At 43.8% G+C, this 66,996-nt stretch overlaps 1 protein-coding gene across 1 annotated transcript; it reads left to right on the top strand.

The window, feature by feature from the left end:
• Positions 1-13,528: 13,528 nt before the first annotated feature.
• Positions 13,529-59,051, top strand: THSD1 (thrombospondin type 1 domain containing 1). Its single transcript, XM_029602779.1, has 5 exons — positions 13,529-13,936; positions 20,477-20,627; positions 30,833-31,795; positions 53,144-53,302; positions 55,972-59,051. Exons 2-5 carry the CDS (start codon positions 20,552-20,554, stop codon positions 57,339-57,341), a joined length of 2,568 nt encoding a protein of 855 aa, XP_029458639.1. The 5' UTR covers positions 13,529-13,936; positions 20,477-20,551; the 3' UTR covers positions 57,342-59,051.
• Positions 59,052-66,996: the final 7,945 nt, after the last annotated feature.

Genomic DNA, 66,996 nt, shown 5'->3' with positions numbered 1-66,996 from the left:
TTGGTTGTTCAGGCAGGCCTACCCCGAAACCAACCCCCCTTAGACACCTGCCTCCCCTGCACCTTAACTCTCGTTCAATAAGAATGTCTCTGTATCCAATAATCTGCTGTAAATAAGTTAATCTCTGCTTTTGGTATTTTTATATTCTGTTGTAAATAACCTGCTAATCAGTTTTGGTTACTCCTCTCTACCTTCTTTGCTGCTCTCTCTTCTTCCTCGCTGTCTATCCCACCCTCCCCTCGCTCCCTTTCTCATGCCTGCTCCCTCCCCCGCTCCCTGTTTTTTGTAATTCCATCCTGTCTCAAGTTCTTTGTGAACCGGCGTGATGTGCCACACGAACGCCGGTATATTAAAAGCTGTTAAATAAAATAAATAAAAATAAGAAAACTTCGCATCTTGGAATTCATATGGCACCATACCTATTATGATATATTTCGGCATGGTCTTCCCGTATCAACACAGTACTATCTGCCAACACTCAGAGAATAACAACTCCACCTATGAAAAAGAATACCAAAAATATTACACCAGAATCTAAAATATCAATACACCTCCTATCAGGAAAACAGAACAGGCTAAGCTACTACAGATCCCTACAGAAACACCACATGCTAAAAGAATGCTTCACCTCAGTCTTTGCATGCAGAACACAAACTCTCACCAAATACAGAATAAAGCCACATAAAGTATAAATAGAAATGTGCAGACAAAAACAACTGTAAAACGCATCACGCCAGACTCTATACAGTGTAACAATGGAAAAACACAAATTTCACCATTCCTCGTGAAACAAATCAATAAAATAAAGATATATAAATCATTAATCATAATTATAAAATCATACAAATAAAATAATTTCAAAACAGCTGATGAATAGAATATCCAATAATTAAAGACTCATGCAAATTTTGAAAGCTTTACCAAACACCAATAAAATATTTCAAACAGCAGACACATCACATACTACCCAATAATTAAAATGATAGTCAATCAAGAAAAATGAACTTAAAAAGCCACCTTTACTTTACCCTCTCCAGCAGTTCTCCTACTCCTTTCCCTTGCAGGCCATACCAGAAGCAGCAGTAGCTGCTGAAGCTGTCCTCGCAGATCTCTTCCTTAGGGACCACAACCAGTCTCTTCTCTCTCACACACACATACCAGTTGCCCTCAGGACCAGTTTCTGTCTCTCACACACCAATCTCTCCCCAACCAGTCTCTCTCTCTCTTTCTCACACACACACACCAGTCATCTCCCTGATCAGCCTTTCTCACACATACACATGTCACCTCTCTGGCCAGTCTCTCTCAATCACACTCGCTCTCTCTTACTTACACACAGGCTTTCAATCACACACATGCTCTATTTCACTTACACACAAGCTCTCAAACACACACATGTTCTATCTCACTTACAAACAGGCTCAATCACACACATGCCCTCTCTCACAGCCACAAACCAGCCAAAAACATGCTCCATCTCTCTTGCGCACACACATTGACGCACAGAAGCACCCTCCCTGACTCACATATACACCACACACATACACAAAGCACCCTCCCTGTCTCACATACACGAAGTACCCTCCCTGTCTCACATACATATTACACTCTCACAGAAGCACCTTGCTTTCAGACTTGCAGCATTTTTCACTTTTATTAAAAGTGAAAGTGATGCTCCCAACTGTTAAATAAGAAAACCACATTCCTATCAAAAGGCGAAATGACACCCTTCCTTCAGGTTCTGTTCTGTCCTCCCAAGGGACAGCCACCCACACAGTACAGCTTCTCTTGTTTTACACTTCCAGGCAATAAAGCAAGTGTTTTTCTTCAAACTATCAGTCGTATGATTATTCATGTGAGAGATATGGAACAGAAAGACATCCTTAGTCGGCTTCCCTTTTAAATGGGAAGATTCCAGTCTTAGTCATTTAAAAATATACATTTTCTAAAGGCTTAAAAAAAAAAAAAAAAAAGCAAATCCATTTCAGATTCTATTCTAGTCTTCATGCTTAAATTATGCTTAAAAAAAAACCAAACCAAACCCCACCTGGCATCAGTATCTTAAATTTGTGATTTTGCTGAGATGAACATTTTAAATACTTTAATTTTTTTTGCTTTAGTATTTGTCTCTACCCACTTTTAAGTTAAATTTTATTTTCCAGAAGAGGGATGCTTAAAATTTAGTAATTTTATCTTTCATCCAACTTTTCAAAAGTTCAGCTATATGTATTATCATATTTCATTGTTTTAAACTGGCAGATTCCTTTCTCACATACACACACACTCACAGAAAGAAGATCGGTGCCGACACTTAGGGGGCGCCGCAGCAGGCAGGCAGCCCGTTCCCGACTCGCCCTGCCTCCCTGCCAGTGCCACCCTCCCGACATCCCCCTAGTGGTCCAGAGGAGGTCCCGCGAGCGATCTGCCGCTCCCGGGGCCTCGGCTGCCACTAAGCAAAATGGCGCCGGTGGCCTTCAGCCCCTACCATGTGACAGGGGCTACCGGTGCCATTGGTTGACCCCTGTCACATGATAGGGGCTGAAGGCCACCGGCGCCATTTTGCTTAGTGGCAGCCGAGGCCCCGGGAGTGGCAGATCGCTCCCAGGACCTCCTCTGGACCACAAGGGGGATGTCGGGAGGGTGACACTCGGGGAGAGGCAGGGCGAGACGGGAGCTGGCTGCCTGCCGCGGCGCCCCTAAATCTCAGTGCTTGGTCTCCATCTAGGCGAGTCGAAGGCTGGCAGAATTTTGAAAGGGCACTTTTTGCCCTTTCAAAATTCTGCTGCCTGCCGCGGCACCCCCTAAGTCTCGGTGCCCTAGGCACAGGCCTAGCTCGCCTAGTGGTTCTGCCGGCCCTGGGAGTGACCACTTCCTTATCAACTTTGCCCTCAAACCCAAATCCTGCGACCAAATCTCCCATGGAAACAGTTGTTGCAACAGTCGCGGCCCGACAGCTTCACTCCGCCTACCTTTCTTTTTCTGCGACTCTTCCTGCTCCCTGTGGACGTCTGGCTGCTGCGGCGTCTGCCCGTCATCCTCTCCAGCGTCCCCGGACCGGCTTGGGCGCTGCCTCCCGCCATGCTCCTCAGGTACCTTAGGGCGCGCGGCCCTCGTTCTTTTTCCTCTATGGCACGAACTTCAGGGGCTTCCCCCTGTGATGATGTCACGCTGCCTGGATATTTAAGCCTGTTGTTTATTGCTAGCCTTTGAGTTAGCAAGGGATTTCCTACGGATGGCATTTGCTCTCCGTACCCAGCTACTCTGCCTCCAACTTCTATTTGGACTCTTTGCTGTTAACGAGGTACCCGCTCCTCGGGGGCCTCTCTGCTTCTTTCAGGTCGCTATCAGGAACCGGTACTCGCTCCTCTAGGGCCCATGTTCCCTGACTCGCTGCCTGTGTCCATTTCCTCTTCTACTTGGAAGAATTCGCTACAGACACCATCTGTGAGTATTACTACTATCTACTCCTCAGAGCTGTTTCCCTGGAACCAGGTACTCGCTCCTCGAGGGCCTGCCTCCATTCCAGCACCAGTGCTATCCTCTATGGAGAACTGCTGCATGAGTACTTGCCAACGAGTCTCTGTGCCCAGGGATCTGGTACTCGCTTCTCGAGGGCCAGCTCTCCCTATCTTGGGTCTTCTCCATACTGGGGACTCTGTGAATATCTCAGTGTACTCATTTTCTCTGTTCTTCTTCCTACAACACTGCTACTGGAGAAGCCGCTGTTCCAGCGCCCTGAGGAATACTTGCCCAGCCGGGCTCCATCTTCTACTCACTACCGCCACCTCTGGTGGCTTCATAAACTGTCTAATAAAAGATATAATCTGTGTTTGTGTGGCCGGAGCTGAGCCTGACCTGTGGCCCCTCACGGGACTTCCCCTTGTGGGCATGGTCAGCTGCTAACTCCATGGATCTGGCACAGCTCAATGCCCTGCAGGTCATACCGGGCCTGGCCCTGCGCATTGCTGAACAAGAAGACGCATTGGAGAAATTCACTTCTGCATATCATCAGCTACAAGCACAGAAGAATCAAGGCGCTACTTCCAGGAGTGAAGGTCAGTTACCTGAAGTAACTTTAAAGACAACTGTACCTCTGGCTGCTCCAGTTCATTTCTCTGGAGAGATTCAAAGGACTAGAGGTTTTCTAAATCAGTGCTGCATGCATTTCGCATTACAGCCTTCTCATTTCCCCACGACTTACGCCAAGACTACATACATTCTATCTTATCTTGATGGAAGGGCCTTGTCTTGGGCTTCTACACTGAGGAAACTTAAGGATCCTATTTTGCAGGATATTCACGGATTTCTGGATTTGTTTAAGTCCGTCTTTGATGATCCTGCTCGAGTGACTGTTGTTGGTTCTACCCTGGTGGACCTGAAGCAAGGCAACCGACCACTGGCTGATTTTGCAATAGAGTTCAAGACTCTTGCTGCGGAACTATGCTGGGATTCCAAATGCCTGAAAGCCCTCTTCTTCAGAGGTCTGGATACTTGCTTGAAAGATGAGCTGGCCGCTCGTGAGACACCTGACTCGCTGGATGAACTAGTGGCTTTGGCTACTAGAATTGACCACCGGCTCCGTTATAAAGTGAAAGAGCTCAAGCCTACCACCAGACCAGTTCAGAAGGAGGTTCTTGCTAAACTTGCACTCCAGACGGTCCCAGCAATACCAGTCGCCAGTGGAGAAGAACCAATGCAACTTGGTCGCAGTCACCTGACTTCAAAAGAGAGAAGACTTCGGAAGAGGCATGGCCTGTGTATGTACTGTGGACAGACTGGCCACGATGTCCCAATATGCCCAATTCGTCCGGTAAATGGACGGGCCCAAGTCCTGCAGGAGGACTGTTCTTAGGCCTTATCACGACCTCTCCTCTGCTCTCTCTCCCAGTCTCTCTGAGTTACAGACCGTCCAAAGTTCAAACTCTTGCCCTGGTGGATTCAGGGGCAAGAGGTAACTTTATACTTCGACGCCTAGTGGAACACTTGAGAATTCCCCTCATCACCTTGGAAGTTCCACTGCTCTTATCCTCCATCCATGGAGAGCCTTTGCTGGGTGATGTAATCTGGTGTACCGAACCAGTAACCCTTCACACCGGCACCCTCCGTAGAGAATCCATTTCCTTTTTTGTGTTGGAGAAGGCTATGCACCCTATCATTCTGGGGTTACCCTGGTTGCAGTTGCACCAGCCTCAATTCAACTGGGCCACCTTGGAACTCTCCCACTGGGGCCCAGGTTGTCATGGCAAGTGCCCTAAAGAGATGTCTCCTGTCCTCTGCATGCCTACGACTCCAATGATGACAGGACTGCCACCTCAATACGCATCATTCAGTGATGTATTCCAAAGAAGCTGCTGACATCCTTCCTCCTAAAAGACATGTCTATCTTCTCTCTGCCTTAGAGAACAAGACTATGTCCGAATACATCAAGGAGAACCTACAGAAGGGATTCATTCGACCATTAAAGTCTCCAGCCGGCGCAGGATTCTTCTTCGTGGGGAAGAAGGATGGTACCTTGCATCCTTGTATCGACTATCGAGGTCTGAATGAGATCATGATCAAAGACCGATATCCCCTGCCTTTAATCTCAGAGATGTTCAACCGGCTTCAAGGTGCCAAAATATTTTCGAAACTTGACCTGAAGGGGGCCTACAACTTAATTTGCATTCACAGTGGCGATGAATGGAAAACATCCTTCAACACCCGAGATGGTCATTTCGAATACTTAGTAATGCCTTTTGGCCTGTGCAACGCACCCGCCGTGTTCCAGAACATGATGAACGACATCTTGCGGGACCTGTTGTACAAGAGTGTTGTGGTATACCTAGATGATATCCTGATATTTTCACAGGACTTGTCTACCCATCTAGAGAACATAAGAACATAAGAACATGCCATACTGGGTCAGACCAAGGGTCCATCAAGCCCAGCATCCTGTTTCCAACAGTGACCAATCCAGGCCATAAGAACCTGGCAAGTACCCAAAAACTGTCTAATCCATGTTACCGTTGCTAGAATAGCAGTGGCTATTTTTTAAGTCAACTTAATTAATAGCAGGTAATAGACTTCTCCGCCAAACCTTTTTTAAACACAGCTATACTAACTGCACTAACCACATCCTCTGGCAACAAATTCCAGAGTTTAATTGTGCGTTGAATAAAAATGAACTTTCTCCGATTAGTTTTAAATGTGCCACATGCTAACTTCATGGAGTGCCCCCTGGTCTTTCTATTATCCGAAAGAGTAAATAACCGATTCACATCTACCCGTTCTAGACCTCTCATGATTTTAAACACCTCTATCATATCCCCCCCCCCCCCTCAGCCGTCTCTTCTCCAAGCTGAAAAGTTCTAACCTCTTTCGTCTTTCCTCATAGGGCAGCTGTTCCATTCCCCTTATCATTTTGGTAGCCCTTCTTTGTACCTTCTCTATCGCAATTATATCTTTTTTGAGATGTGGCGACCAGAATTGAACACAGTATTCAAGCTGCGGTGTCACCATAGAGCGATACAGAGGCATTATGACATTTTCCGTTTTATTCACCATTCCATTTCTAATAATTCCCAACATTCTGTTTGCTTTTTTGACTGCCGCAGCACACTGAACCGACGATTTCAATGTGTTATCCACTATGACGCCTAGATCTCTTTCTTGGGTTGTAGCACCTAATATGGAACCTAACATTGTGTAACTATAGCATGGGTTATTTTTCCCTATATGCATCACCTTGCACTTATCCACATTAAATTTCATCTGCCATTTTGATGCCCAATTTTCCAGTCTTACAAGGTCTTCCTGCAATTTATCACAATCTGCTTGTGATTTAACTACTCTGAACAATTTTGTATCATCTGCAAATTTTATTATCTCACTCGTCGTATTTCTTTCCAGATCATTTATAAACATATTGAAAAGTAAGGGTCCCAATACAGATCCCTGAGGCACTCCACTGTCCACTCCCTTCCACTGAGAAAATTGTCCATTTAATCCTACTCTCTGTTTCCTGTCTTTTAGCCAGTTTGCAATCCACGAAAGGACATCACCACTTATCCCATGACTTTCTATTTATTTATTTATTTAACAGCTTTTCTATACCAACATTAAAGTACACATCATATCGGTTTACATAATAACAAAAGGTGGAAAATACAAATAACAGGGGGAGGGGATGGGAGAACTAAGAAACCGGGGGTTGGAAGAGGGGGACCCCAACAATTAAAGAGGAGGAGCGAAGCAAGAGGAATGGTAACACATGTTTATACAAGGTGCAAGAGTACAAATTATACAAAAGAGGTGCAAGGGATACAGAACACAAATGATCCCAGGATCTGGTGGATCGTGGTAGCGATTATAAAATGTGCAAGGGGTTATTAGGATTACCTCTCATGAGGAACTTTGTCAAACGCCTTCTGAAAATCCAAGTATACTACATCTACCGGTTCACCTTTATCCACATGTTTATTAACTCCTTCAAAAACGTGAAGCAGATTTGTGAGGCAAGACTTGCCTTGGGTAAAGCCATGCTGACTTTGTTCCATTAAACCATGTCTTTCTATATGTTCTGTGATTTTGATGTTTAGAACAATTTCCACTATATTTCCTGGCACTGAAGTCAGGCTAACCGGTCTGTAGTTTCCCGGATCGCCCCTGGAGCCCTTTTTAAATATTGGGGTTACATTAGCTATTCTCCAGTCTTCAGGTACAATGGATGATTTTAATGATAGGTATCAAATTTTTACTAATAGGTCTGAAATTTCATTTTTTTAGTTCCTTCAGAACTCTGGAGTGTATACAATCCGGTCCCAGTGATTTACTGCTCTTCAGTTTGTCAATCAGGTCTACCACATCTTCTAGGCTTACTTTGATTTGATTCAGTCCATCTTATGGACGTCAAACAAGTACTACGAAGACTACGAGAACATCGGCTCTACGCCAAGTTATCCAAGTGCGAATTCCATAAAGACTCCGTGCCTTTTCTTGGCTACATTGTGTCTAAAGATGGCTTCCAGATGGATCCCCAAAAACTTGAGAGTATAAAAAATTGGTCCTAACCTACCAGCCTGAAGGCCCTGAGATGATTTTTGGGGTTCACCAATTATTACAGAAGCTTTATAAAGAATTATTCTTCTTTAACTGTGCCCTTGACTGCCATGACCCAGCAAGGGGCCAACGCTTCTAAATGGTCTGCGGAGACCATTTCCATGTTCGAGAATTTAAAGATTGCTTTTTCCACCGAACCCTGCCTGCGTCATCCAGACCCCCAACAAGCCATTCATCGTAGAGATCGACGCCTCTGACGTCTGTGTGGGGTCTGTATTGAGTCAAACCGGAGACTCCATAGCATTCCATCCCTGCTCTTTCTTTTCGCAACGTTTCTCTCCAGCAGAGAACTATGGCATCGGAGATAAAGAGCTCCTGGCTATTAAACTGGCATTCGAGGAATGGCGGCCTTGGCTCGAAGGCGCACAACATCAAATTACCGTGTTTACGGATCATAAGAATCTAGAGTATCTCCGCCATGCGCAACGTCTTAACCATAGACAAGCCAGATGGTCCTTATTTTTTTTTAACCGTTTTGACTTTGTGCTCAAATATCGCCCTGGAGACAAGAATACCAGAGCTGATGCCCTGTCACGCTCCTTTCTCTCGGAGGATGTACCCAAAGAACCTCAGCACATAATCGACCTGAAGAAAGTCATCTTGGGTGCTACCCACTCTGTACCCGCTGGTAAAACCATCATGCCGAAACATCTCAGGAAGAAAGTGCTCTATTGGGCTCACGATTCCAAGCTGGCTGGCCATCCTGGTCAACACCGTACCCTGCTGAAGCTCCAGAAGTATTATTAATGGCCAACGATCAAGGAAGATACATTCTCCTATGTGGCATCTTGTGCCAACTGTGCCAAGCACAAACCTACTTCTGGCCAAGCGTGGAGATTGCTGCAACCACTTTCAGCTCTGGAGCAGCCCTGGATGCATATCGCTACTGACTTTGTAGTTGATCTTCCCCCCTCTGAAGGTATGAATACCATCTGGGTCACAGTCGACTGTTTCAGCAAGATGGCCCACTTTTTGGCTTACCTTCAGCCTTGGAGCTTGTGACAATGGACTACCCTCAACTTGTCCCCCTATAGGGAAAACTATCCAGTCTTTAACGCCCCTCTCCTATGACCCCCCTGGCACTTCTGATCCCACTTCCTTGCTGCTTGTCCTTTTCCCCCTGCTATGATTTGCATTGCCTTTCCTTCCTCTCTTTTGTCTGTATATGTTTCATTTTGTACCCCGCTCTGAACATAGGACGGGCAGGTAATAAGTGCTTTTAAATAAATAAATAGCATATTTAAAACAAACTAAAGAAAGTATTTTTTCACTCAGTGCCTAATTAAACTGGAATTTTTTTGCCAGAGAATGCAGTGAAAGCAGTTAGCACAGCTGGGTTTAAAAAGAGTCTAGACAAGCTCCTAGAGGAAAAGCCCATAAACCACTATTAGCCATATAGAATTGCAAAAGCCACTGCTTGTTCCTCGTTTTGAGCAAGAAGGATTGGATCTATTGTTTGGGATCTACTGTGTGCTTGTCATCTAGATTAGCCACAGTTGGAGGCAGGATGCTGGACTTGATGGCTTTTAGTCCGTTCAGGTATGGCATCTCTTACTGAGGACTCCTGAGAACAGTCAGATTTTGTTGATAAGCTAAAACAAATGGCACAAGAGTAGGAGGAGAGGGAGTGGGGACTAAAAATTAGTTGGTTACACACCTATGATTTGGTCATATCTTTTTCAGAATTCCTGATGAATGAAAAAGGGGATGATTTATGGTGACCCTAAAATGATTTTCTCATTTAGAATCTGAAATTTGTGTATAAGGAACTGTAATAAATAGTACAAGGTTGGGAGGGAGGAGGCTGAATATTAGTGAGTTTCTGCGCTGATTCTGAAACTTAGTGTGATCACATCTTATTGATAATTGTCTAAGAATTGCAAAGGAGTGGGATTTGGAAAGACCCAAGTACTAAGAACATAAGAAATTGCCATATTGTGTCAGACCAAGGGTCCATCAAGCCCAGCATCCTGTTTCCAACAGTGGCCAATCCAGGCCACAAGAACCTGGCAAGTACCCAAACACTAAGGGGCCGATGCAATAAATTTGCGTAGAAAGCGGTACATAATATGGGGCCGCGCTGAGTGTGCGCCCCTAGGCATCAGGTCAACATGGTGGATTGCAGCGTCTGGCCAGTCCAGGGACGCCAGATGAGGTCGACAGAGAGACGCCGTGGCAGCCAGCCTTCCATCAACCCCAGAGGGAGTCGCCAATGCGGTAAGGTGGGTGGAGTGGAGACGTTGGGCAGCGACGGTCGCAACAGTACCCCCCTTCAAAGGGCGATCTCCTCTTTGGGTACCAGGTTTAGTTTTTATAGGATGCACAAGATGGAACTGACGAAGCATCTCTTTATCCAGGATATTGGTCTCCCAAGAGATCACTTCGAGGCCGAAACCTTCCCACTTTAGAAGGTATTCAAAAGTCTTGCCTCTTTTACGAACATCCAGAATCTCTGTGACTTTGAGTTCTAATTTGTCTTCTGTATTGATGATAAGTGAGTCTCGAGATATAGAAGATAGTTCACTAGAGTCTTGAGATATTGCAGAACATTCACTGGGTATCGTATCATCTACCTTTCCCCCAAAGCAAATGTCCGCACCAGCTGGCGACTCTAATGGTTGAGTAAAGCCCTTCTGGAGATTTTCTTCCATATTTTTCGATGTTGCTTTATTCTTAAAAGCTGAGAGAAAGTACACCTGTCCTTTCGGAGGCTCAGCTTTAGATTTCTGTCGTATGGCACAGTCATAGAGCTCCTGTGGAGGAAGAATATCAACTACTTCTTTGGAGAAATTATCCCCGAAGGGGGTGTACTGGAGCGGCAGTCCCAGTACTGCTGAAGTCACAGGCATGCCAATAATAGGCAATATCTCCTTAAGGCATTTTCCATGACATTCTGGGCTCCAGTGGGAGAGATCCAGAGATGCCCAGTCAAATTGGGGTTGGTGTACTTGCAAACTGGGTAATAGGCTGTGCACCCAGGACGATAGGGTGCACAGACTTATCCAGTATGAAGAAGGAGAGCGATTCCGTATGAAGAGCTCCGGTGCGGAGAGTAACTGATTTGGTTTGGCAAGTCACATCTCCCGGTAAGGGCTCTCCATGAATGGAGGATAGTCGTAGTGGGTCTTTCAACTGGATGAGGGGAATCCTCAAATATTCCACTAGACGTCTGAGAATGAAGTTGCCTCCTGCCCCCCGAGTCCACCAGGGCAGGACTCTGAACCGTGCCTGGTCCGTAGGTCAAGGAGACTGGGAGAGAGAACGTAATAGAGGGTGCAGTCAGACGAGTGGAGCATGTAGAGACATCATGGCTGGGCTGACCACAGTACATGCAAAGGCCGTGCTTCTTCCGAAATCTTCTCTCCTTGGAAGTCAAGCGTCCATGACCAAGTTGCATAGGTTCAACTGTATCAGTAGCAGGGATTACTGGAACCATCAACCCAGGTAACACCCTAGGCTGGAGTTCCTTCACCTTGTCCCGGAGTCGTTGATCAATCAGAGTGGCCAAGTCTACTAATTCGTCCAGCGAGTCAGGTGTTTCACGAGCAGGCAACTCGTCCTTTAAACGGGTATCCAGGCCTCTGCAAAAGACAGTCCTGAGACATTTGGGGTCCCAACAGAGTTCTACCGTAAGAGTTTTGAACTCTATGGCAAATTCAGCCAATGGTCTGTTGCCTTGCTTCAATTCAACCAAAGCAGAACCGGCGACAGAGGTTAGAGCAAGGTCATTAAAAACAGATTTAAACAAATCCATAAATCCTTCTATGTCCTGCAAAATGGGGTCTTTACATTCCCACAAGGTAGATGCCCATGACAAGGCCCCACCATCCAGGTATGAAAGGATGTAGATAATCTGGGAGAGAGCTGTAGGAAACAGAGACGGCTGTAAGGCAAAGTGCATGCAGCACTGGTTCAAAAAGCCCCGGGTCTTCTGGATTTCTCCGGAAAAGCGTATTGGAGCTGCCAGAGGTATAGCAGTCTTCGAAGTTACCTCCGGTAACTGACCTTCTTGGTTGGAGGCTGTGCCTTGAAACTTGTGTGTGTGTAGCTGATGAAATGCTGAAGTAAGTTTCTCCAAGGCGTCTTGCTGCTCCACAATGCGCTGGGCCAGGCCCGTTATGGCCTGCAAGGCATTGAGTTGTGCCGGATCCATGGAGTTAGCAATCTGTTATTATTTAGGAGAGTTGTGGGTGGATCCTTGGACCAGTGGCAGATGACTACGCCCCCGGGGCAAGATCTCGAGAGGGACCACTGGTCAGGCTCAGATGGCCCGATACAATACAGTGCGCTGTTAACCTGCCATTGGACGTGTGTTTTCCCTTACCCCTTATTCAGTAAGGGGTGGAAAACGCGCGTCCAACCCGCCGAACCTAATAGTGCCCTCAACATGCAAATGCATGTTGATGGACCTATTAGGTATTCCTGTGCGATTCAGTAAGTAAAATGTCAGCCAAGCCGCATATTTTACTTTCAGAAATTAGCGCCTACCCAAAGGTAGGCGCTAATTTCTTCGGGTACCGGGAAAGTGCACAGAAAAGCAGTAAAAACTGCTTTTCTGTGCACCCTCCGACTTAATATCATGGTGATATTAAGTCGGAGGTCCTGAAGAGTAAAGAAAGTTTTAAAAAAAATAAATTTTGAAGTCTGCCCGTGGCTGTCGGGTTGAAAACCGGATGCTCAATTTTGCCGGCGTCCGGTTTCCGAGCCCGTGGCTGTCAGCTGGCTCGAGAACCGACGCTGGCAAAATTGAGTGTCAGCTGTCAAACCCGCTGACAGCCGCCACTCCAGGCCAAAAGGAGGCGCTAGGGACGCGCTAATGTCCCTAGCGCCTCCTTTTGCCCGTTTCTACCGCCGGGCCTCATTTAACTACTGTATCGCGCGCACAGGCAAGTGGCCTGTGCATGCGCTGGGAGAGCGCCACTTCTGGTACATGAGGTTCACGCCACTTCTGGTACATGAGGCAGGGGCGCACGCGCCCCTAGGCATCAGGTTAACATGACGGATTGCAGCATCGGGCTGTTCCGGGGATGCTGGACGAGGTAGACAGAGAGACGCTGCGGCAGCCAGCCTTCCACCAACCCTGGGGGGAGTCGCCAATGCGGTAAGGTGGGCAGAGTGGAGACATCGGGCAGCGACAGTCGCAACACTATCAGCTTGTCTTTTCTCTGTAGCTGCCAGATGTTTGGCAGCTGTGGCTGATCTCACATGTCAGCCCTTTGTTTACATGACAAGAATATAATCACATGATTATAAAATGCACTTTTTATTTTTATAGTGGTAGTGCACAATAAAAAAAAAACAAAACTTGCTGGTGAGAAACCCTAAGGCTGCCGTCTTGGCAGAAAGTTGCTCTTCCACGCCGTCCAATCCCCTGCATTTAAAAGATTCCTTCGCTAAACTTGATGCTCTTTCCTTTTCGGAAGACCTTTACACAGCTTCGATGGCATGCACGTTTCCTGCCTCGTTTCCTGGGGAAAAGAAAAGGTCGCTCTGCACTGAAGCCCATGGCTTTTTTCCCCTGCCTGGGTGTGTGCGAGCTCTGCCTCTCGTCCCAGCTCCAGCTTCAGGCGGGGAAGGGCGTTAGCTCTCTCCCGAGTCCCCTTCCCTCCTTCCCCAGGAGCAGCGGGAAGCTTGCCTCTGGGATCCCGAACCACGAGCCTGGGTTGGTTTTTGGGAGGGGGGTTACTACCCAGGGAGTGGAATTGTAGCGCGATTTATCAGTGAAGGGGGCGTGGATGAATTACAGTTTCGCCGAGAAACGTGAGAAATACGCCAGGCCACCTCTGGCCAGGCGTCAGTGCTGGGGGTCTGCCGGCAGAGCTCTGCGCCTTCTCGCAAGGTAAGTAAGACGCTGCCCGGCAGCCCTGCCAAGCTGATGGGCCGGAAAGCAAAGGGAGTGGGGGATTCTCCTTCCTTCTTTGTATTTTGGGGTTTGTCTCTTCACAGCAGGTACCTGGGCTTCACACTCTCCGGGAACCTGCTCTGTCACACCCTCTGGGTAATGTGAGCACTGATGCTCATCGGCTCTTCCCTCCCGGGGGAGTGCAGATCCTTCCCGAGCCGATTCCACTTCGGGCGCTTCCCCGCCTCCTCGGCCGTTCTCATGATCTCTCCATACTACGTTCCTTCTGACAAGTTTCTCTTTCCCAGTGCAGACTTCTTCATCTGGCTGGGTCACTTCTCGCTACCTGCCGTCTTACTGCCGGGCCAAAGCGATTACCGTAATTATTCATAAGGTTGGGGGTCTGGCAAGGAAACGTTTTGTTTTTACTGGTGGTCATAGCGGTGAGGAGCACCGGAAAATATTAAGTAATCAGAACGACTCTTTCAGATTTTCTAAAATGTTTCAGCCTCCTAAAAATATGTAGAGGTCGGACTCCCTGTGACTCAGTTAGTTGTGCTGAGTGAAAGGCAAAAAAACACAAAAACGTTGTATTTTTCGAGGGATATAATAGCCAAGAAAAAATAAACAAGATATCGCCTCTAATAATCAAATATTATACCATGTTCTTATTTCAAGATGTTTTAGGAAGAGAAGTCTTTCTAATATTAAATAGTTCTCAATTTCTCATAAATGGGAGCAATTTTTCTCACCAGAACTATTTAATATTAGAAAGATTTCTCTTCCTAAAACATCTTGAAATAAGAATATGGTATAATATTTGATTAGTAGAGGTGATATCTTGTTTATTTTTTCTTGAGTGAAAGGTAAAAGCATCAAGAAGAGCTCCAGGGCTGTTGGGTGGGCTATCAAGTGGCCCAGTGCTAAAATTTAGAAGGCTGATTTTTTTTTTTAAGTTAATATCCTTGCAGCTGCAAAGTCCTAATGAGGTTTCACCCCAGCCGAGAAAACTCACTGAAACTCGCGATTGATTGCCGGGAATAAACCATCTATCTTTCTATTTATTTATATATAGGGAGAATGATGGGGCAGTTAAACAATAGAATTCAAGTGTTCAGAAATAAGCATAAATAAAGAAATGGGGCAAGGGAAACCCTAATGTCAAAAAATCATCAGATAATTTCTATTGCATACATTTTATGAAAACAATTATATTTTTTGAAAAGATGCTGCTTGTATATACAAATGTACTTCTTAAGATAAATCACAATACATCTGAATAAAGTAATATAACATCAGTGCGACTCCCTAGCTTCAAAAGTTCATCTCCCGTGAAACCTTAATAAATGCTTATAATTACAATCAGTCTTGGGGGTGAGCTAGCAATAAGTGACCCAAACTGTTCACAAAATACTTTGCAGAATGCCGTGGAATTAGAACGCTGAAATCACTCAACTTGATGCTCAGTTCCACTTTTAATGTGTCATATTATTATCTGTCAGTCAGAAAATGAATCAGGTAACCCTGCATCTTTGAAAAAGTGAAGGACTATGGCAAATACCCAATGTGTCAAAACAGATCGCCAAAAGTACCAACTGAACATGCTAGTGAGAGATGCTTGCTGTGTGATTGACACTCATCGTGCTGCGGTATCACTTTATGACTCAGCCTTATTTTTAATCATTGGTCAATTCCAAGTGAACATACATTTTTTTCTTTTTTTATATATGCTATAAAGTTTCAAATTGAATGTAACGCAGTTTTTATTAAATCAACTGTGAAGCCTCGCTTTCTAAACAAGCTTGTCGTAAAGTGATACCGCTGCACGATGAAGCCTATTATGAGTGTCAATCACACAGTCAGCATCTCTCACTAGTATGTTCAGTTGGTACTTTTGGCGATCTGTTTTGACACACATTATTATCTGTGACAGCTTGAGGCTCTCCTAGTGAGTTTAGATCTCTCCTCACAAAGGACTTCTGTTTCTCCATATACAGGCTTCTTCAGGAGGAAGAGATAAGGATATAGGGGAAGACTGTTCCAACGCAATGGCTTTGGTATTCAAATGTGTCAAATGACTCTCATAAAACGGTAGAATAACCGCACATATCCAAGCTAACCTTCTAATCTGGGCCTTCCTTCCCCTAGTGCTTCTGTCAGGAAAATGAAAGCCAGGCTTATATGGCGTTTGCTTGTCCTCTTTTTGTATTTATGTCTTTCTCTCTATATATATATATATTATACATACAATCATTGTACTGGCTGCTTCTTTTTGTTGGAGCTATTGTTTTGAAAAGATTTCTTGCATTTCAGTTTGGTGCAAAGGAAATGCATTTTCCTTTCAAAGTGTTAGCTGTCTTAAGTCACGTTAGAAACCTGCTTGCTTTCATGGCATTTTACTGAATTGTTTTTTAAAATCAAAGACCTGATACGATGGGGCTGGACTGGAAGGTGAGACCACTGCTCAGCAAATAAAATGTTTTCAGGTGCACAGAACTAAAAATAAGAAACTCAGCCTAGTAGTACCACACACAAAAGAGTAGGGGACACTGTGCATCCATGTTTGGCTCTGTCAGGTGCCTTCATAAGCTCACTGAGCTGCAGGGGCTCCTGTGTAAGTCACTGATCTGACAGAAGGGAGAAAACTGGCAAACTCTGGTACCTCCCCTTGTCTGCTGTTTTTCATTCCCAACAATTGTCGATCTTAGGATTTTTTTCCCCCATTCTATGCCTGTGGAAAACTCTGTTGAATGAGACTCATAAGGTTCCATGGAGTTCCCCTTACCTTGACATCTCCTGATTTCTTTGAGCACCACTAATTTAGTGGCTCTCACCTGCATTCCCACAGCCACTGTTCTTGTGGCACTCTCCGAATGTGTTGGCTTACTTATCCATACCTATATGTGAGCTAAATAAATTATCATGCCGAATCTTTTATTTGAGGAACTATTTGAACTTCTGGGAAGTATCATCTCAAGGTTTATCATTTGCTTGTAGAACTCCAAGCACTTCTCTGGGACAGAGATGCAGTAACCTGCCTGTGCCCAACCTGTTTTGATTGAAATCGTACAGTGATGGCTCAAGAGAGCAGCTTTTCTAGCAGCCAACATCACAAAGGAACTGTGATAGCTGTCATCAAATCAGAATAACACCGAGAGTTAATGTAATGTGTTTTCTGTGATGCAACACCATTAATGTATGGCTTAAATAGAAATACGAATACCCACTCGCTGTACAGCTGACAAGACTCAGTATTTTGAGGATATTGCTTTATTAGTGTCAGACTTCACACACATTAAACTATATAAAGCAATCAGGGTTTACAGTTCTCATGAATTGAAGCTGGGCATTAAGAGATCATATAGTTATTTTATCTCTAAAATAGATTTGAGTACAGACAAGAAATGGTTTTTAACAAGGAAATTTAGCTGTCAGGTGGTTTAACTGACCTCTATAACACATCTCATGACAAAACCACTTGTGATCTCATTAAAGCTAGGACTAGCTTGCAAAAAAATATTTTCATATAATTTGTGTAGCTATTTAATGTCAAGTCCATGCACTGACATCTTTCTTTATGTGTCCTTTCAAAAGTGTCAAAACCTACAAAGACTTCAGTTTCTGCCCAGGACCAGTGCAGCTACTAGAAATCTGCACTATAAGTTGTAAAGAAAAACCCACCATGATGACAGTATCGATTACGATGGTGGAATATGGAAAACTGGTTAGACCTCCTAAAACTTACGTTTTCTGATACTTTATGCTGCAGTTTGTCATGTTAGCGCACTTTGGTGATAGGGAAGGTTAACATTCAAAGCCATTTCCACAGGTAAAACAATGCTTCACCCCCAGATATGTCCCTTAATAAAATTGCCTGCCCAATATGTCCTATTTGAGTGTAAGTTCACCCAGACGGAGCAAGAGGTATTTCTGGGAGTGAGGCTGGGAAGAGATTAGGATTTATGTGCATACTTTTCCAATTTTCAAAAGTGTGAGTGTAAATTTGCACAAAAACATTTCTGTGTACATTTCAGCTGGTGGGGTAGTTTTCAAAGCAAACATATGTATATAAATTCACCTTGAAATCTGGTGTAACTTAATGAGTGTATTTGCCAACTTTCTTATGCAGGCTGCTACAAAATTACCCCCATAATATGACCATCTGCTCATCTATGGTTTAACATGAACATAGGGAGGGCCCTTGACGTTCTCCCCTCCCCCTCCCTTTAAAGTACACACTGACACCAGTTGGGATACAGACAGGCCACAGTTTATTCTTCTATAAATAATAATCCGAGCCTGGCCATTAAGCACATACTCTTCCTCACAAGGTGAATTATTGTAAGTTCCCTCAGTCATTTCTCAGTTGAAAAGACAGTTGTACCCTTTGTGATTGCCCAATATGCTGAACATACATATGAAAAATTAGTATGCCTCGTCTCTGGTACTTTAAAGTTTTGGAACTTTTTTATTTATTCTTTCCTGAAATTCTTCCAAATAATACAAATATTATTAAAGAAAACAACAAAAGCCTAGGCACACATTACTTTACAAATCAAAACAACCCATAACAAGTCCACATAAAAGAGGGAATATAATCAATCAACAAATAGTAATAACGCAAAGCAAAGAGAGAAAAGGAGAGAGAGGATATTTTGCTTTATCATCCAGCAACACCCACCTTATTAGATAATTATGAACCCTTTCCCCAGACTGTTTCAGCTCTTATCAGAAATAAATGATTCCAGATGAAGTGGCTCATAAAACACAAAGTTGTTATTCTGAAAAGAAACTGGACACTTGCAGGGACATTTAAAAAGAAAGCGGCCCCTCTGTTTTAAGAAAATGCTTCCACCTTGCTTGTATTTCATGAGAGACATCAGGAAAAATTTGTATTTTGTTGCCACAAAAAGAAAAATCCTTATTCTGACATTACTTCTGGAAAACAGCATCTCTATCCTTTTGTAGGGAGAAAGCAACAGTTAGAGTGGCCTTGGTGGGGGCCCTATATCAATAGAAGCTTCTAAGAAATATATATTGGGGGGTTTTTGCCCAGAAGATGGTAATACTCCTTCCACATTTAATCCTCTCTGCCTGGGTAAATAATATATATTTGAAACACAAGGAATTTAATCCTCCACAAAACTTAAGATCGCCATCAGATATTTTCTAAACATTTCAAAGGGTAATAGCAAGCTCATGATTGGAAAATTTAAAACCTTAAATTCTTTGACTGCATAACATTTCCTAAACCTTCCAAATGATTATGGACCATCAAGCTATCTTTCATAGAGCATAATCCTGCATTTTGCACTGACGTTATAGTCGCATTTAAAGTGACATTAGTGCATCTCAACAAGCTCAAGCAATTATCCTGTTACTCAAATTTATTTTAGCTCTAGTTTCAGCAGAGAAATTTGAGAGCTGAGATACAGTCTGGGTTAAAGTTTGGTGTAATTTACAACCATCTTCCAGATATCCTTAAGCGTTACCACATTAGGTTCTTCCATATCCTTAAGGCTCCCTAAAAAAGAAGATATAATTGATGGCAATGAAACTCGATGGGAAACATCAGGGTGTGAGACAGTTGGACATTCACCTCTATTCAAAGATGTATCAATATTAAGATCAAAAGCTTGCTCTATACTGGAAGCAACGTGGTCAGATCCTCGCAAGGTAGAAATACTTTGCAAAGGATCAACAGCCAAATTCAGCCTTGTTGGCTGAGGTGGAGGCTGAACAGGGCCTGGACTTGAAGAAACCTCTATAGGAGAGGTTTAACTTTCAATACTATTGTCCATAATAGGTGACTCACCCAGACGTTGGATATATTTATCCATTGGTCCTCTGATGGTAGCAGGAGCTGGAAAGGAGGTTATAATCTTACTTTTCTTTTTTCTTCCCATCTGGCTTAATGGCGTGTGGCTTTGGTAGCGCGCCGGTGGCTGCGTGCCATGCCACCGCAATTAAATACTTGCAGGCAGCTCAGGCAGATGGTGTCACAGCGAACAGGAGAGCACCACACAGATATCCAGTGAGCGCCTTTGATCTTCCTTCTCCGGGCTGGTCTCAACACTCCGTCTTTCTCTCACCTCCTCCCTAGTTTTGGAACAATTTAAGTAGCTCCCCTACAGTTCCCTATAAAGGTCAGAAACGGCCATGTTAGAAAAAGTTGCAAATTATCTCACATACTCACTGAGTGTTCTATATTGGCTATCAATGATGTAAGAAGTGACATCATACACACTCTCTTCATGGACTAATCAGATCCCATGGATTTCCCAGGATTTCAGGACACTTGTAGGAGAGCAGCTGAAAAATATTAAAAAGAATAATTTAGTAGCATTTTTAGTAGCTGCACTGGGCTACTGTTACTTATGGAGTGTCCTTATGAAATCATACACAGGACAGAGATGCTACAGTTGCCTTTTAAACACTCTTTACCTTCATTAAATTTAATTTCAACTATATACTTTATGATTTTATTACTTTGTCAGGAGCTGTGAAACTAATTTAACAGTATTCCACTATCTGAAGATTGCCTTTCAGGTGTTCAAGATAAAAACGAATGTGCTCTTGGAGTGGTGAAGGACATGAGGTGTGAAATGACCAATGTTTCCACTGATCAGAATGAGACACACTTTGAAAGACTTTTCCAACTTGTTACTGGTTGTCCTCTGTGATTATGGTAAGTCTTGTCAGAACTGCAAGGGGAAAAAAATACTTCAGGTGCCCATCGAAAATTATTTTTCAACACCTGAAGCGTTTTCTGGATCCTGTCTCAGTGAAGGTGGATGTGAAACAGCAGACTTAAAAACCTAGAAACAGGATGGCAGAAAAAAAGAGCACACAGCCTTATCTAATCTTCCCATCCACACCAACTGCTTAGCTCTGTAATCCCTACCACCCTTTCAGCGATCCCCTATGCTTCTCCTATGCTTTCTTGAATTCAGATACTGTGCTTATCTCCACCTCTTCCATGCATTCACCACCGTTTCTATAAAGAAATATTTCCCTAGGGATTACTCCTGAGTCTACCTCCTTTCACCCTCATTCCATGACTTCTTATTCCAGAGCCTCCTTTCCGTTGACAGAGGCCTACCTCCTATGCATTTATTCTTTGGAGGTATTTAAATGTCTCTATGATGATATCTCCCCATCCCACCTTGTCTCTAGGGTATACAAGTTTTAGATCTCTAAGTCTATCCCCATAAGCTTTACAACAAAAATCATTGACCATATTAATAGTCACTCTCTAGACTGACTCCATCCTGTGCCTTTTGAAAGTACGGTTTCCAGAACTGTATACAGTCTCCAAATAATGTCTCACCAGGGACTTATACAGCGGCAATATCACCTCCTTTTTCCTGCTGACCATTCCTCTCCCTGTGCACCCACACATCTTTCTGGCTTTTTTACTATCACTTATCCACCTGCTGGGCCATCTTGAGATCATCAGATATGATCACCCACTGTTGTTTTGTGCATAGAATTGTACCCCCAATTCTGTATCATTCCCTTGCATTTTGTAGCATTAAATCATTAGCTGCTGGATCCTAGACCATTCTTCTAACTTTGTTAGATCCTTCCTCATGTTGTCCACAACTTGGTTGATTTTGGAATAATTGGCAAAAAGACAAACCTTTCTCAACAATCCTTCCACAATGTCGCTTATGAAAATGTTGAAAAGACCAGTCCAAGGATCAACCCCCTGAGGCACACCCCTAGTAATGCCTTCCTTCTTGGACTGAGCTCCATTTACCACTACTCTGTCACTTTTCACTAACTAGTTCATAACCCAGTCATTCTAAGGCCCATACCAAGGGCGCTCAGTTTATTTTTAAGTCGACTTATGTGGCTATGTGGAACCATTTCAAAGGCCTTCCTGAAATCCACGTACACTACATTTAACATGCTCCCTGATCCAGCTCTCTGGTCACTCAATCAAAGGAATTGATCAGATTCGTCTGACAAGATTTACTTCTGGTAAAACATACACTGCCTTGGATCCTGTGTTCCTTTGGATTCCAGAGACTGCATATCCTCTATTTTATCGGTGATCTAATTAATTTACTCACCACTGAGGTAAGACTAACCTGCATGTAATTCTTAGTCTCCTCCTTATTTCCACTTTTGTAAATAAGCTACCACATACATCTGTCTCCAGTCCTCCAGAATTACTCCAGATTTTAAAGAAGCCTTGAAAAGGTCAGCCAGTGGAGCTGCCAAAACTTCTCTATTTTTTTTTTTGTCTTCTGCTTTTCAGCACTTTAAAGTGGTTTATATTCAGGTACTGTGAGTATTTTCCTGTCCCCAAGAAAGCTCATAGTCTAAATTTGTACCTGAAATAATGGAGGGTAAAGTGACTTGCCCAAGGTCAGAAGGAGCAACAGTAGGATTTGAGGCTTGGTTTCCCTGGTTCATAGCCCACTGCTCTAATCACTACACTATTTCTCCACTCTTTCCTCACAGAAATTCTGGTATAGATGGTAATTTTCTCAGAAGGCAACTATATTACTATGAAGACACAATCTACTTACTGCAGACTTATCAGATAAATATATCGTTGAACCAGCTTTGGTGAAATCAGTCATACTTAAGAACACAGGGCTTGCCATATTGGGTCAAACCAAGGGTCCATCAAGCTCAATATCTTGTTTCTAACTGTGGCCAAGCCAGGTCACAAGTACCTGGCAGGATCCCAAGCGATAGATAGATTCCAAGCTGCTTATCCCAAGAATAAGCAATGGATTTCTGCAACTCTACCTTAACAATGGTTAATGGACTTTTCTTCCAGGAACTTGTCCAAACCTTTCTTAAATGCAGCTTTCACCACATCCTCTGGCAACAAATTCCAGAACTTAATTATGCGTTGAATAAAAAAATATTTTCTTTTATTAGTTTTAAATGTATTACTCAGTAATTTCATTGTGTCACCTGGTCTTTGTACTTTTCAAAAGAGTGAACTGATTAGCATTTACTTGTTCCATTCCACTCATTATTTTATAGACCTCTATCATATCTTTCCACAGCCATCTCTTCTCCAAGCTGAAGAGTCCTAACCTCTTTAGTCCTACTTCATAGAAGAATTGTTCCATCCCTTTATCATCTTGCTACCCTTCATTGTACCTTTTCTAATTCTGCTATATTTTTCTTGAAATGTGGTGATCAGAACGTAACACCTCAAGATGAGGTCGCACCATGGAGCAATACAGAGGCATTGTGATATTCTCTGTTTTATTCTCCATTCCTTTCCTAATAATCCCTAGCATTCTATTTGCTTTCTGTACACTGAGCAAAAGATTTTGATGTTTTTTCAACGATGACCCTTTTTCCTAAGTGGTGACTCCTAATGTGGAACCTTGCATTTTGTAGCTATAATTTGGGTTACTCTTCCCTATGTACATCAATTTGCACTTGTCCACATTAAATTTTATTTGCTATTTGCATGCCCAATTTCATAGTTTTGTAATATCCTCTTGCAATTTCTCACAATCCTCTTGTGATTTCTCACAATCCTCTTGTGATTTGACAACTTTGAATAATTTTGTAGGGGTGTGCATTCATTTTCGACGTATTGTGAATCCGCAACTTATATGCCATATTTGTTGTATTCGTGGGGGTTCACCATACATTTCAGAACCCCCACGAATACAACTGATCACCAACGAATAGGCTCCCCCACCCTCCTGACCCCCCCAAGACTTGCCAGAAGTACCTGTGGTCCAGCAAGCACTCGGGCTGTCGGCTGCCGGTATTCAAAATGGCGCCGATAGCCCCTGTGACATAGTAAGGGCAAAGGCTATCGGCGCCATTTTGAATACTGGCAGCCGACGACCCGCCTGCAGGAGATTGCTCCAGGAACCCCGCTGGACCACTAGGTACTTTTGGCAAGTCTTGGGGGGGGGGGGGGGGGGTCAGGAGTGTGGGGGGTTGTAGATAAATAACTTTAAAGGGCTGGGATGGTTTTTTTTTGGAGAGAACAAATGTATTTTTGACATATGAATGGATCGGGGGCCCCCAAGAACGGATGCAATGGATTTGGGCCCCTATGAATCCGAATCCCGAATGGGACAAATCCGTCCCTACTGCACATCCTTATAATTTTGTGTCATTGGCAAATATGATCACCTCACTTGTTCCCATTTCCAGATCATTTATAAATATATTAAAAAGTAGCGGTTCAAGACCAGATCATTGGGGTACTCCACTATTCACCTTTTTCCGTTGGGAAAATTTACCATTTTGCCCTACTCTCTGTTTTCTATCTTTTAACTAGTTGGCAATTCACAATAGGACACTGCCACCTAACCCATGACTTTCTAATTTCCAAAGAGGGACTTTGCCAAATGCTTTCTGGAAATCCAGATACACTATATGAACTCGCTTACTTTTATCCACATGTTTATTTTTGCTCTCAAAAAAATGTAGCAGATTTGCAAGGTAAAACTTTCCTTGACTAAATCTATGCTGGCTTTGTTCTATTAAACTATGCTCCTCCCCAGCAGCATCTATGTGATCCTCACGTCCACCAGCCACCCAGCTATAAACCTCCCTAATAACAGAATCACCAACTGTAACGGCTGTCCTAACCCTTCATTCCTGGGCACATGTCCCTGGACACCTATCCTCGGTGCAAGAGGATACCTCGTCACCTTGAGGGCAGATTCTAGCTACAGGATTGCTTCCTGCCTCATCAAGCTGATGCTCTCCTTCCAGGTGACCTTTTTCCTCCAAAGCAGCACAGGGGTTACCAGATTGGAAGTGGGACTGCTCTACTATGTCCCTGAAGATCTCTTCTATATACCTCCCTGACTCCCTTAGCTCCTCCAGTCTGCACCTCTAGCCTCCTGAGATCGGATTCATACTCTGAGAGCTTGGTACTTAGCGCACACATACAACCTCTTGCCAGTTGGGAGATAATAATCATACATGTGGTGCTCAGTGTAAATGATTGGAAAGCCTCACTCTCGCTGCTGGACTACTTCCTGCATCTTAGTTTTGCTGATTTGTTATCGATTTAAAATTTCTAAGGGAGCAGGGATGTAAAGCTAACCTAAAGTACTTTTAGTCTATGGATTTAATTTATATGTGTCTGGCAATGACCCTCAAAACACTAAATTAATCTAGCAATATCTTCCTAGTTACCCAACTTATTGACTCTTGTTTTGAATTAGATTTCTTATGTAAGAACATAAGAAATTGCCATGCTGGGTCAGACCAAGGGTTCATCAAGCCCAACATCCTGTTTCCAACAGAGGCCAAACCAGGCCACAAAAACCTGGCAAGTACCCAAGCACCAAGAAGATCCCATGCTACTGATGCAATTAATAGCAGTGGCTATTCCCTAAGTAAACTTGATTAATAGCAGTTAATGGACTTCTCCTCCAAGAACTTATCCAAACCTTTTTTGAACCCAGCTACACTAACTGCACTAACCACATCCTCCAGCAACAAATTCCAGAGCTTAATTGTGCATTGAGTGAAAAATAATTTTCTCTGATTAGTCTTAAATGTGCTACTTGCTAACTTCATGGAATGCCCCTTAGTCCTTCTATTATCCGAAAGTGTAAATAACCGATACACATCTATTCGTTCAAGACCTCTCATGATCTTAATGACCTCTATCTTACCCCCTCTCAGCCGTCTCTTCTCCAAGCTGGACAGCCCTAACCTCTTCAGCCTTTCCTCATAGGGGATTTGTTCCATCCCCTTCATCATTTTGGTTGCCCTTCTCTGTACCTTCTCTATCGCAACTATATCTTTTTTGAGATGTGGCGACCAGAATTGTACACAGTATTCAAGGTACGGTCTCACCATGGAGCGATACAGAGGCATTATGACATTTTCTGTTTTATTAACCATTCCCTTCCTAATAATTCCTAACATTCTGTTTGCTTTTTTGACTGCTGCAGCACACTGAGCCGATGATTTCAAAGTATTATCCATTATGATGCCTAGATATTTTTCCTGGGTGGTAGCTCCTAATATGGAACCTAACATCATGTAACTACAGCAAGGGTTATTTTTCCCTATATGCAACACCTTGCACTTGTCCACATTAAATTTCATCTGCCATTTGGTTGCCCAATTTTCCAGTCTCACAAGGTCTTCCTGCAATTTATCACAATCTGCTTGCGATTTAACTACTCTGAATAATTTTGTATCATCTGCAAATTTGATAACCTCACTCATCGTATTCCTTTCCAGATCATTTTTAAATATATTGAAAAGCACTAGTCCAAGTACAGATCCCTGAGGCACTCCACGGCTTACACTTTTCCACTGAGAAAATTGACCATTTAATCCTACTCTCTGTTTCCTGTCTTTTAACCAGTTTGTAATCCATGAAAGGACATTGCTTCCTATCCCATGGCTTTTTACTTTTCTTAGAAGCCTCTCATGAGGGACTTTGTGAAATGCCTTCTGAAAATCCAGATACACTACATCTACCGGCTCACCTTTATCCAAATGTTTATTAACCGCTGCAAAAAAATGAAGCAGATTTGTTAGGCAAGAGTTCCCTTGGGTAAATCCCTTGGGTAAACGAGCCTACAATTTATGAACCTTTCTCTTCAGATTAAATTATTATATGAAATTTATATAATACTTTCTTCCCATTCCAATCAGTTACTTTCAATTACGCTAAACACTCCTTGGTGTCCTATTTACCTGTAATATGATTAATATTGACCTTGAAAATTTCTGTACTGTTAATAATGTTCCTTTAAGTTGATCCCCAGCACTGTACGCCCTAGCTAATTCTAGTTTGGTTTATTTTATTATACTATAATTTTAATGTTATCAGCTATTGTATCATTTCTTAAATATGTTGGATTGTAAAGCTTGTTGCTAATTTAATGTTCATTGTAAACCGAGGTGATGTTTGCCAATGAGCCGCGGTATATAAAAAAAAACCTTAAATAAATAAATAAATAAATAAATAAATAAATCCATGTTGATTGTGTTCCATTAAACCGTAGCTTTCTATATGCTCTGTGATTTTGATCTTTAGAATAGTTTCCACTATTTTTCCCAGCACTGAAGTCAGGCTCACTGGTCTATAGTTTCCCGGATCGCCCCTGGAGCCCTTTTTAAATATTGGGGTTACATTGGCCACCCTCCAGTCTTCAGGTACAATAGATGATTTTAATGATAGGGTACAAATTTTAACTAATAGATCAGAAATTTCATTTTTGAGTTCCTTGAGTACCCTAGGATGCATACCATCTAGTACAGGTGATTTGCAACTCTTTAGTTTGTCAATCTGGCCTACTACATCTTCCAGGTTCACAGTGAACAGGTTCCGGAACTGGTATCTCCCCAACATCCTCATTAGTAAACATGGAAGCAAAGAATTTATTTAGTCTTTCTGCAATGGCCTTATCTTCCCTAAGAGCCCCTTTAATCCCTTGGTCATCTTACGTTTCAACCGACTCCCACATCGGTTTCTTGCTTCGGATATATTTTTAAAAGTTTTTATTATGAGTTTTTGTCTCTACGGCCAACTTCATTTCAAATTCTCTCTTCCCCTGTCTTATCAATGTTTTACACTTAACTTGACAATGCTTATGTTTTATCCTATTTTCTTCAGATGGATCCTTCTTCCAATTTTTGAATGATTTTTTTTTGGCTAAAATAGCCAAAGTATAAAATAGTATAAAATCTGCAACAAATTACTCCATCCAAACACAATTACCATGTAAAATCAAAACGCAATAAAGACTAGTAAGGTAAGTGGATAGAGTATAGTAAGGAAGTTTGAAGTGTGTACTTCCTGTCCTCTTCTGTGTGCTTCCTGTCTTCTTCTGTGGAGTTTGAAGCCTGGATTGCTCGTTGTGACCACTGGAGTCCTCTCCTGGGACTGCTGGGTAGAACATACAGAGGAGCCTTCCAGTCTTCTGCTGCTGCTGCATTGGTCAGGAACTGAAACCAGGCCTCTTGCATAGCAGACAAGAATTCTACCACTGAGCCAGCAATGCTCCAGTTACTTTTGCTACATTGTTTGACATTGTTATTAGTTTATGGGTTCGTTCACCCAATCTGAGGCTAGAAAGGAAGTTGAAGTGTTTGGGCAAGTCAGCAAATAATGAAATTAACATTCAACCTCTCTGCCTGCCACCTCCCACACCCTGTGGATCTTATTTCTCCCATATCACGGGGAGGGTGCTGGAGCATGTCATGGGCTCAGCAGCATCAGTAGCAGCAGGGAGTGAGAATGTGGACCTACACATTCACATATTGACTTCTGTGTCAATGAGCAGCAGGATTTAGTGTTCCTGAATGTAGTAATTAACTTTGATGTTGCCTCACTATTTATCTGCTGGGCCAATACATTTTGACGGTAGTCTCAACAAAAGTCAGTATATCCGATACCTATAAATACCTAAGACAATAGTATTAGTTGTTAACCTGTTGTAAAAGTAATCCATTTTTCATGCAAAAAATAAGTATTTTTAGCACGGTACTAAAATTAAAGTTAAAGTACATAGTATATTGAAAGAAAAGATTTTTGTAGATTTAAAATTAATTTTGAGAAACTGTTGAGATGAAGTAAAAATTTCAAGTGACATTCTGGTTTATAAAAATAAGGAGCCAATATAAGGAATATTACCGGACAAAACATTCCTGTTATTTTCACAGTGCACCAAAATCAATTGTGTGACAAAACATCTGAAATCATTACTGCATTACTTCTATTTAGTGTAGGATTCCTAGAATGTTGAAATTAGAAATTTAGAGGTCCATATTCAGAGACATTTAGCTGGATAACTGAGACGATATCCAGCTAAATTAACAGGCCAATACAGTAAGGAGCGGTAGGGAGAGCTGCGTTAGTGCCGGGCGCACCCGCTGTTGCCGCATGCACAGTCCAGCTCACCTACCGCTCGATACTGTATGTAAATAGCTTGCAAATGCAAGCTGCGTCTAAGAAGCGTCCGTGAAGCGTTAGGCCCGCACAACCCATTTTACTGTATAGAGCGCTATACAGTATCCTGGGTGCGCTGGCCTAACGCTTCACGAACACGCTGGTATCTGCCCTTTCAAATGACATTTGAAATGACAGGTACCAGGAAGTGGACGGTTCTCCGATGCTCGGGATTGCCAGTCCTCTCTCCCCTCCTCCTGAAGCAAGCAACGAAAGTGGAAAAAATGAAAAAAAAAAAAAGCGAAAAAGTGAAAAAAAAAAGTAGCAAGAGAGGGAGGGGAGAGAGGACGGGCAATCCTACGCTCGGGATTGTCAGTCCTCTCTCCCCTCCTCCTGAAGCAAGGCGCGAAAAGCAGCCTTGCTTTTCGGGAGGAGGGGAGAGAGGACTGGCAGTGAAAAGCAACGAAGCGACTTACTTTTTTTGCAGCCCCCCTCCGGAGACGGACATCGGCGACGACGGACGCGGCTCCCCTGCCTCCAGCTGCCCGCGAAGATAGATGCATCGCACGGGCGAAAGCGGCCCCTGTGCGTGCAATTGGGCCGCTCAAGATGTGACGCCACGACGTTTGGCGTCACGCCGATGTCCGTCTCCGGAGGGGGGCTGCAAAAAATGTAAGTCTCTTCGTTGCTTTTCACTGCCAGTCCTCTCTCCCCTCCTCCCGAAAAGCAAGGCTACTTTTCGCACCTTGCTTTGGGAGGAGGGGAGAGAGGACTGGCAATCCCGAGCGTAGGACTGCCCGTCCTCTCTCCCCTCTCTCTCTTGCAACTTTTTTTTCCTGCTTTTCTGCTTTTTTTCCCGCTTTTCCGCTTTTTTTCCGCTTTTTTCCGCTTTCGTTGCTTTGGGAGGAGGGGAGAGGACTGGGGCTGCCCCGGAGACCAGCACCCATGGATGTGGCCAGGGCAGGTGAGCGGGGGCTGGGGGAAAGTTTGCCGCCTACCCTTACCCCTGCCTCTAATGCAGGGGTAAGGGTAGGCGGTAAGTTAGCAGGTTAAACGCGCGGCAAAACGGCAGGGTAAAAAAGCGATAGTCGGGGTGCACGTTACTGTATGGGAGGGAATAGCTAATTCGATCGTTTACATGTAATATACATGCCGCGGGTGGAAGGGGTTACCCGGTGATTTAAGGACGCGGTAAGAGTAGGTTAAAGGGGATTGTGTATCGGAGGAAGGGCTAACGCGGCCGAAAAGTGGGTAGAAAGCGGGTTAGGAGCAGGGTAACTGCGGCCGCACTTTACTGTATTGACCTGTTAATATTTGGGAACTTATCCAGCTAAATTTTAGTCAGATATCTTATTATCTGGCTAAAATGTAACCTAACTTAGGCCTGGATTTTCTGAGGTCGCAGAGAATAATTTATTGTCCAATCTGGAATAACAACTGGATACAGAATAAGTGAGAAATGGCGAGAAAAAGCACTGCATGGTCTGTGACATATGACATTATAGTTTTATGTTACATAGAGGGTGATCACTTGCAGTTTGGACCTGTACAATAGTGTTATTAGGATTAGGTTTGATTGCTGATGCAGTCAGGATATGAGATGGACGAGCTCGAAGGTCCTCCTCCATCCTTCAGAATCCCAGTTGCTGAGCTTTTAAAATAAACTATTAATTTGAGGACAGGTTCTTGCACTCTGGGCCTGGACCATCTAGTGGGTTCCGGTGTGTCTCCACCTCAATCCCCACTGAAAACAGTCAGACATGAAATATAAGCAAAATGCCCAACAGATTGTAAAATGTCATTAAAAACAAAGCCTCGAATACACAGCACTGAAGCTGTAAGAAATCCACATACTGGTCCAGATTTTGGAGTTTTGTCACAATTTAAAAAAATGGGTGCAAAATGGAAAAGTTTAGAACGCACTGCATTAGTGAAATTTATTTTATACACCAGCATACTTACTAGTTAATATTGACAGTTATGTATGTTACTAAAGCCAAGCCATGGCACCTTTTCTGTTGCAGTTCTCGGTGAACCTGAGTATCTTCTCTTGAGTCAACCCAGCCATGTAGCTTTAAGCAGCGACACAGTTGCCGTGGATTTCTACCTCAATGACAGCGATAACGTGACAGATCAGAACAGAACCATAACATTGCTGGATACCTGCACCAACTACACTATTGCAACCAAACAGCTGCCAATAAACCAGTCCCAAGGCACCGTTGGATTTGAGTGCTTCCATTTTAAGGCTGCAGGGCTCTACCAGTTCAGAATGGTCCGAGAGGACGAGAATGGCAGTGAGACTGAGCAGGGGAGCTGTGTGCTGAATGTCACCTGGCCAGCATTCCACATTGACTTGAACAGGACTTCCGAGGCTGCAGGAAGCTCCCTCCAAGTAGCAGTGTACACCTCAGAGCTGCTCTGCTCTCTTGGTGTCAACAAGTCAGTGGTTTCGTTGGATGTAAAGCAAACCAATGGCCTCTATGAATCTGGAAGATTAAGCACTGATAAGGACCTGATAAAGTGGACTAGCAAAGAAATGATTCTATCCAGATCCCAGTGGGTGGAAATGGACTGTTCCTCTGACAGCCAGGAAGCTTATATCATGGTGTCCTTGACATTGTTGGATTCCAACTTAGTCATAAGCTCTTTCGGACCCATAGACCTCGCCCAGAAGTTTGGCTACAAGCTAGTCGTGACAGCTGAGCTGACTTGCGAGTCCTCAGTGGGTGTGCTCATTGTACCGCCTCCGTGCACCTACGTCCACGGGAAGATGGCTGTGTACAAGGAGACTCCAAGGCGATCTGGTGACAGCATTACCTCTCTGGCTGAAAACATGGTGCACCCAGGGAGGGACAGAACGGAGTTTAACTGCACTTTGTTTGACATTGGGAGAAATAAATACTGTTTTGAATTTTTTGTTTTTTCAAGCAAAAGCCATGTCTTTCCACGAGCAAAAGAATGTGTGATGATACGAAGGGACATAGGTTTGTATGGAGCCTTTGTTTACGGGTTTGTTATTAATTAGGTTATTGCAAAAGAAAACAAATTACATGGTAGCATAGTACTGTATGAGCTAGTTAAAGGTTGATAGTGGTTGTTTTATATATCTTCAGAGAGCAGGAGTTTTACAGGTTGTGAACCCTTTTATTGGACTACATGGATAAAATGGTGTGGTAGTAAGTTTTCATGGACAACATGAAAATTATCCAAAGTTTTCATTGTACATGAGCTAAGATCCCTCAGGCCCCTCCTTCAGACATGGTGAGTGACCTGTGTAGTCCTAAGGGCTTTTGTAAAATAACATCTTTGGATAATGTTCTTGTTGGTCCAAAGTTCTAGAAGCCATATTAATCCTGGAGAAAACTGGATTCTTGGCAGGTTGTGATTTTTTTTTTTTTTTTATTGGACCATCATAAAAATAAATGAAAGATGCAAAACATGAGTTTTAGAGAACATATAAGTTCTGAAAGTTCCTATACTGCAGCATCTTTAGATTATTCTTCTGCAGATGAATTAAAGGTAGTACAACTGGCAAAGAATCCCGTTTTCCCCAGTATGGTTAACAATACTAGAACTCTGCATGTCTTCACAGACAGAGATTTCATCATGGTGTGAGGAGTGGGTGACAAACATGATCATGTTCCAGGCATTTCAGGTTGCAGTAAAATCAAAGGACCCAGAGAAGTCATTTGAGGCCCAGAACAGGGGTGTGGACATCTGGAAAGAGCATCCTGTGATATCATCCGGATACATCCCCATTCTTGGAGATGGCATTCCATGTTTCCAGATCCCCATGCTCAAGGCCTTGCAATGGCTGTTATGAGTACTTTGCTACAGTGCTGAGCCCTGGAATGTCTGGAAACACCCAGAACTTGGTTGTTGGTACAGTTTTGGTTATTCAGTATTCATCCAGTTATTGCAGTGCCTGTCATTTTTCAGTTTTTGGCAGGTGCCATCACGCAAGCAGGTGTTGGAGAGCTATAAAGTAGGAAAGTATTGTTTCTAATCATGTTTCTCAGCGCACTTGACATTTTCTAAGAATTCATGTTTACTGAATTCAGAAAAATTGAAACAGAAATAAGTGGTAAGAAATGGTTAATTATAAGATAAGGAAAGTTGGCATCTGGCTTAGTTAACTTTTCCTTGAAGGATAATTGCACTATAAATCATTGCTTGCCATGGAAATGCTGTAATTAAAATGGCAATGTCTGTTTTCTCCTAAAACTCCTACCACAAGTCTTTTCATTTTCAGTGGTTATTGTATATGAAATGTCCTGAGAATTCATCATTTATCGTAAAGCAGTAGTATTGGTCAGAAATGAGCATAGGAACAAAATGAAAAGAAACCACATTTCTTCTAATTTTGATCTATTATGGGGTGTCTTCAGAATCTGTTGGGTATTTCTTAAAAAATATTTGCTGGGTTTTATTTTGAGTTCATAACTTGAGGAAGCATACTGTTTAAATGCATCAGTAGACCTGAACTTTTGATTAACAACTTGTACCTTTCCTAAGGTAATTGCATCTCTTCCCGTTTGGCTGGTAGCTCCCTCAGATTTCTCCCCTGCTGAGCTTATGAAGAATCAGCTGTCTAAGCACCATAGAGGATGGTAGTGGGTTTTTTTTATTATTGTTGTTGTTTTGGCTCAATGGTTTCCTCTTACTCCTTTTGAGCATCCAGGTCAATTGGAACTGGTTTCTATTGGGCTGCGGCACCATGAGCTTTCTTTCACAACTACCGGGGAATTTTTCCCCCCTAATTCTATATTCCCCATCCAATTCAGCCCAGGCATCCACCAAGGGTGACGAATTGTGTCTTCCTCCAAAACTCAACTAATGTGGACCCTAGGTCTGGCCACTAGGTGACGCCATTGAGCAACAGCTAAGACTTTGCAGCATCCCTGATTAGTCAGGGGTTTTAATATATGGAGCTATGGTACTTAACCCAGTCCTTAGGGATCCACCAATCAGTCTGATTTTTAGGGTTTTCACAATGAATATGCATGAACTATATTTGCATGCACTGCCTCCATTGTATGAATATATATCTAATGTATATTAATTGTGGATATCTTGAAAACCAGCCTTGGAAGGGATCCCCAAAAACTAGGGTCAGGACAATTGATATAGAGGGCATGAAGAACTGAGCAGTAGTTATCTCCAGAATTACAAGAGCTATTGAAGTCGGTACATGAATTAAAAGAGTGTTCCTGGTAGTTGGCTGTTTTCTCTGTTACTTCCATACTCTCTAATATTTGGCAGATAGCGATAGGTATCTTTAAAGTAATAGCTTAGGTCATTAAACTGTATATGAGTCACACTTGCTATTCCTCCCACTCTCCCCCTCCCTAGATAAAGATACTGGCTGCTGACAGCACTCCTCCCTTATCCACCCAGTTAAAGTTGCTGGCTTGCTGACAGAACTCCTGTGCTCCTGCCAAAGATAGCATGCCTCCCATGCTCCCTCTCCCCCTAACACTCTCCTTTTGGGGACAAGATCTTGTAGGGAGAGTGTGCAATACATAAAGAGACAGACAGATAGACAATATGAAATACTGTAACGGAAACAGCAGCATGGAAAAGGACAGAATGTGTGCAGTACATAGATAGTACGAGGAAGAATGCAACAGAGGCAGTGCATGGTGAGACAGAGATAGATAAGTTTAAGAAACTGCACAGAAAGTGTGGCACAGAGAAAGAGCGGACAGACGCGATGTAGTCATATTATGGGTGTGTTGGCCTGTTACCATTACAGATCTTCAATTGTCACGGGGGAGGCCAGCAGGATAGATGGTTGCACCTAGGTGTTTCTACCAATATTAGCCCAAATATAAGGGGCTCACCTAATATTTGAGGCCATCTTATATTAGGCCAGGATGCTAGTTATTTTAATTATTAAAAGTTCATCATGTTCATTCAATGCAATAATAATTTTTTTAATATAAAAATTATATATGAATCAGCCTCAAACTAAGATGCAAGGGTAATCAAGCTATTCAGATTGTTGGACATGTTCAGGGAAAACGCAAGGCAAAGGGTCCTTTTTGATATTTACCTTAGATATTAAATTATAAAATGGGAAATCACACCCTCGACTTCTGTGTTCAGTGATTTTATTATTTAAAAAAAGGAATTATAAACTGCATGAGAAATTGATTAAGCAACAGGATTTAGCGAGTTATAGTCAATGAGATCCACTAGAGGAAGGAAAATTGACCTGTGGAGTGCACCAGGATCAATTCAAGACCCAGTCCTCTTCAGTGCCTTTATTATTCCGCATTTATTCTGCTTATATTCCACAATTCATTTTAAACCATTGTGAATTACAATTAACATACAAAGTAAAACACAGCCAAACAATAAAAACATTTTACAATGTAAAACATAACTTAACTATTAAAAGCTTCTAAAAATAGGAATGCTTTCACCAGTTTTCTAATTTTCAGACAGTCTGATTCACTACAATTCTCCCAGCCATAGAATCCCAAAGTTCAGGACCTAAAATAGAATGTTAGCTTTCATTACATTCAATTTAGCTGTTGACAGCACGGGAACCATAAGTATACGTTGTGATACAGCGCACAATGGACAATTTGGCACATAACATTCCACTTTATTCTTTAAACAGAAAGTGTCTAAATGTATAGATTTATGAATTAATGTGAGCAGTTTAAATTTAATCCTTTGGGCAGTTGGCAACCAGTATAAACCTTGTAAATGAGAGCAAACATTGGTCCTAATTTGTAAGCTAAATATAGTCTTAACTGTGGCACTTTGGATTAATTGTAGAGCATACAGTAAATATTTAGGCAATCCCCATATAATGAATTACAGTAATAATCTAAATGCAAAAATATTGTAGAAGGACTAGAAGAGACAGTGTCCTTGCTTGCGAATGATAGGAAAATTTGCAACAGAGTAGATATGGGGGAAAAGTAAGATTAAAGGCGACTTTAAAAATTTGAAAGAATGATCAAGAATGATCAAGAATGATCAAGAGTTTGGAGACTGTGCTTTCATTTTAAAAACAAAAAGCAAAATTATGCATTTGGAGTGCAGAAATTGAAGAGCCAAACAATTTTGGAGAGAAACTCCAGTAGTCACCAAACAGGAAATAAACATGGGGTCATCATCTCTAGCTTTGGTAGTAAAGTAGATTATTGGACAGACACAGGAGATGGGGGGTCTGGGTGAACTAAGATGGTAGAGTATAACTAAAGAAGATGACAAAAACTGTCCTTGGATAAGGAGAGCTATATTACAAATGACCAGGATCTGTGGCCAGCAGCTGGGATATATCCTTCAATGTAGATATTAAGCATTAACATGGCAAACTGTACATTATTTATCACAGACCCCTTTATTTTCAACGAGGCCTATTCACTAATAATGTGTGTTTTGGGCATTAACTCTTAACGCACCTTCGTAAATATGCCTGAAAGATAGAGATCATTAGTAGGATGAGGATAGAATATTACCTCTCTAAAGGTCTCTAGTGGGACCCCCCCCATCCCCCACCTTGAATACTGTGTGCAATAAAGGATATAAGTCTACAAGAGGACATCGATAAGGTGGAGGCAATTCAAAGAAAGATCAAAATGGTGCATGGCCTGAACTATGAGTTATACATACATGAGGCACACACCTTTTGCAATTTTTCAAAAAGAAACTGCCAGGATAATTTCTCTTTAAAAATTTGTTATATGAAAGCAGATAGCAGAAGAAAAGTATGCAGGTACTTTTCTATTTCTCCCCTCCTTACAGGGGAGAAACTACATGTGTATGTATATTTGAAATTTCAATTATACACACTCATAAGTTTTTCCATATAACCCCAAGTTATCCATTTAAATGTTTAGTTTTGAATAATGACCTCACATAGTTTACTCCCCCCCAAAAAAATGCACACAGGAATACCTCCTTTTAAAAAGAAGGCAATTTTCAACCCAATGGATCTAGCTGGCTAACTCCTTAGTTAGCCTATTAGTTCATTTTGAAAACTGACCTCTGAGACTTTGGGACCCACACACTAAATGTTCACTAAGAAATCTGTGTGCCAATGTTTAGTGCATGTTTCTGGTTACTGCACATGCTAAAAATAAAAACTAACATCTATGTACAAGGTTAATGATATGCAGAACCCCATACACGTTCAAAAGGCTGTGAGGATGGCCCTTTTGAACACACATCCACTCAGTAAATCATTAAGGTACACCTTCCCCTTGCAAACCAGTCACCTCCCAAAAAGGGTCTGTTAGGGCAAGGGTACAGGGTACACACCCCATATCCACTCTAATCCATTATCAATATCCCCGTCCCACTTCTAAGCCACAGTCAAGTCACTCCCCAATCTTGCTTCCTAAGTTTCCTCAACATTCCCTCCAGGACTCTCGAAGCCCTCCAGAGGTCCCCTCCCCCAATGGCAAGAGAATCCTCTGTTATCTCCTGATGTCTCCAGTGCTGTTTCTCAAATGGCATCAGTTAGTGTTGCTATGTACTGTAACCCAAGAGAGGGTCATATTGTACAGAGCTGTCACCCACCAACAAATTCAAAATGGTGCTAGTTGACAATGCTATATATCTGTTGCGTCGGAGGTGGACCCTTGGGCCGAGGTGGGGTTGACGCAACCCGTAGATAAGGACCCAAGGGTCCCCACCATCAGCAGGCGGCGTGGGCTGATAGACAGAGGCCGCTGGAGCTTCACCTATACCAGCCCCGTTCCCGCGGGTTGAGCCTTTGGTTGCCGGGGCTGGCAGGACTTAGGTGGGCCTCTGTATGTAGTTGCAGGAGAAGTTGGTTCAGCCCAGAGACAGCAGGCGAGAGATGGTACAGTCCTATTCCTACTGGATAATGTCCTGGAAACTCGGGCGCCAATGGAACGAAGGCAGACAGAGGGTGCTCGAGCAAAGGTAGGCCGAAGCCTGGTGAATTCACGTCCAGGAAGTATGCAGAAGAGGCGTCCAATGGTAGGCTTGAGTCAGGGCTGGCGGCGATTCAGAGGTGATGGCAAGCAAGACTGAGGTCTGAACATGGAGATGGTCAAGAGCGTAGCTAAGCAAAGCTGGGGTCTGATCACGGAGATAGTCAATAGCGTAGCTAAGCAAAGCTGAGATCTGATCATGAAGGTAGTCAATAGTGTAGTCGGACAAAGCAAAGGTCAGGGTCAGGAGATAGACAATATGTAGTCGGACAAGCAGAGGTCTGGGTCTGGAGATAGGCTGTAGCGTAGTCAGGCGAAGCAGAGTCAAAGTCCGTGTAATCAATCCGAAGCATAAGCAGGGCAGGAACGAGGAACGAGGAACAACAAGGAACAGGAACGCAGGGAAGAGACGTATCTCTTAGTAGCAACGAGTACTCGACCAGCGAGGGGACCTGTTGCAAAGGCAACGCTATGGAGCAGAGCCTGAGCTTAAATACGATGAATAGGTTGACATCATCTGGGGCCGCGGCTAGGTTCCTGCCGCAGTTCCTACATAAGGATCAGTGATGCGCGCACACGCGCCTAGGGAGGGGTGCAGCGCGGGTTGTGGCATCTCTCCGCGGGCCACGCAGAGAGTCCCGATGAGCAGTGGCAGCAGGACCAGGGAACGCCGGGGACTGTGGCAGAGCCAGAGGCACCGAGGGAGGCCCGAGGACGGATGGAAAGGTGAGGGGGCCATACCGTGGGTCTGCCACAGACAGCACGCATAACAATGTCATGGGTGGGCAACTCCAGTTCTGGATTGCCACAAACAGGACTGGTTTCCAGGATATCCACAATGAATATGCATGAGGTATATTTGTATATACTGCCTCCACTGTATGCAAATATGTGTCATGGATATTTATTGTGGATATCAGAGTTGCCTACCCCTCCTATACTCTATGACTTATACAGGGGTAACTCTGTGTGGTGCTGCCAACCCGCATCATTTGATTAGTAGCACTGGAGCCAGAAGGTGATAAGAAAGAATACTATTGCTGATAGGAATGGGGGAGGCCTGGGAACGGGGCTTTTGTGGGTGATTGGGAGTTGGAGGGGACTGAATTGGGGATCAGTGGTTAGAGGGTGCACTTTACTGGGAATTGGGGGTAGTGTGGGGCAGAGCCTTTGAGGCAGGGTAGGCCAGATCACTGCCTCTTTCTGTACCTCCTTCCTTCCCGATTTTGGCACGCTGTGTATTTAGTTCAGTAGAAGGTAGCAGATTTACCCAAGCACCGCATCTGCAGTAAACTTACAGCAAATTGGTAAATATCATAGTAATGTGTAATGAGCTCATTACCGTGGTATTCACCTTTTTAATTTAATGTGTCAGCATTATTCATAGCATGGTCTGAAAGCTGCTTTGGCTCGAACTCTTTCCTGAGGTCAGATTAAGGAGGACAGGGTATAGTCATCGTCTGAGTGCCAGAGAACCAGACCCTTCTCATGCACACCCTGCAGGGACTCATAGGAACAAACATTGAAATGAAGGGTGTTGGGGGGGGGGAGGGTGCTCTTGGTTCTCCCCTAGCCTGAAGGGATTGACTTGTAAAGTGATTGCTTTCTGGCAAATGAAAATATGTTGTTCAAGGTTGGAACAGAGAGCTGAATGGGGCAAATAGGGTAAAAGTGGGCATTTAATGAAGCATTTCAGGACCGCCATTCTCTGATCTGCAGAATGTATTAAGTAGCCCATTTCCCTATGCATTAGCCTTGTTATCCATTTTTTAGATATGAAGAGTCACTCAGTAAGATCTTTGCCCTATAGAAAAAGGTTGGGAAACCACACTGAGCATGTTTGGGTTGTGATGTAAGCATGCCTGCCCACACTTTTGTTTTTTTTCTTCCTGCTCCTTTGGATGTCCAGCTCAGTTGGAACCAGGGCTAGGATCCTCTGTTCCCCGAGTTGGCTGGGGGTTGGATATGATATGGAGGCAGCACTGAGTCCCTAGGGGAGGGGGTAGGTCATCACTCAAAGATGACACTTGCTGGCTGGATTCAGGACCTGTGATTACAGGGTTCCAGAGGGAGCCCTGCTACATGGCTCCCCCGTCAAAGGACTGTCAGGGCACAGAAACAGACCGGGTACATTGCTGGGGAAGAGGTGGGGGTTATAAAAATAGCTAAACATTCCACAGTAGTTGTTAATGAAGGCTCATGGTGCCAGAACTCACCCTGGTTCTGAATGAGCTAAAGGCCCAAAGGAAGAGGAGGAAGCTGCTGGGTCTAAATAAATGCATTCTAATAAATAAGAAATAGGAAAATAGGAATGAGCAGAAGCACTGACAAATTAGACGAAAAACATTAATAAGACATAAACTAATATAAAAAAAAAAAGATCCTTTTCCAAGCCTACAAGAGAGTCAGTTGGACCATTAAATGACCAGGGGTAAAAGGGCATAATAGAAAAACCTAAATGAATTAATTTCTTCAGTCTTCATTGCAGAGGATGTTGGGGAAATTGCCACTCAGGACCATTCTTTGTAGGTGCTGATTCGGAGGAATAGAAGCAATTCTCTGTGAATCTAGAAGTGCTAGAGCAAACTGTCAAACAAAATAGTATCAAATCAACAGGACTTAATGGTATTTAACCCAGAGTTCTGAAAGAAGTTCCATATGAAATCTGTAATCTATCACTAAATCTGTTACTGTCCCTGAGGACTGGAGAGTAATCAATGTAACACCAATTTCTAAAAAGGGCTCCCAGGGTGATCCAGGAAACTGCTAGGAGTATGCTTTTATTTTAAAATTACACAGAAAGAAAAATGTATTTTATTATGTGTCTTTTCTAATCCACAACCCACAATGCAATGATATTTCATTGACATTTTCTGTTTAATTTCATTCTGGCTTTGCTTTGCCCCCTCCCCATCATATAACACGTCTCCTACCCCGATATACTAACTTCTTGTTCTCCCTCCCTATGCAGGATCTCAGCCCTCTGCAGTCTTCTATGCTTTGCAATGAAAACAAAGCAAAAAAAAAAAAAAATAAAAATCCCCAAATGAATCAAAATCTGAACAAAATGAAAAAAGAAAATATATACCCCTAGAAATTCAAATTACAGCTCAATGAGCCTGACATCAGTACTGGGCAAAATGGTAAAAGCTATAGTTAAGAACAAAATTACTGGTCATATGGATATTCACGAATTAATGGGGAAGAGTCAGCATGGATTTAGCAAAGGGAGGTCATGGCCTTAGTAATCTATTAGAATTATTTGATATTATAAATAAGCATGTAGGTAAAGATGATACTAAACTGAAGTGGACTGGCTGTTTGATAGAGTTGTAGATTTTTGAAAAGTCAGGGAGGAGGAATTCCCTCCTGTGGTTGAAGAGCATGGGGGTCCCCTCTGTGGCTAAAGTGTGAGGCAGAATACACGCACCCCCCACTTAGGAGTCTCTCCCAGTCTCAACTCAGCCAAAACAGCTGCATTTCTTGTACCAAGAGCAGGAGAGAGAGAGAAAAAAATCAAGTCTACTTATTCCATAGGAGAGTGTAGCCAGTGGCTAAAAATGTTGAGATTTGGTGGAGTAGCTCTTAAAGGAGCCTGATTCTTCTAGCAGCTTATGTGGCTGCATTGCCAGCAACCCTTTGGAAATTTTTTTTTTAAATGTATTTATTTACAGAGCTGGAATAGGAAGCAGCCTAGAGTTCATCTGAGCCTGATGTTCATGTTTAGTCTGCTGACCCAAACAGCTGTTCGGTGCCAGCAGTAGTGAACAGCTGGAGAGTGCCGTCAGTCTGTCCCCACATCTGGAAACAGCAGCAGTGTGCAGCCCTGTAAATCCCAGAGTGAAGTCACTATCATGATATTTTGGCCCAGTGGTTTAAGATAGTAGAGAATGTCCTACTTGGGACTGCAGGCGACCAGATGGGAGCCAGTACCATTGTGACCGCAGCCCGTTCTGCTTCCTATTGCAATGACTGCCATTCTGCAGATCAGCAAAAATGCTGCCGGTCAAGAGACCAGTGGCTGAGAAGCACAGAGTTAGTTGATGTAGTGTATTTGGATTTCAGAAGGCATTTGATAATGTCCCTCATGAGAGCCTCCTCAGCAAATGAAAAAGTTGCGGGATAGGAAGTGATTTCCTATCGTGGATTGTTAACTAGTTAAGTTGGCAACAAAGAGTAGCACTAAATGATCAGTTTTCCCAATGGAGAGAGGTGAATAGTGGAGTGCCCTGGGGATGAGTGCTGGGACCAGTATAGCTTAACATATTCATTAATGATCTGGAAAAGGGAGCAACGAGTGAAATGGTCAGATTTGCAGATGACACAAAATTATTCAAAGTAGTTAAAATGCAAGCAGACTGGAGAACTAGGCATCTAAATAGCAGATGAAATTTTATGTGAACATGCGCAAAGTGATGCATATAGAGAAAAATAATCCTAACTATATGTAAGCCCCACTCAAATGCATATAAAATAACGAGAGGATCTGACCCTTTTCCTAGCCATCATTCTAATTTATTTAGCATGTAAAAAAAAAAAAAAGGGGGGGAGGGTCATGCAGGTGATGAAGTGGACTCAGCAAGAGGCAGTGGTGAGGGCTGTGTTGACTTAGATTGGTCAGGAAGCCATAAAATACCCTCCCCTCCAACACCCCTGTCCCTCTTTAAAGCTAGGTGCTGGTTCCCTTGGGGTTCCACAAGTCATTCTGCTCAGTTCCAATCAAACACTCAGCTTTATTTTCTGGAATATCCAGTCAGCAACTTTGTTCGTATCTTAAACCAGGAGTAATACGTTGCATCCCAGGTCTTGGAATACCATTTCCCACCTTAGGATGCTTTTTCTTCCATCCATTACTCCCATCCATTTCTCCAAACAATATTTAGCAAAATGAAAGGCTTACATTCCTTAAAACTCCAGTACCCAATAATTCCCCACCTTGCAGGGCATACGTCTTTTCCACATCTAAATCCTACCAATCACACCAGGCGCAGGTGAATCATACTCGTCAGATTCCGCTTTCTTTTAAACATCAAACTCCAATTTGGGAATCTACGGAGGGACATAGGGCTCACATCCCTAATTCCTGGGGGTAATTTACTCCGCTACCCTCAGTCTTACTTACATCTCCTTTGCCGCATGCCCACCTACTCAGTTATCTCTGCATCACCCTTCCAGCAATGTGCAGGCCTCCCTGGCTTCCTCCACGCTCCGGTCCTTCCTGGGGCGCTCTTCTTTTTGGAACAACTCCGTTCTCCGAGATACTGGCCATTTCCTCAGGTGGAGGGATCTCCTCGTCTCCAAACTCTCAGCCTTGGGCCTCTTCCCTTGAGGGGGAAAAGTCCCTGCAGAGCCCCACTTCATCAGGGAGGGGGGGGGGGAGAGGTTCCCAGGGCCCATCGGTCCTCAGGCTGGAGGTCCCGCTCCTCCTCCACGCCATGGCCAGATTGACCTAGGATTCATACCCTCCTAGGCCACTCCCCACCAATCATCGCTTCCAACTGTAATTAAGTGGCACCCTCACTGAAACCTTTAATGAACAGTCCAATTAAAACACATCTCAATACAATGCAACATAACACAGCTCCTGAGCACCCCAAATGCCATCCAGTGGTCACTTAGGAGTAGTGTCAGAACATAATCTTTTCTATTTTTTTTCCCCATAATGCTCCAAACAAGGATACATCCTGAGGAGTCCCTCACCCAAAGCTCCTTGTATAACATTTGTGGATGGGAACATGGTTGGTGATCCCTCCACATAGGGGTCATTTTCAAAGCTATTTACATGTATAAAATATGGGCTTATGTGCATAAATGGCTCCTTATAAAATTGTTTGTGCACATAAAAGCATGTGCAAAACCTGATTTCATGCACACAAACAATAGGACTTGGAGTTTACATGCAAACTTTTGATTTTTAAAAAGTATGCTCATAAATTAGCCTGCACAAGTTACATGCTGCAAAAAGCAGGAGTAACTTTGCACGTGTTAGTGTGTGAAAATTATTTGATGAGAAAATTTTCAACATGAACTTATGTGCATAAGTTTGCTTTGAAAACTGACACAACTTAAGCACTTTGGCAATGCAAAAGTTCTGTGGGATGTTATAAAATTACCCTTCCTAGATATATATATATATATATATATATATACAAGTCTGGGTTCCACAGGACCTTGTAGTCACTGTAGACAATACATTGAAATCCTCTACGCTGTAGCAGTGGGCAAAAAAAGCAAAGAGAATGTTTGCAATTACTCAGAAAGGAACAGAAAATAAAAATGTGAATATCATAATACAACCACACCTTGCTTTGCTCCATCTCGAAAAAGATATAGGAGAAATGGAAAAGGTATAGAAGAAGGGCAATAAAACTGATAAAGGGACTGGAAGACAGGCTTACCAGGTTTGGGCTCTTCAGGTTAGAGATGTGTTGTTTGAGATGGAATATAATAGAGGTGTAGAAAATCATCAGTAACGTATAACAAGATAATAGGGAATGGCTGTTTACTCTTTTAAATAGTTTTAGGAGTACTGGGGACTCCATGAAGCTAACTGGTATTAGATTTAAAACAAATTTAAGAAAGCATTTTTTTTTGCTGAATGTACAATTAAGCTCTGGAATTTGTTGCCAGAGAATGTGGTCAAGGTTAGTACTTGAGCTGGGTTTAAACAATATTTGGATGAGTTTCTGAAGGTCAGGTCCAACAATTATTATCCAGGTAGACTCAGGGATCACCATCTCTTATTTCCGGGAGTGGGCAGCAGGGAATGGATTGCCCAGTTTGGATCCAGAAGGTACTTCCAAGTGATTTGGACTGGCCACAGTCAGAGAGAAAGGATGCTGGGCTCCATGAACCACTGGCCCGACTTGGATAGAGCTTCTTATTTTCTTCTGTCCCATAATAGGCCAACAAGGCTAGGGGCCATGGGTCACTGGAGCCTCATCTGCCACACAAGGGTTCCATCGCTGTATCACTTATCCTGCATCTCCAGCAGTCTTGCCATAGTAGAGGTAGGGGGTCTGTCCTCATACGCACCCTGCTACCTCCGACAACACATGTAAAACTTTCAAAATAAAGTGTCAAAGATTTATGTACAATTTTTTTTAAAGTCTTAAAAATGCAAGTAAAGATCATCATTCCCAAACAAATGCTTCAGCTGGTGAGAGAAAGTCTTCCAATTTCAGTGCACTTCAGCTGCGGCAGCACAGTTGAACTCCCAAGAAAGCCCCAGCGGTATGCTTTAATCCAAGAAGAGTAACACGAGGAAGAAATCAACAGTATGCCTCCATCTGCAACATGGGTTAGGGAAACTAATGAAATGAGCGTCCAAAATATCCCATACAACTTCAGTGGCAAGAAGCCTACAGTCAAACTCTAAGGAATGTTTAAAGTATGATTGCAGGCTTGTTGCCACTGAAGTTCATATGGGAAATTTTGGACCCTCATTCACTCATTTCTCCTGATGCAGATGGTAAATTCTGATCATTTCTTCCTTGCTGTTATGCCTCATTGGTTGAAGCATACCGCTGGGGCATTCTTTGGAGTTTATCTGTGTTCCAGTTCCAGGCCAGCTGAAATGTACTGTTGGAAGACTTTGTCTAACCAGTTGAAGCATTTGTTTAGGAAGTGTGATCTTTTCTTACATTTTTAAGAAAGTTTCCATGAACGTTTGAACGTTTGACACATTGCTCTTCATTTTGAAAGTTTTGCAAGCATTTATAAAACAGCAAAAATTGAAAAGAGTATTTGGAACTAAAGATCACAAACATATGGACACAGAAGTGATATTCTCTAGTTCTGATATTTATAACATTTGCTAAAATGGGGGAGTACTTTAAGAAGTTGTTAGCTGGATGGGGAAGTAGAAGAGCAGTGGGCAAAAATAAAAGGAAATATTTTAAGGGCAATGAACCTTTTTGTTAGGAAAGTAAATACAGGTAAGAGTTAAAAGAGGCTTCTATAGTTTTCTAAAAAAGTAGCTGAAAAGCTAAGGAAAAAAGATTAGTGTTCACAAGCAGAAAGAGGAAGACAGAAAACATTATCTGGAAAAGCTAAGAGAAGCTGGGAAAGTAGTCAGGAATGCAAAGATGCAAATGGAGGAAAAAATAGCAAATTCAGTAAAATGGGGGGACAAGACTGTTTTTAGATATGTTAGTGGCAGAAAGAAGTAGAAAAATGGTATTGTGAGACTTGGAAATGAAGGGGAGGAATATGTAGAAGCTGACAAGGAAAAAGCTTAACAAATATTTCTCTTCGGTGTTCACTGTGGAAGGGCCCAGGAGCAGGACCACATAAAATGAACACACATAGGATTGAAAGTGAAGTAAACCTCAAATAATTTTCTGAAAAGTGTTTGTGATGGAGTTCCCCTATTTTCCCCCTTAAACCTCTGCAGAACCAGGCTAGATGCCTGGTCCACCTTAATTCCCCTTGAAAGAGAGAGAGCTCTGTGAGCGGGGCCCAGCAGTGGAGGAATAAGAACTGGGATCCAAGTGAGAATAGACCAGGTCTAGGTCTCCAGGAGGAAGGCAGCTCCTATAGGATAATGCTGTCCAAATATTGAACTGCAACGAAGCTGTGAGTACTGAGTGAAGCTGGAAGAGTCTGTGAATAATGAGAGTACACTATTCTGAAGATAAGACAGTCTACTAATGTTTGTTTGCAGTAATTACCAAATAAAGGGGGTCATTTATCAAAATGTGCTAAGGCTTTTTTGCATGTGACAGCACCATATTGTATGGTGTGATGCAAATATGGAAGATAGCCTATTTAGTTGAATTGAAGCTCCCAGAGCATCCAACTGAGAGTGAGAGTGAGAGAGAGAGAGACTGGCCATAATATCATCTCCCTAGATAGGTATTTGTATCTCTATGGTAGGCCCCCTTAGTAACGCGAGGTGAGGTTTAGGTATCAGTGTAGGGGGTTAGGGGCCACTTTGAAATTCAATGTGAGATGTACGAACAGAACAGTGCTCTCTTGTGAACAGATCAAGCTAGGTGGAGAGAACATTGTACAAATCTCATCTTTGGGTGAGTTTCCTCACTCCGAGGTTCATCAAATGTTCACAAGAGAGCACTGTTCTGTTCGTACATCTCACATTGAATGTCAAAGGGGCCCCTAACCCCCTACACTGATACCTAATCCTCACCTCGAGTTACTAGGGGGGCCTCCCATAGAGATACAAATACCTATCTAGGGAGATGACATTATGGCCAGGCTCGCTTTCTCTCTCTCTCTCTCTAAGTTGCACTAATTTAGCTCTTCACATAGGTAATTAGTGCAAATTGCAATAAAATGAATATTTGCATAAACCACTCCCCTTTTGCTATTGCATACAATAGTTACCGCGTTTTGATAAATCTAGGTCAAAGATAGAAGTGCTTTCAATAGGTTGGAGTCAGACTACGTTTGTGCCTCCAGGCCCGAGGGATCACTGCTCTGGTCCCACATATGGTGTCATGCGTGGGATTTTTTTTCTCTATAACCTAGTACAGAGAAAAGCCCAAAGATTGAAGGAAGAGAAAGTATTAAAATATCCACTCTGAAGGAAAGAGGCAGAGGAGAAGGAAAGAAGACACTAGAGAGAGAGAGAAGAAAAACAAAAAAAGCAACATAGAGAAGAACAGTGAATGAGTTAAAAAAAAAGACACACTGAGCCAGAAAAGAAACCCCAAAGACTGGAAACATTGCCATATAGATAATATTAATAACTCATCAGTATGAAATATCCTAGGACACAGTTCAAAGTCCCTGACCTGGACATGTCTACCACATGGAATTTACATGTTGGGCATAGATGGATTTTGTTGGCTAACGTTGACTTTTTCTAGTCTATGATTAATTCTCTTGTAGGCAAGACCTACCACCAGCAGCAGGGAGGCTTTCGTATTGGGCTCATAAATATTTTTTGGTAACAGAATTTAAAGACTATGGGGTAGATTTTCAAATGTACGCGCGGGCGTACATGTGTGCGCGCTACTCGGCATGCACACATGTACACCTGATCTTATAACATGCGTGTGCATGTTATAAAATGAGGGGTTGGCATGTGCAAGGCGGTGCACAATTGTGCACCTTGCATGCGCCAAGCCCGCGCTGCCTACCCCCGTTCCCTACCCCCCCACCCCCACCTTTCCTTCCCTTCCCCTACATCCCCTGCCCGTTCCCCCCTTTCCCCCCTACCTTTTCCTTTTTCTTTCTTTTATTTGCAAAAGTACTTTAGCCCTGGGGCTGAAGTAAGTTGCGTCTGCCGGCGCGCGATCCCCGGCACAGCGGCAACTGGTCGCTGTGCTGGGAGCCTCTGACCCCACCCCCGCCCTACCCCCGGACTTCCCTACCCTGCCCCGGACCACCCCCTTTAGTAAAGCCCCGGGACTTACACGCGTCCCGGGGCTTTACGTGTGTCGCCGGGCCTTTTGAAAATAGGCCCGGCGCGTGTAACCCTTTGAAAATCCGACCCTATGCTTTTAGGTATCATTTGAGAGTAGATTAAGACAATTTTCTATGGGGACAGTCCACTGGACTACAAGCACTACAGGGGATAAGTTCCCAAGATTCATCCTACCAGAACTCTAGTAATTATACCCTTCATCCCTCCTTCCCACTGAGAGAACCACACTGCTTGTCCTCTGCCAGCTTCGATCTGATGTTTGAATTGTAGGGCCCTGTAATAGGCTGGTTCCACATGTTCAGATGTCAGATAGAAGCCAGCAGATTGAAGCTCTCCTGCCAGCGGAAAGGGGGGAGAGGCGGGTGAGAATCATTCAAAGTTTGGTCTGGTGTGCTACGAAGACTGAGCAAACTTGAAAATGTGCCACAAAATAAAAAAAAAGCAGCATTGAGGTAGATCCTGAAAGTGTATGCTTGGGAGAGTGATTGTTATAAAGAGGTATGAGTGGTGGGGGAGAGTAGGGTGTTGAGATGCTCCTGCAGTAGGTAGGCCCTGCAGCCATCACGGTATCATCTCTTTTAAAGAGGTGAGAAACAGCTAACAAATGTCTTTTTTTTTTCCCCAATCCCATTCCCACAGAATCGGATGCAACAAAAAGAGAGTGGCACAGGCAAACTCCCTTGATTTTTCCATGGGAGGGATTTAAATTAAAAATACATTTTTCTTTCCACCAGGGGCGGCTCAAGGCAATCTGATGCCTGAGGCGAGAAAAAAAATCTGCTCCCCTTCCAAGGCGTGGTACAGGTCAAATCACAGAGAGAGCCGGGGGAGGGGGTTATCCCACTTGGAGTCTAGCCCTCTTGGTGATATGAAATGCTGGGGAAGGGAGGATGAGAGGGTGAGGGCTCCCAGAGGAGTGGCAGATAAGAGTACTAGAGGTATTCCGAGAAAAATCCCGCAAAAAAGCAAGATACTTGCAACCCATTTGGTATTAGACCTACTGTAAAGTGCGTTAAGTATGAGCTTGGCTCTCAGAAAGCTATGAATAAACTGAATTGCAAATTACAATACAGTAAACCTCCCATACCAAAATAGCACTAACTACCAGAGCTCAAACAGTATCAATCCTACCCTTGAAAAGCAACACTTGCAAATATTACATCAGGGCCTAAAACACCAATACACCTCCTATTCGGAAAGCAGAACAAGCCAGGAACATAAGAACATAAGAAGTTGCCATACTGGGTCAGACCGAGGGTCCATCGAGTCCAGCAGTGGCCAATCCAGGATACAAGTACCTGTCAAGTACCCAAATGTTAAATAGATCCCATGCTACTAATGCTGGTAATTAGCAGTCGCTATTCCCAAATGGGCTAATTTTAAAAACCCCGCGCGCACAAATCCGGGAGATACACGCATGGCTGGGCTGAGCACATTTTCTAAACGGCCCGGCCACATGCGTATCTGCTGATATGAGTGGAAGAGCCAGGGTTTAGAAAAGGGGCGGGCAGGATCTGGACAGGGCAGGGGCGGGCAGGATCTGGACAGGGGCGGGCTGGGAGACGGCCGGGACAACACCATTTTGTGCTCTCCCGGGAAAGTATGTGCCGGCAGCCAGCCGGCGCACACAACTTATTTCTACTCCTTAGAGCAGGTAAGTTGTTAAACAAAAAAATAGGGTTGATAGGTAGGGTTTAGGGGTACGGAGTGGAGAGGGAAAAAGGGAGGAAGGGTAGATAGGGGGATAGGAAAGTTCACTCCCAGTCCGCTCCAATTAAGGAGCGGACTGGGAGGGAACTGGGCAAAGGCCTGCTCGCGGCACCGCGCATCCTTTAAAAAATTCCCCCCCTGCTGCGAGCGCGTGTTGCGACCCGCACACATGTGCACGTGCCGATACAAAACCGGGCACCCATGTGCACGCAGGTATCGTACTTTATAACATGCACGTGTCAGCGCGCACGTGTTATCAAATCATCACGTCCTTGTGCGCGCACCGGGAACCGCATGCAGGTGGGCGCCCGCGCGTTCCTTTTAAAATCTACCTCTAAGTCAACTTGGCTAATAGTTTATGGACTTCTCCTCCAGGAGCTTATCCAAACCTTTTTTTAAATCCAGCTATGCTAACTGCCTCAATCACTTCCTCTGGCAACGAATTCCAGAGCTTAATTGTGCGTTGAATGAAAACAAATTTTCTTTGATTTATTTTAATTATGCTACATGCTAACTTTGCAGAATGCCCCCTAGTCCTTGTATTAAATGAAAGAGTAAACAACCGATTCATATTTACCTGTTCTAGTCCTCTCATGATTTTGTAGACCTCCATTATATCACTCCTTAGCCATTGCTTCTCCAAGCTGAACAGCCCTAACTTCTTTAGCCTTTCCTCATAGGGGAGCTGTTCCATCCCCTTTATCATTTTGCTCACCCTTATCTGTACCTTCTCCAGTGCAATTATATCTTTTTTGAGATGCCGTAACCAGAACTGAACACAGTACTCAAGGTGTGGTCTTATAATGGTGCGATACAGAGGCATTATGACATTTTCTGTTTTATTAACCACTCCCTTCCTAATATTCTGTTTGCTTTTTTGACTGCTGCAGCACACTGAGCTAACGATTTCAATATATTATCCACGATGTCACCTTCATCTGTTTCCTGAGTGGTAACTCCTAACATGAAACCCAAAATTGTTTAATTACAACATGAGTTATTTTTTCCTATATGCATTACCTTACACTTGTCCACATTAAATTTATCTGCCATTTGGACACTCAGTCATCCAGTCTCGCAAGGTCGCCTGCAATTTATCACAATCCGCTTGTGATTTAACTACCCTGAATAATTTTGTGTCATCTGCAAATTTGATCACCTCACACGTCGTTCCCCTTTCTAGATCATTTATAAATATATAGCTCCCTACACAGACGGTACACGCTAGCAGAATACTTCACCTCAGTCACACATGCAGAACATAGACAGATCCTCACCAAATACAGAATAGGGAGGTCATAAACTATAATTAGAAACACGCAGACAAAACTGAACTGGAAACCGCAACAAAGCCAGACAAAGAGTACAACAATGGAAAAAGAAAAACGTCACCAATTCCTTATAAAACGTAGAACAATAAAAACATAAAATATAAATTATAATACTAAAACCATAGTAATAAAAAGAATATTTCACAACAGCTGATGAATAGGGCATCCAACAATCAAAAATTGAAAATTTCCCTAATACCTATAAATATTTTAAAACAGCAGACACATAAAATACCATCCAATAATTAAAAAGAATAAAGGATTTAAAAAAATTATCCTGCTCTCTTTACCTAGGAACTGTTGTTTCCAGTCACCCTGGGATTGTTGTGAATTAGTCAGAGGTGATGACCTGCACAAACATTTTTCTCTCTTTCATATACAGACACTCTAACACATATGTTCATTCTTATACACACTCTCTCATATGCGCTCTCACAAATGGTACCTGACACTCACACATGCTGACTCACTGACTTATTCACACACATACACTCACTGCTCACACACATACTCTCACGCCCATACACACACATGCTCTCTCTCTCATATTCACATACTGACTCATGCTCTCTCTCATCCTCATATACACACTCACTTGTTCACTGACACTCACGTGCTGTCATGCTCACACACGCTTATTGACTCATGCATTCTCACAGCACTTACTGACACACACACACTCACTCTCAGTCAAAAACACACATTCATTGACTCGGATGCTTTCTCTCTCTCTCTCTCTTCTTCCCTCTCGATAAATAAAAATAAAAAATTAGTTTTTACTTGCATTGGTTGTCAGGGGGACCCAGGCAGGGCCTCAAGATTAGGATTTGGACGGGCTGCCTGTTGCTGCTTCTGCTTCATTTTCCCCCTTGGTTTGAGAAGGGGCGGGATAGAAGGTCCCGATGAAATGGGGGAGAGAGCAGTGTTAGCCTGCTCACTCCCTCCTGTTGTCTGCCGGCAGAAGCACGTGAGGGAAGGAGCCAGAAATGCGGCAATGGTGGGAAAGAGGTGCCTGAGCAGAGCAGCGCCAACAGCAACAGGCGCATGAAGCCGCCGCTGCTGGTACTGCTGTCATCACTGCTGGGCTAGTGAAACAAACAAACAAAACCAAAACCGGCAGAGTGAGTGCAGAGCCTCCAGGGATGCTCCCACTCTGAGATAGAAGATGTTGAGAGGCCTGGTGTCGATCGTAGTGGCTCCACAGGCACGGGACTGCAGCAACCAACACAAACCCAATGATCTTCCTGCCTGGCTTGCCACGCGGCTGCTCTTTCTTTCTTGTTTCCCGCAGGGACTGAGGACCCTGCGGGCTTGTCGGTAGAGCTGCGCCTTGATGAGCCTCAAGGCAGAGCGAGGTGGCCGTGGATGGAGCATTTTGAAGGGCTATTTTTGCCGCCTCAAAATGTTTTCCACCCGAAATGGCCGCCTCACCCTGCCTCATTATAGAACCGCCTCTGACTTCCACTGGGAAACGTGAGGGCTCTGTGGGCCAAAGGAAGTCTGGATGGTCTTACTATTGCTCTGTGCTTGAGTACATATATTAAAGGAAGTGAATAAAAGCTGTATATCTTGATGGACAATGGAAGCAGAGCCTGATAGCAGAGCGTATGGGCAGGTTCTGGCTCCTGTGAGCTCCGAATATCTTTTTATGGACCTTTCCTATTAACTCAATTGGTGTTTGTAAAGACACAGAACAGTGTCTGAACATCCCCCTTTAAGACAGTAGATAGTGGGGGAAAACCAGATGTTTGGCTGCCGTTTGCCTCCTGAAGGTCAGAACTGCTGGGGATGAATCTATACCATAAAGAAATATGTAGTTGTCCCCAGTCCGTAATGGATAGCTGTAGAATCCTTCAGGCCTAGCACAGAGGATTCTTAAACTGCTGCACAGTATATATGTGTGTATGTATATGATTTGTATTTGGTATATGGAGGCTGCTGCTGCCAAAACACAATGGGATTTTTCTTCCTCCTCTCCAGAAACTTGGAGCCTGTGGCAGTCCTGGAGTCCTTGCAGTGTGAAGTGTGGTGATGGCACCAGGGAGCGACACAGAAAATGCCTCTCCTCCTCTCCAGCAAAACCTGGCTGTGTAGGCGCACAGAGGGAGATCTCATCCTGTTCACTTGTGGATTGCTCTAGTATGTAATCATGCTCAGAAATGCATACTGTAAAGTGAATATCTGGGACAGGGACATCACGAGACAAAATGGTACTCCGAGCAAGGGTGGCTCTCTGTACCCTCCTTCACATTCATGTTTCTGTGCTTACAAATTCACAGAGAGTGACTCAAAGTGGCATGGCACCCCCTTGGCTTGGTGCCCCTGGTGGTCACCCATTTTGCCCATCCCTTACAACAGCCTTGGTTTGGGGCCCAATTTAAACTTTAACCACATGTCCACAGCTCCTATGTTAGCATCCAAGCATAGAGCTCCCCTCTGTATGTTGGGGATATATGTAATATATATATGTATATATATATATATAACAAGTTGCCATTATGATTCTGTAGCATTCTTATCTGAGGAAAATCTTGAGACCTGCCTACCTCTGGATTCACTCCTAGAAGGAGAGAGATATGTTTTTGGACCCTCTTAAAAAATCTGCTTATACCTGGAAATGGCGAGCATGACTTATTTCCTGTTTGAGGGTTATCAGGAGATGCTTTTACTCTGCCTATCTAAGTCCAATAGGGAAGATAAAGATGAGCTACATTTACTTACATCGTATTAGAAACAGGCTCATGTACTTTCATTGGCGCTGAGCATGTTCCTGGAGACCTCTGCTTCCATGGGGCTGGAAGAGAAACTTACAGTCCTTTCTAGGGTTATTTCAGAAAGCAGCTGATACAGATTCCTTGGATTTGCCACCTGACCTTGGTCAACTATGGCAGGCTGAGTTAGATCTGATTTTTCCCCGATTGCATCCATGAACGTCTATAGTCTAACTTTCCTGAAAAAATTGGAACTACAATGGGTCTTATCCACTTCTCTGAACAGGAGTAAATATATTTGGAGAGTCTTGCAGATTAAAGTCAGCTGTCTAGTTGGGTAAATTGCTATCTGTGAGTGGGAGTGGAGGTGGAGCCAGAGCCTGGTGATATAGAGCGCACTCAGGCTCCACCTCCTGCCTGCTCCTCCTATCTCAATCCAGACCCTTCCAAGTAACTTTTGGAGCATTTGAAAACACTCATAATGGCCAAATATCCCCTTGTTGCAACAGTAAATAGTTGGGAAACCTCATGTTCAGCCTCTCTTCACCTCCTGGAGGCTGAAACTGCTGAGAGTGAATTGGCCCCCTAAGATAGTAACCAACGGTGAACGTAGTTCATAGATGATGATGGGTAAAACTAGGTCTAGCACTGCAGTGCATGTGAGGGTTGACTTGGATCCAAGTCTGACACTGCCCCATAGGGTATCTTTGCGAAATCATGTCTTTCTCTGCTAGAACTGATCATCATCAGCAAAATATTTCAGTCAATCTTTGTGAAACCCTCCTTTTTAAAATTCTGTTTTTAGTTTTGCGCAATATTCATTTAGATTTTTGGGGGGGACAGGAAAGGTAGTTGAACACATTCATGACCTGTGAGCACACAGGGGTGGTTTCAAAAGCCCCCTCCAATCCAATAACAACATATTGGTCCATAAAATGGTAGTATATTGGATTGAATTGGATTGGATTTATGAAGTCATCCTATGTACTCAAGAGTCATGAGTGTGTTTACCCACTCGGTGGAAAGAAGAAAAGGAATTCCCTATAGAATTTTTAAATATTAAAGAACAAAACCATCATTGTGGAGTTTTGGCAGGTGATGATGAGCGGTAAGTTATTTTTGTGGCATAATTTCAGCCCAGAGTTCCAGAATTGGTGGAACGGTCTCTGATTTCTCCCTGTGTTTTGAAGGGTGAGTGTAAACAGATCTTTCCACTTATTGCATTGATGCAATCCTAGACTGCGGGTAGTAGATATTTCTTTTATGTCTGCTTAATATTTTCAGAGATGGTGGTACGTCAACTGGTTCCCTGACTCAGAGGATTTTTAGAAATAAGTTGGCACAATAAAATGTTTCCATTTTAAAAGTCATATCAACATATTTTGTCATTTACTTACAGCTCTCATGTGGTGTCCATGCATAATATTCCATTGGTGCTTTAATTTCTTACGTCCAAGTTCATCTGGCCTTTGGATACCTCCAATTCAAGCTAGAATCCATAGGGTTTACAATTTTGGTTTGCTGTATAAATATAGCAATTTTTAACTACAAATGCACAATTTTAAACAAAACATCAATGCCATAAGTCAAGTTGATAACTCTGATGAACATTTCTGCATGCACAGTATTGTGACCTGGTCTGGGAAGAATAGTCCTGTCAATGGGAAATGCCACCTAATGGATATCTTAAGAATCGTACGATATAAAGGTCCATGTTTCCCCACTGACAGCAGACCCTATGTAAGATCTTAGCTTGGGTAATGATAACGTTTTAATTCATATTAAAGACTTTATTCAAAAAGGATTTTTCTCCAATCTGAGCCTCTGGATTGCACAGAAATAAGGTCAACAAACGAACAAAAAACAAGGTGATACCTTTTCTTGGGCTTACTTAATGCATTTCTTCACTAGCTTTTAGGAATTAAGAAAGTCCAGTGAAAAGGTTTTTTGTTTGTTGACCTTTATTTCTGTGCAGTCAAGTGGACTAATGTGGCAACCACAGTACTTGAGCCTTTAGACAAAATCTTTATTGACTAAAGCCCTAGGAAGGCTACAGAAGTGAAATAAACTGACTGCCTTGTTCCTCTTTTGTTACAGCCGTAATGCCATCCAGCAAGCCTTCCCCACAGCCCTCAGAGAACCAGAAGACTGGTAACCTGGTCACAGTTACTGGCATTTCCCTGTGCTTGGCCATCATTCTAGCCACTGTCCTCATCAGCATGTGGAGAAAGCTCTGTAAGGCCCAGAAGTGTAGCAGCTCAGTGCGACATAACCCTGTCCCTACGCCCAGCTTCCGCAAGAACTCCGACGAGGAAAATATCTGCCACCTGTACCCGCGGGAGAGCTTTTCTGACAGCGGTGGCGATGCTGTGCCACCAGATGCAGGAGAGGCTGTTGGCCTACCTCTCACCTACAAACGGAGTCTGCAACCTGCTGAGGAGCAGCCCCAAGGACCCGATGCACCTGCCAGCGACTCTGCGAATGCTCAGAAAATAATTCCCCCCATTTTTAGCTACCGCCTTGCACAGCAGCAACTGAAAGAAATGAAAAAGAGAGGTCTGACCGAAGAGACAAAAGTGTACCATGTATCACAGAATCCTCTGACCGACACAGCTGTTGATACCAGCCTGGTTCCACCCGTAGTGGCAGACAACCAAGAGGAGGTGACCACCAACATGTTTAGAATCAAGTCTCCGTTTTCAGACCAGACCACTCTTCATCCAAAATTCCAGGTCGAAAGACCGGATTTTACGCTGTTTCATCCCACAACTGCACTGAGCCCCAGTCAGAAACTGGCTAGACTGACTCATCTGAACTACCAGGATAGCAGAGGGGATTATCAGACAAACCACAACTTTAGGAGAACTGCCAGCTTTCATGAGAACAAACAGGCCAAGCCCTTCAGGGAGCGCAGCCTGTCGACCCATTTGCCAAGGCAGCTTCCGGCCTATACTTCTAGGGCTAGAACGCTGGATCGTTCAGTGGATCAGAGATTCAGGTCCAAAGCCAGAGGAACGGATGACAACAAGCCAGAACTTTCCAAAGATACTGTCTTGACCAGTGCCACGTTGAGTTGCTGCCCAAGGCACCATCAGACAAGGCCTGCAGCCAGCAAGCCTGATCTGATTCATGATCGGCAACCTGCGGCAAGAGGTGACAAAGCAGAGCCCAGCAGGAACAGGAGGGGCCTTTCCCCAGCTTACAGAAATTCCTGGAGGAAAGTCAGAGAGCCTGCCTGTACCTCCAGAGATCATCACCAGAGAAGCAGCCGCGGCACCCTTAGCCCAACCCAGTACCGGAGAGAGAGATGCCAAAGCTTCCCCTGGGATGCTGAATGCGCCTTTTACGACAACACTTCGTTTGGACTCACGGAAGCAGAGCAGAGAATGATTGACCTGCCCGGATATTTTGGATCGAATGAAGAAGATGAAACAAGTACATTAAGTGCTGAGAAACTGGTGATCTGAGAGTCTTGATTGTATTAATGTATAGTGCACATTTCTCCTAGGGGTGCCATTTCCCCCATGGCAACCCAAACTGGCCGAACCAGTCCTGGTTTTGCCCCATTTGAAGCTCTGATTGCCCTAAGAAAATCAGGACTACATTTCCCTGCATGCAATGGGACAAAAGCCAGGCCTGAGCCGGCCTGTTTGGGTGGACCTGGGTGAGGTGGTGGTCCTAATTTCCCTGATCAAGGTATTTTTGTTGGTCATTTCACATGAGCTTACGGACTACAAAGAGAGGGAATCTACTGGGTTTTGGTTTCCCAGGAAATTCATTTCCTTAAGGAGAAAAAGGAATCGCTTTTTTCCTGTTTTGTTTTGGGGGGTTTTTCAGGGCCAGAGGTGAAGGGGAGAACAGACAGAAGGAGGGAGATGTTAATACTCAGGAAGCAAATGAATTAAAAAATTATGGTGGGCAAAGGTAGGGAGGAGAGACAGAGAACAGATCTTATTACCAGACTTGTGCAAGGGGTCACCTGTCAGCTGCACTTTACTTTTTTTTTCAGTTGGTGATTTTCAGAAACTGAGCTTATAACATCGATACAAGGCTGTTCACACAAATCCTGCCGCTGAACCAAATGAACTCCTCTCCTCGAGGGTCCAGGGAGTGTCGGGCCAAATCAGGCTTGGACCAGCGCTTAAAGAGAATGTCAGCGCTGCTTTTTACAGGGCAAACAAGCGAAACCAGATGTGACCCTGTGTGTGACCTCTAACCTGGCCTAGTTAGTAACCCTAAACTCCAGTGGCTGAAGTTGGGCATTAGGAGAACCTCATCTGCTCGAGCCTCTAGCCCCTCGGGTTTTCATGCATGTGAAAGATTCAAATGCGGTGCCTTCATTGCATGCAAATGTATCTCATGCATATTCATTGTGGATGTCCTGAAAACCCGACGGGCTGGGGCTCCCCCAGGACAGGTTTGGGAATCACCGGGCTGGCCTGTTTACTCGTTATCCCTCCCACCCGCTACTGTGCCCTGTCGCAGATGACCTAGAATAGAGAAACGATTTCCTGGCAAGGCTACTGATGGCAAAACTTTGACATTTAATCTAATTAAACTCCCGCTGCACTTTTTGCATTGGTTTTCCTATACTTTAGAGATTTTAATTTATTTGCCAGGTTTTTGTTTTTTTTAAATCCATATTTTTTGTCGCATCTCGCACCATTAACAGCCCTTTAAAGAAAACAATCAATCTCTGGGCTTGCTGCAGCCTGCTCCGTCTGTGTTGTCGTTTTCCATGGGAAATGAGAGTTAAACCGCCAGGCCCGTCCTCCCTTTCCTCTTCCTGCAGAGGAATTAGAAAAAGGCGAGGAGGGCCCCTTTGATCGTCAAAACACAATTGATTAAATGTGTTTGAAAAGTGAATGGAATACATTTCAGACTCAGGGAGGCAATAGGAAAGGGAAAGGAGTGTGGTGCTGGAAATAATTCCAGTTTCCATGAGCGTCTTTCAGCGTTTATGTAGCAGCAATAGTAAATGATGGCAGATAAAAGATCAACGTGGTGCATCCAGCCTGCAGGACTGGTGCTTCCATTAGGCAAACCAGGTGGCTGCCCAGAGCGCTAACACTCGGGCCGATACAGTTCAGTGCGCTCCGACGCAGCACACTGTTAACCCACCATTGGACGCACGTTTTCGATGCGCTAGCATTACCCCTTATTCAGTAAGGGGCTGAAAACATGCATCCAACCCCCCGAACCTAATAGCACCCGCAACATGCAAATGCATGTTGATGGCCCTATTAGGTATTCCCGCGCGATTCAGAAAACAAAATGTGCAGCCAAGCCGCACATTTTGCTTTCAGAAATTAGGCTAATTTCTTCGGGCACCGGGAAAGTGCACAGAAAAGCAGTAAAAACTGCTTTTCTTTGCACCCTTCGACTTAATATCATGGCGATATTAAGTCGGAGGTCCCGAAAGTTTCAAAAAGTAAAAAAAGAAAAAAAAATTTTGAAGTTGGCCCGCAGCTGTTGGGTCGAAAACTGGATGCTCAATTTTGCCGGCGTCCGGTTTCTGAGCCCGTGGCTGTCAGCGGGCTCGAGAACCGACGCCGGCAAAATTGACAGTCGGCTGTCAAACCTGCTGACAGCCGCCGCTCCGGTCCAAAAGGAGGCGCTAGGGACGCGCTAGTGTCCCTAGTGCCTCCTTTTGCCTGTTTTTACCGCTGGGCCTCATTTGAATAGAGAATCGCGCGCACAGGAGAGTGGCCTGTGCGCGCGCCAGGAGAGTGGGCGTTCGCCCGCTCTCCCGCGGACTTTACTGTATCAGCCCGACTGTTTGGAGTGGCAAAATCCCACCATCACGGAGCCAAGAGGGAGGGAGGGAGGGAGGGCTGCCACTGTGACCTCTGCCAGTTAAAGGGGCAGTGCTGAGGGTTACATCTCTCCAGCCCCCCTGTGCAGGAAACGTTGCCTAAGGTAGGGTGAGTTAGGAAGGGGCGATCCACAAAACAAAATAATAATAATAATAATGAGACCTGAAAAGAAAATAAAAAAGAGAAAACAATATCTGAAAGTGATCTGAGGGAGGTAAATTAATATGTAAAAGCACAGCCCTGCTAGGAGTTACTTTCTCTGATGAATATAGTGGACACACAAACTGCAAAAAACCAACAAACCAAAAAACAGCAAAAAATTCCAAAACAACAAAATAAGACCACACGCCAACAGGCCCGTGCAAGAGCGTGCGCTCAGGCTGGCGCACGGGTTAACCCGCAGTTGGACGCGCGCTTTGGACCCCCGATGCAATAAGGGATCAGCGTGTCCAAAATGCGCGTCCAAACCAGTGCGTAGCTATTAACGCTCATCACATGTAAACGCCACATTGATGAGGCTATTAGCTAGTACCCCGATGTAAAAAATATCCATGCACCTGACGTGCACTTTCTAACCCTCAAAAATTAACACCAGCCCCAGAACTAGAGTTAGGTCTTGAGGCACCCCAAATCCTGAACAAAAAAGCAAAAAATATGGCTTTTCTGTGGTTCCTCTGACTTAATATCGTTGCGATATTAAGTCAGAGGAACCACAGAAAGCAGCAACATGAAAAAAAAAAAAGTCTTGGCGGTCAGGTGAGGGAAACAGATGCTCAATTTACGGGTCCATTTTCTTAACCCGTGGCTGTGCATGGGTTAGTAAAATGGATGTGCCTAAAGCTGAGCATCTGTTTTTCTAAGCTGTGCACAGCGACTTCTCCTGGGTTCCTGATGCCACTGAGGCACTAGTGATACCCAATTTTCTTTTTAACACTGCAGTTCATTAGCCTACTGCACTGCACCCCTGGGAGAGGTGGATGGGTGCGCATTAGGAAAGCAGGCACTCAATCATTCATTAGCACCCGTTTTTCGTGCGCTGGTATTGCATCGGCCTGCAAACGAATACAGCAGCTTAAGTGGGACTTCTAAAGTAATTTTCTGGTTTTATTTCATGGGACATGAAAATATTCTTTCTATCTCTATCCTAAACATCAGTTTGATAAAAATGATCATATACAAATACAGCACATGTTCATCTGAACAGAGAAACATCCAACGCCAGTCTAATACCCAAAGATATTTCCCCTACACAAAGTCACAGAGCTTCTCTTCTGGGCTGGTGTGTGCATAACGTGATGAAGAGTGAGGGGTGCCCTCTAGTGAGCCAATGAGAGTGCTGCAGCTGAGGAAAGCCAGGCAGATTTCAGCTCTCTTACCAGATGGCTCACTTAGCTTTGCACAGCGGCCACATTGAGCCACAGAATTTTCACTGCACATTAGGATGTTTTGACTCTTGATATATGCTTAAGAGTGTACAATTCAAATGGCTTGTGGAAACTATATAATATAAAGATAGAAATTGGAGATAGATAAAAAAAAAAAACCCATAAGACCAAGCTTCTCTATGTTTTTCCCCTACCTACTGCAATTCTACAAGACCTTACTTGATCTCAGTAGGGCTGACTTTGAATGCAAGTGGGAAAACTAGGATAATTACCCAGGGCTACATTGTTAAAAGGGGCTCCTGCCACCACTCGAGGTAGTGGCATAGCTCTCTCAGGGCCAGTTAAGGCCAATTGCTGTCTTGGAATGGTCTTTTTTTCAGGTTGGCGGGTGGCAGCAGTCAGACATGGTTCCTGCAAGCCGGGCATACTCTTGCAGATCCTGAGGCTGCCCTAGTGACAGGAAGCCTGAGCGATGGGTCACTGCAAAACTGGATCTCAGACTTTACCTGTCCCTCCCCTCTGCTGAGGATCTTGTCCCATGTCTTTGTGAATTAACACCACTCTTTGAAGGATTATCTCCAAATGTTTTTCTTGAGCCTACCCCTTCCCTTTGCTTTTTCGGCATTGTTTATTTCTTCCAGGTGACTGAATATCGTTCATGTCCCCTTTCCTCTAGGTTATTCTTATTTAAGAAAGATGCTTTAGTGAATTCATGCCTGTAACACGTAGAACGTTCTACAAATGTTAGATAATGGAAGCTCTGACGGGGTCATAAGCTCCACTGAGCAGGGACTGCCTCTTGCGTGCTTCTGTACAAGGCTGCGTACGTTGGTTAGCGCTAGAGACATGATAAAGAACATGACTGCGTAAAGTTGCTCAGGTTTTTAAGATTGCAGCTTTTTTTATAAGCTTGCTACACTCCTTGTAATCCCCCTGCAGTTCATGGCTGAATGCTGAATGTGACTTCAGTGTTGGGCAGGGAAAGCTTAAGCTGCTGAAAAGGAAATGCAGCTCCAAGCCTAGGATGCACTCACACAGTCAACCATGATGTTTCCCAAGCATAAACGGGAAAGGGGGGTTATCCTGTGTGAATTCCTACTTCATTCGTTTTTTTACAGCGGCCTGGAGGAATCCACTTGAGCTCGCGCTCTCCTTCATCTTGCAGGCTGGGGAAAGCTGGAGAGTTTCGCGTGTAGTTTGCAGAATGTGGGTTTAATGTGACCGGAGAGTGAACCATCTACCGCTTGAAAGAGCTGCCTAGCTCTCAGAGCGTTCACTTGCCTACTGAAGAGGCTTCATTCCAAGCAGCAGAACCTGCAAGGATCTGCAGGTGAAGGAGCAAATCCCAGGTATCTAAACCATGCAGGAAAAAACCCTGGAATTTTATTTCTTTAATAACTTCTTTTCAGAAAATCTTTAAACATAAAGGGGGTAATATTCAGCCACTGGCCAGCCTGCAAAGTTAGCTGGATATAATTATCTGGATAACTGATGGGATATTCACTGGCACAGCAGCACTGCTGAATATGCCCAACTATCTTAAAGTTAGCCGGATAATCTTATCCGGATAATTTTAAGACTACTGTTATGGTGGTGCAGGCTCGGGTCAGGGGATACCCTCAGATGTGGTGCAGGACCGCAGGGCACGGTTTGGGTTTATCTTCTGCCTAGCCAGTCCCTTCCCCTGCAGGTTGAGCCCTTGGGGTTTGGGGACTGGTAGGGCTTGTCTTTGGCAGCTGGACATCATGGCTAGAATCTAGGCTAGTACTGGGGCTTGGCAAAAGCTGGACAAGACTGGACCTGAGGACTGGATACTGGAACAAGAGGGTAGTGAGATACTGAGGAAGGGCTGGGACAGGATACAGACACAGGCTGGGCTGGACACTGTGCAGGGACTGGGACTAGATACAAATACAGGCTTCATTGGATGCTGTGCAGGGAATAGGACTGGATACAGGCACAGGATGGGCAGGATACTGAGCAGGGATTGGGACCAGATATAGACTGGGCAAGGAAGGCAATGGCAAGGCAAGGAATGGCTACTAGGGACTGGTCTGGGCAGGGTATGACAAACCCAGACAAGGGCAGGAGCAGTCAAGGACCTCACAGAACAGAGAAAACTGAGGCGAAAAGGCAACAATACAGAAGCCTATAGACTGCTAAGCATAAGGCCTGGAGACCACTAAGCAAAGAGAGGGCTAGATAAGGTGCAAGGCACAAGGTAAGAGCAGGCCCAGAGGCCACAAGGTATGGAAAGGACTGAGTAGACCATAGAGCAAGATATAAGGTAAGAACAAGACCAGAGGCCATAAAGTAAGGAAAGGTCCAGATAGGCCACAGGACAAGGCACAAGATAACAAAAGGCCTGGAGGCCATAAGGCAAGGAAGGGCCTAGATAGGCCACAAGACAAAATATAAGGTAAGAGAAGGCTCTGAGGCCACAAGGCATGGAGCAAAGGAAGAGCGGCCAGGTCAGAAAGCCAAAGGTGACTCCACGAAGAGGCATTTAGGTACTGGCAAGGCTCTGTTAAATAGAGCAAGGATTGCTGAGTCATTTGGTCTGTGAGAAGGTGGTTCAGATGGCTAGGAGCATAACTCGCTGGAGTCCTCTGCTAATGGGGAGGTGTCATTGCAGGTAGAAACAGGGTACGGTGAGGCTGCACGGCAGGAGAAACTGTGAGAACTACTCTACTGCATGATTATAGTTAGCTGGATAAATTGTCTGGCTAATTTTGAATATCGAAATTAGCCAGATAATTTATCTGCCCTGCAATGCCCCTGGAATTCTTGTATGTAATCCAGATGAATGTTAGATGGCTAATCAGTTATCTAGCTAAACTTTAGCTGGATAAGTTGAGAAAATATTCAAAAGTCAGCATTTATCTAGATAATGCACAAGTTATCTGCCACTAAATATTAAGCCCCAACACGCTTAAGTCTGCAGGTGCGATCCGAGTCAGAGACCCATATCAATAAGCATTTTGGACTCTCAGCTACCAGAAGAAAGAAGGAACTGCACATCGAGGTTGACTTAGAGAATAGCCACTGCTATTATTAGCAACAGTAGCATGGGATCTTCTTGGTGTTTGGGTACTTGCCAGGTTCTTATGGCCTGGTTTGGCCTCTGTTGGAAACAGGATGCTGGGGTTGATGGACCCTTGGTCTGACCCAGTATGGCATGTTCTTATGTTCTGGCTCAGAGCCTGCTGCAGAATCAGTGTCATTGTTTTTAAGGGCTTTTAGAAAAGAAGCTTGTAAAGAAGTAAATGATTATTTATTGAACAGTGATTGCCTGTGTAAGTGCGCCCTCTGGTGATGCATGTAGAGTGTGTGCTTGTTGGGAACACATGGGTTAATCTCTTCCACACTGGAAAGGGAGCACAGTCTCCCGCTTATGGACAGGTGCAACTTTTGTATTCAGATGGAAGGCATTGAGCTGTTTTTTCCTTTATTAAACAAACTATTCCTGTCGCTATTTTGGAGGTCTGTAGAAGAGGTGGGGAGAGAGCTAATCCAGATGTTTGCAGCATTAGCTCACTTGTCAAAGTTTGCTGCTTGCACTTCTGGAAAGGTGAGGCAAGCCAAAATAAATAAGCTGTCCTCCCCTGAGCAGCTGTTTATCGACCACCCTCATGCAGAAATAAAAAAAGCACTCTCTGATGACCCATAACTATGCTCTCCAAACTGAGGTTTCAGAAAGCAAAATCCAAGGGTGCAGAGATAGAAACATAGAAATGACGGCAGAAGAAGTCCAAATGGTCCATCCAGTCTGCCCAGCAAGTTTTGCACTTTTTTTTTTCTCATACTTATCTGTTACTCTTGGCTCTTAGTAACCTTTTGATTCTATTTCCCTTCCACCCCCACCATTAATGTAGAGAGCAGTGTTGGAACTGCCTCTAAGTGAAATATCAAGCTTAGTTAGGGGTAGTAACTGCCGCAACAAGCAAGCTATACCCATGCTTATTTGTTTACCCAGACTAAATAATTCAGACCTTGTTGGTTGTTGTCTGTATATAGATCTACTTTTCTTCATTCCCCCTGCCGTTGAAGCAGAGAGTTATGCTGGATATGCATTGAAAGTGAAGTATCAGTCTTTCTCGCCTGCCGTTGAAGCAGAGAGTTATGCTGGATATGCATTGAAAGTTAACTATGAGACTTTCTCCCCTGCCGTAGAAGCAGAGAGCTATGCTGGATGTGCATTGAAAGTGAAGTATCTGACTTTCTCCCCTGCCGTAGAAGCAGAGAGCTATGCTGGATATGCATTGAAAGTGAAGTATCTGACTTTCTCCCCTGCCGTAGAAGCAGAGAGCTATGCTGGATATGCATTGAAAGTGAAGTATCTGACTTTCTCCCCTGCCGTAGAAGCAGAGAGCTATGCTGGATGTGCATTGAAAGTTAACTATGAGACTTTCTCCCCTGCCGTTGAAGCAGAGAGCTATGCTGGATATGCATGATATATCAGTCTTTCTCCCCTGCCGTTGAAGCAGAGAGCTATGCTGGATATGCATGATATATCAGTCTTTCTCCCCTGCCGTTGAAGCAGAGAGCTATGCTGGATATGCGTGATATATCAGTCTTTCTCGCCTGCCGTTGAAGCAGAGAGCTATGCTGGATATGCATTGAAAGTGAAGTATCTGACTTTCTCCCCTGCCGTTGAAGCAGAGAGCTATGCTGGATGTGCATTGAAAGTGAAGTATCTGACTTTCTCCCCTGCCGTAGAAGCAGAGAGCTATGCTGGATGTGCATTGAAAGTGAAGTATCTGACTTTCTCCCCTGCCGTAGAAGCAGAGAGCTATGCTGGATATGCATTGAAAGTGAAGTATCTGACTTTCTCCCCTGCCGTAGAAGCAGAGAGCTATGCTGGATATGCATTGAAAGTGAAGTATCTGACTTTCTCCCCTGCCGTAGAAGCAGAGAGCTATGCTGGATGTGCATTGAAAGTTAACTATGAGACTTTCTCCCCTGCCGTTGAAGCAGAGAGCTATGCTGGATATGCATGATATATCAGTCTTTCTCCCCTGCCGTTGAAGCAGAGAGCTATGCTGGATATGCATGATATATCAGTCTTTCTCCCCTGCCGTTGAAGCAGAGAGCTATGCTGGATATGCGTGATATATCAGACTTTCTCGCCTGCCGTTGAAGCAGAGAGCTATGCTGGATATGCATGGAACATGAAGTACCAGGCTTATTTGGTTTGGGGTAGTAACTGCCGTAACAAGCAAGCTACTCCCCGCTTTTTTTGTGAATGCAAATCTTTTTCCATGTTTCCTCTTGCTGTTGAGGCTTAGAGCAATGTTGGAGTCGCATTAACCGTGTGTATGTTTATTGAATAAGGGTATTATCTCCAGGTAGTAGCCGTCATTCCCGTGAGCCACCCACTCTGTGGATTCTGCTGAATTTTTGCAGATCACATGGATGGAGGAGCAAGGACTAAACTGAGTGGCTACCATCTTACTCGAAAAGCTACAGGAAGTTTTTGAAACCCGAATAGGACAAACAAAAAAAAAAAAGCAATTGCAGTCCCTCTAATGTATTCTAAGTATGGAAACCAGCAGCAGTTCAACTTTATTGTTTCCAGTTTTGCTTAGACCCTCCCCCACCATCATGCTGAGGATCTATTTAGTTGTGTTGGACTGAAAAATTGCAATTCCACAATAGCAGTTGTACACGATGCCCATATTCCAGGTGGTTACCATCGGGCGGGGTTTATGAATCACAATTTGAGATCAGATTAAAACGATCTAAAAAAAGGTGAAGAAATAAACAATCAAGAGAACCACACAAAACTGGGAGAGTGGGCATGCAACTGGCAAATGAAATTTCATGTGGACATATGCAAAGTGATCACTTAGGGATAAGTAACACAAATTATAGCTAAACAATGCAAGGTTCCATCTTAGGAGTCACCATTCAGGAAAAGG

The sequence above is a fragment of the Rhinatrema bivittatum genome, chromosome 5, assembly GCF_901001135.1.
Source record: "Rhinatrema bivittatum chromosome 5, aRhiBiv1.1, whole genome shotgun sequence".
NCBI classification, from domain to species: Eukaryota; Metazoa; Chordata; class Amphibia; order Gymnophiona; family Rhinatrematidae; genus Rhinatrema; species Rhinatrema bivittatum.
This window is presented reverse-complemented; position numbering and strand designations above follow the sequence as displayed.

What these genes read in the sequence shown, in the direction of transcription:
- THSD1 (XM_029602779.1), top strand. Translation starts at nt 20,552, where the DNA reads ATGTTTCCACTGATCAGAATGAGACACACTTTGAAAGACTTTTCCAAC. An exon ending in GGTTGTCCTCTGTGATTATG is followed by an intron (nt 20,628 to 30,832) that starts GTAAGTCTTGTC and finishes TTTCTGTTGCAG; the next exon opens with TTCTCGGTGAACCTGAGTAT. An exon ending in TTCACTTGTGGATTGCTCTA is followed by an intron (nt 53,303 to 55,971) that starts GTATGTAATCAT and finishes CTTTTGTTACAG; the next exon opens with CCGTAATGCCATCCAGCAAG.